General features: G+C 41.8%; 2 protein-coding genes and 4 non-coding genes across 6 annotated transcripts; 1 reads left to right on the forward strand and 5 right to left on the reverse strand.

Moving 5' to 3' along the window:
- Positions 1-5,034: 5,034 nt before the first annotated feature.
- Positions 5,035-30,370, reverse strand: NOP58 (NOP58 ribonucleoprotein). Its single transcript, XM_072873861.1, has 15 exons — positions 30,175-30,370; positions 26,635-26,711; positions 24,856-24,908; positions 22,850-22,974; positions 21,674-21,810; positions 20,405-20,469; positions 18,972-19,106; positions 17,934-18,079; positions 16,843-16,969; positions 16,010-16,173; positions 15,149-15,283; positions 13,826-13,887; positions 11,313-11,446; positions 6,143-6,258; positions 5,035-5,374 (listed from the first exon to the last, which is right to left on the reverse strand). The coding sequence occupies exons 1-15, from the start codon at positions 30,217-30,219 to the stop codon at positions 5,318-5,320; spliced, it is 1,578 nt and encodes a 525-aa protein (XP_072729962.1). The 5' UTR covers positions 30,220-30,370; the 3' UTR covers positions 5,035-5,317.
- Positions 16,591-16,676, reverse strand: LOC140657825 (small nucleolar RNA SNORD11). Its single transcript, XR_012044513.1, has one exon. It is a non-coding gene; the product is annotated as a small nucleolar RNA SNORD11 (small nucleolar RNA).
- On the reverse strand, positions 17,745-17,828 carry LOC140657826 (small nucleolar RNA SNORD11B). The gene has a single exon (XR_012044514.1). It is a non-coding gene; the product is annotated as a small nucleolar RNA SNORD11B (small nucleolar RNA).
- LOC140657830 (small nucleolar RNA SNORD70) lies at positions 19,729-19,816 on the reverse strand. The gene has a single exon (XR_012044518.1). It is a non-coding gene; the product is annotated as a small nucleolar RNA SNORD70 (small nucleolar RNA).
- Positions 24,496-24,584, reverse strand: LOC140657829 (small nucleolar RNA SNORD70). The gene has a single exon (XR_012044517.1). It is a non-coding gene; the product is annotated as a small nucleolar RNA SNORD70 (small nucleolar RNA).
- Positions 30,371-34,130: 3,760 nt separating the features above from the next.
- Positions 34,131-45,658, forward strand: SUMO1 (small ubiquitin like modifier 1). Its single transcript, XM_072873862.1, has 5 exons — positions 34,131-34,363; positions 39,556-39,630; positions 40,943-41,020; positions 42,911-42,982; positions 43,946-45,658. Exons 1-5 carry the CDS (start codon positions 34,352-34,354, stop codon positions 44,012-44,014), a joined length of 306 nt encoding a protein of 101 aa, XP_072729963.1. The 5' UTR covers positions 34,131-34,351; the 3' UTR covers positions 44,015-45,658.
- The last annotated feature ends 25,524 nt before the right edge of the window (positions 45,659-71,182 follow it).

The raw sequence follows: 71,182 nt of genomic DNA on the forward strand, positions 1-71,182 counted from the left end.
GGCTGTGATCCAAACGGCAGGAGTTTTTCTACCTCATTTCCCTTGGATCTGGAGCCCTTCTTGGCCATCAGCCCAGCTCTCCCACTTCTCCGTCCCCACGCTTCAGTCCTACCCTACCCTTTCTCTCCAGGGTAGCTTACAAATTTCTCACCAGCGCATTGCCATCAGTCCCCTCATTGTATTTTGCTTGAGGTCTGTAGAGACAAAATTGCTGTTTCCATTAGCCAGTAACTGGGGTGAGAAATTGAACATCAGAAAATCTTTCTATCGTAGATTAATACTACTGAAAACATAGAGTCATTGAACAGAGATGCTCACTGCTATGAGAGGAATAACCTTTTGCTTAAGAAATAAGGCAGACTGCAAAGGATGTGAAAAGAAAATGAAAGCTCAGAGCTAGGGCTCACCCATGGAGGATGGGCGCTCGCTGCAGAAGCTCCTGGATTTCTAACGGGCTAATTAAGCATAAGCAAGTGTAAGCACAGACAGAGCATTTGGCAGGACTCCGTGCTAGCCCAAGGAGGCAGCCCCGGGCTCAGGGCATTACCAGCTCTGCAGGGGCAAGGCTGGCTGATGCCAAGGGCTGCACATCACACCCTGCTGCTGGAGAGGCACAGGTTCCGAGCCTGACGATTAAGAAAGCAAGATTTCTATTCAAAATTTTAAGCTACCTCAAAAGACAACATGCTGCTGTGCTTCTCCCTGGGGAAGACAGGAAGCTACTGCTGAGCGGTCTATTGTTTATTTATTAATAAAATTATTATTTTTTTCCAGAGAAAAGTGAAGCCTTGCTGCAGGAGCACACAGGCACCAGGATGCGGCACAGACAGCAGGAAGCCAACTGGCGGGATCTTCCACGTGCAAACAGCTCTAGAGGGATGGGCGAGCTCGAGGTTTTACCTGAAAAACAGCAGCGATCCTGTCCCTCCCCAGCAGGCAGGCTTTGTAACCCCTGAGCAGTTACCTCCCACATCTCACCTCAGTCTCAGCAGGCACCTCTTGCTGCAGGAGCACACAAAATCCTGGGACAGCTCTGGGGAGCTCATCATCTCCAGAGCAGAAGGGCCGGTGCCCAGAGCAGTGCAGGGTGCCTGCCCATCCCATTCCCTGTAGTGGGGAAAAACAGGGTCCCTCCACTTGGCTTCTGATGCCCAACAAGAGCTGCTGCACATAGGCACGGACACGGGGAAGACACGCACAGGGTGTGTCTGTGGGTGGTAGGAACAATTTGTGGATGGCTGGAATAAGCAGGATGCCTGCAGGCAGCAGGAGACGCCTGGAAGGAAGTGTGCATCCATGGCCAGTAGGCACTGGGGTGAGCGACTGCTGTGGGTCAGGGCAGGGCTGCGGCCACGTCCCTACAATGGTCCCATGCAAACGAATTCTCATGTACAGCGAATCCTACCAGGCAAATTCCCAAGTAGCAAAGAAAAAAACCCCCAAACATCTGTTTTCCAAAAGACTACAGTCTTAGCCTGAAAAAAAACACTCATTGTCCTGACAACAACTTTCACAGTGGAAAGTAGCAACTAAAAAAGCCAGATGATGTCTCTGTTGAGAAAGTGTCCCAGCAGGAGCAGACAGTGAGCAGCTCCTGCGTTTGCTGATGCCCTCCCTGCAGAGCAGGGAAGGGGGCACAGTGCACAGCTCCCCAGTTCCAAAGAGGAAAAAAAATAGCAGAAAACTCCACCAAAAAAACCCACAAAACAAAACAAAAAAAAAACCCCACCAACCAAACCACTTTAACCTCACCAGGCACTCTGCCACTTGGATTCCACAGCTGAAAGCCCAAAGACGGCGCAGCTTTCCTTTGGGGTCAGTGTGAACTGCGGGGAGAGAAGCAGGTAGGCGACCCCCAGGACCTCAGCCCAGAAGCCAGTCAGGCCCACGTACTTCACAAAACGGGTCCCTTCAGAGGGAACAGAAGTGTTGTCACCAGCCTGGAGAGAGGAGCCACACTGTCGCTAGATGAGCACCTGGCAGCTCCCAGAAGGCTGAGCTGGTGCTTGTGTCCCCTGCAGCGTGAAGCAGAGGCTGCGCGTAACCCCTTCCCCGGGGGGGGGTGGCCTTCGCCTCGTTGGGTCTGTAACCACGCAATCAAGGGGACTGTTGGCTACCGATTAAGAATTAACTTGGTCTGTGAAGGAAGGCTGCCCCTCCAGCTCTCAGTCAACATGGGACTAGATTTTCAAAAGCAGAGTGAGCACAGCCCATGTTATATCCCAGGATGGCAGGACCTGGGGACAGAGGGTTTAAGCGCCCAAGGTGCAAGATGCTTTCAAACTGTCAGCCATCCCTCTGAAACACCTTCATTCACCCTGTTCTAGGCTTAGCCCTAGTTCATCGGCCATTTTTTCAGTTAGCTTTCTTTTAGAGTAGCCCATACTGATAAAATGCTCTAAGGATCATATTAAAACATTTTAGATTCTTCTGTTCCACAGATCTCACTGTTTTGCTTGAAGTGCCATCGTCAGTCTGGCTAGCTGTTCTTTCTGCATTCAAGCAACTCAAAGCATCTATCCTTAATCTAACGTTAGTTTGGGGGTTTTGTTCATTTTTGCTTTATCAATAGACAAAAGATCCATTTTTGGATTGATCAACTCCTGCACAAAGATTAGTGACCAATAGTACAGGCTCTACATAAATGCTCTGTTGCACAATTATTTCTTACAAGAGACTGTACAAGCCTCAGGATTTAAATAAACTTCTACTGTAAAAAGACCAAAAGGCTCGAGTACCAATTAAGGGCCTGTCCTACTTCTTGGATAAGAAGCAGCACCTCTCTGTGCAAAGAGGTTATAGTATTTCCCAACTACACCTGTATGTTTTTTTATTATTTTAAGGTGCAAGATTGCACACAAAAACCCAGACCTTTGTTTGTGGAAAACCACGCACGAGCAAACCAGTCTTATCTGCTTGAACTGATAAGCAACCTGAAACGCAGTGAGCCCGGCTTACAATGACCGCAGTCTGTCACCACTGGTTATTTTCACTGACCATATTTAGCACTTGAGTTGAATACACTTACCAATGTTTCAGCAGCAGCCCTTTGGGATACACAGCTTATTGTTTTGCAGATGAGGAGTTTAACAGTTCAAACCAGAACCCAGAATACTTCAGGGTGTTTCTTTACCTGCTTAAAAGAGGTGGTGGCAGGCAAGTGCATGGCCTATCCAGAACTGAAAAGCTTAAAACTTGCTTCCTTTTCTCCACCCAGTATTTCTGGGTCACACACATTGAGCTCTCAGTGCTTTTTTTTCTTCAAAGGAGCCTCATTCAGCAAAAACAAAAAACCTACAGCATTTCAAAAATTTTGAAAGAGCATGAAGTAGAAGCTCTAGTTAATTTGATACTGAAATCAACCCTCCCAGCACCGGAGCAGGAGGAGAGGCAAAGACATGCTGCTTCATGACTAAGCTCCAACGGGCTGCCTCGGGAGAGGGAAGCTGGCCTGTACTGGACATTGGCTTGCAATCATAAACCACTAAAATGTGCTATGTAAAAGAGGTGAATCTCATTCCCTTGTTATCAAAGGAATAAGCAAAAGGGAGGAAAAAGTGTCTGTGCAAAAATAACTTCTCTCCATTTTGATCCCACAGATTAGACTAAAAAACTGATGTTCATAAAAATTTTCTGATTAGGGTAAATTATATAGGACAGTTTGAGCAGCACATACATAATTTATCTGATACTTTTCAGGAAGCAACTACATTAATAGTTCAGAGAAAACTGAACTCTCATGTCTGTAAGGATTTCTGTTTGAAAAAACATTTACAATAAAAAACTAAAGGCACTAATAGCCAAGTCTTCCATCTCATTATGAGTAATTTTTAATACCTTTGTTGCCCGCTCAAACATTTCAGCTTAAATTCATCTTACTTGTCTAGCAAAAAGCAGATGAACTGGAAAGGTCTCAGTATTCCCAGGCAATCCAGAGCTCTGCATAGTAAAACATCAGTGACTGCACACAGTGCAACAGAAGGATTCATATGCAACACCTAGGACAAGAGATGGTTGCAATACGGTAGCACAGTCCCAATATGCTGTTTCAGGATACTCTTTGACCAGCCTCTCAATTATAGCAGTTAAACTCACTGCAACCTTCCTGAGGAAAAAAAAATGCAGTTCATGTTCTTGATACTGGTGGAACTGCATTAATAAACACATTACCAATTCTGTTAGGGATTCGGTGTATCCACTTACACTAACAGATAAGTAAGCCACTGGCAGCTAAATACCAAGAGCTGGTCAGTAAGATGTATTCTACAGAAAAGCACCAGCTACACTGGCTGCAGAGTTACCAAATGTTAGCCAGCTAAAGACACTGCTATTTTGTTTACGTAATAGTCTATCACTACACCTAGAAAAAAAAACCCCAAACTTTTTCATATTAATTAATAAGCTGAGTGATAAGCATAGTCAAATAAAAATTGTTTCCTTTTCCACCATAAAGCTTCAAGAGCTTTAGTGTTTTGATCACATGATGCTACTTCAGTGCATCTGTATCTCCCTACAGAGAACAGCAGAATTGGAAAATGGCTGATTTCTGCTACTAATAAAACACACTTGTCTTTTCAGCTTCATATCAGATAGGTGAAGTAGTAAATTTTGCCCTGGGCTTTTTTTTTTTTTTTTAAATCAAGTGAAGAAAGTTGCCACAATCACCACAGAAGCAATTTGGAAGCTAACTCATGTTAGTTCAAAACATGCATCTGAACCTTGTCAGTCAGTGCAGCAAAACCAAAATGTTTGAAAGATGATTCAAAAAAGGCTTTCTCAGGAGAACTATAGTGCAGACTCAATAACGCACCTCAGCTGTTCAACGCATCTTTGATATTATGAAGGATATTTGTATCAGTTTTATGGAGCAGTTAAGAACATTGCAACCTTTGAATCCTTTAGAGAATAAACTGCAACAGAACACATTTAGAAAATTGTTTTGCTGATCATTCATTTAAACCAGTAAGTCTTAGAAATAGTCATGATAATGGTTAGAAAACCAGCAAACAAGTTAAAAGACAGAAGAATAAAATCTCCATAAAAATGTTTTTATTCCTTATCAGGAGAGACGGCATATGAAAAGAGGATCTATTGTGAGCTTTTCAACAAAAGAAACGGCAAAAAACCAGCAATCCTCTTAAGTAGCAGAGACACTGGGGTATCCTGTTCCAGGGCAGAAGATAGCTATCAAATCCATCTCCTTGCCCTCTTGCAACACAGGGAAGTTACAGTTTTCAGCAAGAGGCTAAAGAAATTATGTCAACAAATGCTACTCTGAAGCAGCTGTCCAAGGGCCAATGTTTCCCCCTGCTCCTCATCAGTCTTCATCCTCATCTTTCATTTTCTTCTTTTTCTTCTTCTTTTTCTCTGTATTCTGCAAACAAATAAATGTTGCTATGAACAAACCATAATGGAGAAGCAAAGCAACGCATGTAGCTAGGCAACCAAGCTCATCCTCAAAGCGTCACAGCAGCTTCCACACTCAGCAAAGCACAACCCAAGAGATGTCCCCTTCCACTATTGCTAAATGCGCTCAATGTTTACAGCACAGTGGGGCCAGTGGGCAAGGGAACAAGGGAAGCTGCTGCTGCCACCACTGCTGGCAGCTTAGCACTGTGGTCAGACTGCTTCAGGCACCGTACCTGCCCTAAACAGAGGGGAGAAAGTAAAATCCCACATTAAGAACAGGATTTCAAAACTGAGCAACTAGTTTGGTCTTGTCCTCTCTACTGTTGCTTAGAGACATCAAATGATGCTTCAGCAATTCAGCAGGTACGGCCTCTCCTCCCTACGAGTTCTAAACAGTAGGCAGATGCCTGTGGATTGGCACCAGGAGACACCCTCCCCACTAGAAAAGATGCAGAAAGAGAGAAGACTAAAGCTGGGGGTGGACAGAGGAAAGGAGGGGAAACATTCCTGGTACATGGAGGCATTACAGTCACAAATTTCCCAGACCTTATTTTGTAATGCAAATAATCTTGGACATTACAGTGATGGATATAATGAAATAAAGTTCCTAGAGTAAAACTGTCCTTGCATACCATGGGTTATACAGATAAGAATATTTTTCCCCCTCACTCCATATGTTTTGGAGAGAATCCATTCCCATAAAGGATCAGGTAGCTGTGCAATTCTGCCTCACCTCAACTGTGGGGCTGGTGGGGCGTTCCTCACTCCGTACCTCCTCTTCAGCTTGCTTTACCTTATCCTTTTTCTTTTTCTTCTTTTTGACAGGTTCATCATCTACAGTTGTGTCTTCTGTACCACAGAAGGAAGAAGAATGAAAGGCAGGTTGTCAGTTAAGAGTGTAAAACGCAAAAGGAAAAGTTTTCTGCAAGATGTGAGAGGATGCAATGATGATAATAAGAATGCAAGATACTGAATATCACGCTGCCCCTTCTTTACATCTCTCTACACCTATTTTCTCTCTGCTTTGCCCTTACCTGCATAACTACTCCCTGCTACAATCAAAATACACAACTACCTAAGACACAAGTGACAGAGTTCAGACAGCACTATTCACATCTCCTGGTACAAACACCACTCCTATATGCTGCTCCCAAAGTTTGAGACAAGCTTGCATGTTTTCATTTGTCTGCCAAATTATCTTCAAGTACTCTTTCTGAAAACAAGACTGTCCGCAATTTGGCAAATATTTTCACCATCATCACAAGAGCAGTGGAAGGACTCAAACCCACATTAGAAATGTGTTCAGCCAGCAGTAGCTTGTTCGCAACTGATTTCCCTATCCTGATGTTAGAAATTTGCTAAGAAGCAGACCAGTTTTCTTAACCATTTAGACTGGCAAACACAAAGATCTCTTAATGTTGAGCTAACATAAAGCATTTAATGCAAAAGCAGAAACTCTCTCCTGCCCTGGAAGACAGGAATTGAATTATTTATATAAGCTGAGAGGAATGTTAACCCAAGGAAAGATTTACTAATGCCCTCTTACATTTATTTTTCAGAACGTCAACAGCTGGCCTACCTAATCACAGTGGTAAAGGCACTATGATTTACCACACATTTTCTAGAATACATACCACAGTCTTAGGAATCTCTAGGTAAAGAAACCAAGCAGAAATCATTACCAAGCTGACAGCCTATGCAATAACCAGGCTGTTACTGGAGCATACCCAAGTTAAATTTATTTGCACAACTGAGTCAGTGCTGGATACCAAGTTTCTCAGTATGTAGTACTCATGAGTAATTTCATGACATAGCAACCATTGTCCTTCAGTAGCTACAAAACTGAGATGCTGAAACCAGTGGTGTTTATGGTGCGTACAGTTGCTACTGGAGGTGTGACTCAAAAAAGACTTACAAAAAGAACAGAAACAAAACCGGTGCAATTATAAAAAACCAAAAACACACAACCTCCTAACATCTTGATTGTACTTTGTCACAAGTTTAGTTCCTCAAGCAGCAGAAGGATTATACGAGTCAAAAATACACTTCAATCTTTGCCTCTAACATAAGCTTCCGACAAAAAATTGGCTTCAGGGTAAAAAATTTCTAGACATGTCTACAGGAAAATACAGCCAGCTAACACATGCAGTTTTCTGGCATTAAAAAAATGCCAGAAGTAAAACAGCAAAGGATTCCAGATAAAGGAACTGGTAAATATAATTGTAAGTGGATTCTGCCATACACATCATTCACAGTGAGCAGTGTGCAAGCATAAAGTATTCAAAACGTGTACAAATAAGTATCCTCACCTCCCTATGTATGACTTGGGGAAATAAAAAGTAGCTGAAAAATAAGCATAAACTACATTAAAGTCATACAGTACAACAGGAGCACAGGCATCACATTTTGCTATGTGACACATTTTCACTCAGCTGGATTGGCAAGCTATGCATTTTCAAGCAAAATGTTGGGTGGTAACCTTGGAAAAATAACTTCTTGTTATTACCCTATGTGTCATCAAGTCTGACACACCAGGCAGTGGAACCTGTCACAATTTACAACCACAGATGATGCACTGTGAACTCATAGGCCCTGTCACTTCTCACAGCTAGCAGCAGACGCATTCCTGAAGATTTCAGTTGCTGCTTTCTAGCAAAGCTCATCACAAGATTTCACATATTTGTACCTAGGCAGAATGAGGATAAAGACTCCAGAGGTGCTGGTCTTTTCCTTCTGGGTGCAACACTTCTAAGTCACTCAAGCCCAGTGGGGTTTCTTTGTGATTCACAGCAGCTGACAAGAATGCCAACAGCTCTTGCTATCAGGCACCAAGGCACAAAAAGCAGCGCCCAGAAGAGCAGTTTGATTGATGGCCCTGTGCAGTGCCGGAGATCACCAGCAGTAGTTCCACTTACCCATTTTCCACCAGTTTCCTGTAAGCTTTTACACACCAGCCTGACGTACCCTCCCTCCTCCGCATGATACTCTGCATGTACAGAATCAAGTCACACTGCCTATCAATAAAGACACCATGTCATGATGTTGCTGTCATTTAAGGCTTTGTGTCTGGCAGGGTTCACTCCATTAATTTAAGATGATATTTCTCTTTTCAAGAGAGACCTTTCCAAGTGACTAGCTGCTACTATATCCTGATGCTTAAACACAAGCTGAGCACTTCACTGGGGGCACTGGCTAGCCCTGTTGGTGGTATTCTTTCTAGCATTCTGTCTAGCCACATTCAACTTCAAAGACTGTAGTCACAAAAATACCTGTCCTATTTCCCTTCCCCCACCATTAAAACAGGTTTTATCAGACAACTCCTTAAGTGGATTATAACTTGTTTCAGGTACTATCCTTCTGCTTGGTTTCTTTTTAGGTGTAAAAGGTGAAAGTGGTTTGAAGTCATGTCTCACCCCCAACCCCCCTGCCAGTTCCTATCCTATCCATGCACCCCGAACAGGGAGAGAGAAAACACCACACATCTCATCTTGTAGTAACATTTAAATCACTTTTCAGTGGCCGCTTCCCAGCTTATTCCGGTCCCTTACTCCCTTCCTCTTGTAATACAAATTGGATCAAAATTGATCTGGTTGAAGAATTCCTTTTTTCCCTGGACTGCATTTCCACCACCCCCATTTATCATGCAGCTGCACAAACAGCATGGGGAAGGAGGGGGCAGAGACTTCTTTCACAACACTATGTCTGGATGTGTAATCGCTGACCAGGGAAAAGCTTAACAGAGCACTGCATCAAAAAGAATAGAGCCAAGAACAGCAGAAATTAAAGGCTCATGGATATTCAAGCGGACATGCAACATAAATCTTAATGCTGGGACCTCCTCTGCACTCTTCTGTGTATTATGGAACTTAATGAACTACTCAAACTTCTCAGACCACCACCATCCCCCTTCTAGCACGCTTTGCAATCATACCAACCATACTGGAAAAGAGCATGGTCATGGTCTGTCTAGCCTGTGTCGGGGAAATCCATGTACTTTGCTGGGTGGTGAAATACAAGAATTTGCAAACATAGGGGCAGTACTATTTTAAAGGGTTCAAGAGGACAGGCTGAAGGGATTAGTTCTGCATACAAGTGATATAAGATAAGTAAGTTCTCTGAAAACACTTCTTCCATAGTCTGAAGCAACTGGCACAGTTAGTTTTAATGCCCAAGTCTCCAAATAAAATGACCCAGTTGATATGAAGAACTGGGAAAAAGCAGGAGCTATGAACCACGCATCTGAAGGATGCCGTATCTTTTCAGGAAGAAAAGCAACACATCCGAATCCTGTACTTTAGGTTTTGGTAAGTTTTTTTAAAACCAAAACAAACCAAACCAACCCCACCACACCAACAAAACAGCCAGCACAGATTTCAGTAGTCCACAAGTATTCTGAATACCATCTACTGCTCAATAATTCTTGGTAGCTCAAGGATACCTGCTAAGCTGCACCCAGCCCCTAAACCAGGAGGTTATCAATGCTCAATAAAGCAAAGGAAGCAAACACAAGCAGGTTTTGTGTATAAAAGCATGAACCATTGAATAATATATTTATGAACTGAATCATCCTCCTCATACTGGAAGAGACCAGGCTGGAAATGAATGTAGTATTTTACCTGCAAGCAGCTCATGCCTGTGAGATGTCAACACTTGCTTTGATAACGCAAGGCAAGCCCAAGGGAACAATTCTGAGACTATAGTAAGGGAAGTTAGTTCAAAAGATTATCAAAAGCAGTAGCTGTGAGAACACCCACATTCTCAAAAAAGCAAATGGGCAAAGTTCAGGCCTCCAAAGTCCTCATGTGTCCTTGTCTCATTATGATAGATACAAGAGAACAAGCTGGGACATAGATCTCAGCTTTATAGCACAAAGGATTCTTTCTCCCTCCAGTGTAACTTTAATTCTCAGCTAAGTTTAGGTTCCTACAAGTTGCTCCATCCACGTACACAGACACCATGAACCAACCCGCATGTGGAAAGATCACACTTCAGCGTCAGCTGAGCACGAAGAGGTACAGAACAAGCACAACTATACTCTGATACTCTAGAACACAGCAGCACAGAGAAGGGCAGAAAGGGAAGGCTCTGACAGCCCTCACCTGCTGCAGGCACAGGTAGTTGACAAGACTTGGGAGTAGCTCATGCCCAGATCTGGCTCAGGGGTCTCAGAAGTGACTTGAAGTCATCTTCCTTTTCCTTTTTTTTTCCCCCTCCCAAGTTACACACTGGGTACTCCACTATCATAGCAAATATTAGGCCAGCCATTTAGAGGTGCTGAAGTGCACCCTGGAGAAAAGAGAATGTTTCTCAAAATGAACCATAATATACAACCAGATTATTTTGAAGTTGCAGTCCAAACTCTTCACACAGTAACTTAGACAAGAAAAGAACAACTGTGGCCATAGTTCAGTTTTAGCTCTCTAGAGAATAACAATTGTTCATGTATTATGTACATTCAGACCAAAATTGCCAAGTGTCATTTCACCTCAAATTCTGACATTCAATGTTTATATGTTGAAACATGCCAGAAAACATTTCTATACAGAATAAAACAGTATTCTTTAAAGAAAACTGGGCAAGTTCTGGTTTTACAGAGGACCTTTTTTGTCTTCAAGATACTGAGGCCCACTAAATACAAACCTGCTGAGTAAGAAATTCTGCAAGAAGAACATGAGTAGAGTTTTGTTTTTAAATGTTCTTATATGCTCACGACTGTTTAAAAGAAGATATTTAAAGTAAATTGACTGCAGCCTGGTGTCAGTCCATAAAGGATTTTTTTTTTTAAATACTGTCACACTCCACTGTCATGGAGAATAACCAGGTATTGTGGCTGGCTGTAAATGTTAAGCCCCACTGCACGATGCATACAGCGACATGCCAGCAGCACAGATGCAGCAACTAACCTTTCATCTCTGCTTTGAACTTCTTTGCTTTCACAGCAACCTCTGTGCCTTGTTCTTCCACCTCCTGAATTTTGCGTTTCTTTGAAACAGCAGGAAGCGTAGAGTCACCAGATGGGTCAAATATTTTTACTTCACTGTAATGAAGAAAACAAGTCAGTTAAGTAACAAAAAGAAGAGCTAGCCCCCAGGTAAGATCCTGCAGTTGAACATAAACTTTCCGACACAACCTCCTGAGAATAGTCACAAATCAATCTCGCTCAGCTAACAAAGCATCTACAGGTAGTGAGCCCCTTTTTCAAATACATGAATCGTTCATCAGTAATCATGACTACAGGAGATACCCCACGAAGTACAACTGTCTGATCTGAACAGAAGATAACAGTTAAGTAAGAGTTGGGTTCTGGTTTATATCTGTTCAAGGCTCTACAGAGCACTTAAACACTGCCTCTCCACCATTACGTTCACAGGGCACAACTCACAAGGCAGGGTAACGCTATGGCTCATCTCTGTATCACTTGTATCACTGACTTTAAGGGACATGCGAATACCTAATCTGTGTCTGAAACTGCCTCTTCCTGAATACTGCATGCTCCTTTGTTCAGTCCCAAACTCCTCTACAGGCTGCAGAGAACCAGCTGCCCCGAAACCCAGTGCTCTTTAGTTGGACCTTTTCAGGCGCAGTTGAATCATCTAACGCTTCTAGCAATGAAGCAATTTTTTTCTTACTCATTCAGAACAGAATTCCTACTGAAGGAGAAAGGAGTTTTAAAACTGTAAGCCTAAACTATTCCCCCCCAGCCACATACTGAGCATCTGAACTTCTCTAAAATAGGAATCGGAAGTAGCTACCTTGCACAGGTTACAAAAGCAACTGAGACTAGCGACTAGACTGGGAAGTGTGCGGTAACGCTAGCAGACAGTGCCATCAATTCATCCTCTATGCACCAGAAATTATTCTTATGGGTATGAACACTGCATATTGCTTTACAGAAATTGATTACGCAGCGTTTTGCAGACAGTGGACTCTGCTTCAGTTAAACCCAGGCAAGAGCTCACTGGCTTCCTTGTCATTGTCAAATTACTATTACTACTACTACTACAAAAAATCAGCAAATAAACATGCCAAAGATAGGTAATGCACTCTCACATCTTTTTTGGGAAGCATACTGAAATGCTTCACTTGAACCTCATGTCTAAAAACTACCTCACAATTAACTTCTGAAACATTACTTTGATCTAGCTAATTCATACAAGATCCATAGTTCCATACAAGACTAAGAGATTCTTGCTAATCTCCTTAAAACACTAGTTTAGCCCTTCAAACAATCTCCATAAAGCAGCAATACTGCCATTTTTGTACTACAAGGACAGTTTGACAGGGACTGAGTCAGTTTCCCTTTTAGGCAGCTAGACTAAGCCAAACAGCCAGGAATTATCTTCAGTCTCTCCCCCAAGCCTAGACACGTTTGCAGAGCATGTCTAACAGTAGAAACATGTCCTGGCAGGAATTCATGACTCCTCATTTCAAGAGGTCAAAAACCTGCATGCATGTAGTCTCCTCAACACCCTCCTCCCTAAGCTACTGCCTCCTTACACACCCTGATGCTTCATTTACTGACACTGTCTTTTCAAAAGCTGCTCCAGAAATCACAGCCATCGCTACACTTTGAAACACCTAGCATATGGAAACGAAAGTTACAGCTAGGCTTGAGAAAGATGTTTGGGGACTGCAGATGGGTGCAACAGTGCTATTTTTTCTCACAGAACTAGCACCCAGCCCTGGTTTTGCTGAGCACTTGCCCTGTCTACGCCGAAGATTCAGCAAAATAAGCAGGCCAAGCTAAGCAAGAAGCCTGCAACTAAATTAAGTGAAAAACCCAGATGTCACAGCTCAGACTAATAATAACCTGTTTCAATCCTTAGATGTTCAGCTGTCCCAGTTGCAATTTACAGTGTCACTTAGGGCACCAGAAACTGCTCTAACAGCGTCCAGAGTACAGACCCTATCTATTGCTTAAGATATGTATTACTTATCACATATGGGACCTAAACAAGGAGATGAAGCTTTGCTCAAAACAAGTGGTGCTTTTTTCTTTCCTAAGAATAAGACTAAGTAGGTCTCTAGGACAGCTTCCATTAATTCAAACACTGATTTCCTCAAATTTAATTTATTCAGACTCATATTAAATAAAGCTGCTACATATTAACTCCCCAAATTATTCAGCTTTTTGGGCTGATGCTGATAGCACCTAAATATACTTATCTGATGATGTAAGTAATTTACTACTAGAAAATCAGGACCGTTTCTCCAGTTCACTGGCTTTACTGCAACTGTGAAATGCAGGAAAACAGGAAATTCCCATTAGCAATGGGACTTGTCATTAGTGTTTAAGAGCACAGAAAATGTTTTCTGGATCTTAAGTCAACTCAGCCCACAACCAAAAAGTTTCTCAGAAATAAAACCATGGGAGAGTTATTTCTACTCAGCCAAGCTGAAAGGAAAAACTATTCACCTCTTGTTTTGATACTTGTCTGTCCTAGCCAAGGCTTTTCCAGTGCCACTTATTCTTCTTATCTACAAGAAAAATTTAGAAGTGAAAAACAAATCTACTCATAATGAAAACAATTCACAACACAAATTCTACCGCTCTTGAAAGGAATTAAAAATGGAAAGATAGACATATATTATTGGTCAGGCTCTTGTGTACCTGTATGAGTCTTACACCTGGGAGTAGAATAGTGACAGGGAGGTAACTGGGGTGAGAAAGGCATGTCCCTTTAATATTGCTCTTCAAGAGCCCAGTTCAATTAAAGGGCATCTAGTACTGGATCAAACATACCACAGCCACATGACATACAACGTCATACATCTAAATTCTCAAGACCAGCACAAATTTGTGCACACTTTCTTTTTTTTTGCAAGGGTAACTGCATGTCAGGGCAGGTATCACCCTATGTCTGGCATAAAGCCAACCTTAAAACCACAATACAGGCCCCAAACTGGATCTGAATTAAATTTGTACTTGTCAGGTGATCAGTTTGTGTTTTGGTATTAACATGTCTCCTTGCCTTTGCTTTGATGGGAAGTATCACCTCCCATGAAATGCTCAAGGAGGAGCAGGCAGGTTTTTCTGGTTTTTTTTTTTTGTTCTAGTAATGCCAGTACTACAGCATTAGTATTAGAATTTCTAGCTTGGAGGGCTGAACCTAGTCGTCATTTACAAGATCACATGCAGCAGTCATGCCACCTAAAAGAGGAACGTGAACCCTACGTTATCCCAGCGTGCTGTGCCAATAGCAACAGATGGAACAGCAGGTATAGAGAGGCAGGATATGCATTAGGCGATGGTAGGGCAATGCAGCAATTTGCAGAACAACATCTTGCTTTAGCTACAGAGAAAGCTCCTTAAGACTAAGCATCACCAGTGTTCAGATTTTGGGGAATCATGGTGGAAAATGGCGGGGATGGGACAACACACCCAAATGCGCTTTCTTCTAAGGTGAAGAGAAAGAAGCTATGAAGTAATAAGCAATCTTTGCAATTAATACAGAGAGGTAGTAGAATGTAAAGGTATGATGTTACTCATCTTGTTCAGAATCAAGATTTTTCAGTATAATATAAATGAAGACAGGCATGTAAACAAGAAAAACTGACATACAAACAAATGGATGCAGCCAGCTTACAAACCCTACTGCTCCAGCTGAGGTTGGGAGAAACTACAGAATGACACTAGATCACACAACTGAGTGAAGGGAAAAGACTCAGAAAGCAGTGCATCAGAAAATCATACCATAAACAAGAATGTCAGCTTCATGCAGCTCTCTGCTAGACTTACCCCTCTCTCTTCCAAAAGCCTCAGTCTTGTCTCTACTTTTAGTCTGTTCTCAGCTCCCATTTCAGCACTGGTATTCTCTCCAAGGGCATCATAACGAATTGTCAAGGCAGTCTTAGCTGCCAGCATTCGAGAAATCTGGAAAAGCCAAAAAGAATATTAAATGCTAAGACTTAACATAAGGCAATGATTCACTCTGATCTGGAAATCGTACCCACAAACAAAAGAAAAAAGTAACCATTTACTAGCAGTGTTTAGTCCAAAAATCAATTAGTACATCATTCTTTTAACATTGAAATACTGTTAACGTAACACCTTATTTTCTTGATAGAGGGAAATATCTGAGACAGCAAGTTATACATATCCCACTCTACCCCAACCTTTAGATCAGGTTAGTTTGAGGTGTAATTTCCAGCTGGATAGCTTTCTCAACAATTCAAACACATATTCATCCACCTGCATTATAAAAACCTAAGCTCTTTAAAAGCAAGCCACAAAAGTTACTAGCTTTAGCACAACACCAAGAGTCCAATTTTCAAGCAAGACTAAAGCCTGTAACAGCTTAGTTTACTATCACGTAGAAGAAAGGAGTAACATACCCCTTGAGAAAGCCAGTGTTACATCATAACTTCGCAGGAATACATCTGTTATTACTCAGATGTGTCAAATGGACAATCCCATTTGCTTTTTCAAACAGGAATGAATGACATCTAAAGATTTGTGGGACAGTGGCATTTTCCACATAACCATGAAGCACAACAGTAAAGCAAGCCATCAAAGAGCTTCACTGTGAAGCTCAAGCCATCTCATCCACATGTTCATGCTCTGGAAAAAGCCAAGCTGGTAAACAATTCTGCAACTCACCTTTCCTTTGTTTTTGGTATTGCTTTGTCCCACTAGGGAAGCATGATAGATAAGGCCAAATTTAGGTGTGTCCCGTTTAGTCTTCAGTGCTCTGAAGAGTGCCTTCTCAGCGCCCAGTAACTGAACTGTTGAAGCTGGATGTTTTGCCAGATTCAAGAGGGAACCTAGAAGGAGGTGACACAGCAATAGTAATTTGTCAGAGGAGCAGCTAGAGAAGCAGGAGGCTAGATTCCTACACTATTCAAAAGTAGGAAGCTCAGAGCCACCTGTTTCTGAGAGCTGCTTCATGTTCATTTCCTGAAGGACAGGTAAGCCATTTCAGTCTTTCATGCTTCAACTAACTCTGTCTTGGTCTGATTTCAGCAACAAGAAAGAAGGCTGACTCAATAAAACATATTCCACTGGAATAATGCCTACTCCTGACAAAGTCTGGCAGCAAGAACTTGTAATCACAGAACTGCAGCATAGATAACTGAAATAAGGCTGCTACACCTTGAGCCAGTCTGACTGTAAAAGCCTAATGCCAGTTTGTCAGCATTTTACCTCAGAAGTGACTGGACTATCAGCAGGAGGCTCAGTAAGCGTCTCAGAAGAGGTAGTGACTTAAGTTGCCCTCATACTCCAAAAAGAATTCAGGCCAACTGAGAACTTCGTCATCACAGACTACTACCAAGCTCACGCTGATATTCTCAGATTCCTCAAGAGCTACCTTCCCCCCTTTACCATGAGATATTAATCAGTGCCTTGCATAATGCTTTTAGCTGACCAGCTCCTCAGAGAAAACCTCTGATGAGGTCATCTAAGCTTGATTTACACCGATCAGTGCAACCCACCTGCATGAGCAATGAGCCTCGCTCCAACCAGTTCACCCACCATGATGGTGAGATTAGGAGCAATGGCCATCATTCTGTTCTTTAGGTAGTCGTACAGCTGTGTCCGATACTCAGAGATTTCAATCACCTGGCACAGACAGAGTTTGGTTACAGGAATCAGTATTAGCTGACCAACAAATACTAAGAGCTAAATATATTGAAATGAGGAAGTGCTGTAAATTCCAACAAAGACGACTAACAAAATGCAAAATGCACAGACAACCATGAGCCAGAGTTATAGAAAGCGTTACATAGGGCATACTCCCAGAACAGAGCTCCATCCACTAAGTGTATTGGATCTGTACTGCTCATTCCCTTATGCAACTTATTTTCTCAGCAAAGCTCCTGATAAAAGAGCTGACAACATGCCAAAGACAGTGAAGCAGAACAAAAATACTTAGTAAGGACATTTTCTTTAGGACAAAACCCTGGAACATTCAGTTTTCACATAAATCTTTGCCACCATTCTCTTGAAATGGGATAAATGCTCTTTACTTGTTCCATACAAATACACACAATTAGAATGCACATACAAAAGCAGCCCAGTCTAGACCAAGAACAGGAACTCACTACTAACCCTGCCACTCCCTTGTAAAGTCACAAAGGGATCCAAATGGCACCACTAAAGTCAGAGGGAGTTCACATACAATCTAGATGAGAGCAGGACAGGGCTCCTAACTCTTCTGGGGCTTCAGTGCTCCACTTTTAACCCAGGGTTTATCACCTAGCTTCAAAAGTGACAGACTAAAAAGCAGCTATACAGTAGCATTATCTCAAGGACTTAAAAGCACAATGATGCCAAAATTCCAACCAAAAGTAAGACTGCTACTTTTGGAAGACTTTGTGCAGACATCAACAGTCTGAGATGGCTCAGATGAGGTAGTGACTGTGTACCCTCATGTCTGTACATCAGGAGAGCAACAATATAGGAATCATCACTGCCATCAAAAGTGTGTTAGCAACGCTCTGCGAAAGCCTCTCCTTGGTAGAAGAGGCTCTGATATGGCTAACTAAAGTGGAGTTCCTATTGCTATTCATCCACATGTACATACCTGATCACAGAGATGGATTATGTTGTTTATATCTTCTTCCGACACTTCTGTCCCCATGGAAATCTCAGCAGCAGCCTTCACATCCTCTTCGATCTCCTCTGGTAGGATGTCAGAAACATCAGAGGCAGCAAAATTGCTTCTGTCTCCTGTGGAGGACAGATGAAAGCATGTTTGTGCTGGGGGCGAGATGAACTAGTAAAAAAAGCACAGAAACAGACGAAGATAAAAGGCCAAAATAACAACAGCAAGTCAAGTCTGCTGTCATCCTATTCCAAACTCACAAAATACATGTCAATGTTCTGACTTTATGTTTATACTAGCTGAGAATGGTTGGAAATACTAAATTTGAAACTAGGAAAAAAGCCCTTATTCTGTAACACTGCATACTTCACCTTTCCAGTAGCTGTTTGCTGCAAAATTTTCAGTCACAAGATTTCAAAGGAAGAATTCCAGGAAGCGAGCAGTCATTTACCACTAACCAAACCTATGTAATTCTTCCTACAATTGGGAGAAAAGCTCCCTTAAAACCCACAAGTCTCTCTCTGGACTGCAAACTTAATTATTAAAAAGAAAATCATCAATACAAAGCACATGCCTAAGAGGTGAAGCAAGTGTCCGAAATATCACAGTGGTTATTCTTTCTGCTCTTATGGATAATTATAGCAGTTGTAGTCTCCAAGAACACCTGTAAACAGGCAGTAACTCTCTTTACATCAGTTTTGGGCAGCTAATTTCCAAACTGGTCTGCTGACTAATTGTGATTCTAAGAAGATATGCTGGTGGTCCATGAAGAACTGACTGTTGATATGGTGTTAGCGTTCTCTTAAGCTTCAAAATGGTAAATTGCATCAACATACAGATGCAAGCATACACTACTTTCCTACTGGCCCTATTTACACTGCCACTGAAGGCAGGATTGTATACAGGGTCATGACTAGCCAGATAAGCAAGTGAGTCGCTGGTCTACAAATCAGGGCATGTTAGTATGCAATGCATTAATGGCAACATTCTCCAGGCTCATGCCTCCTTATTACTCACCAACTTTCCGCACACATTTACAATATGCTAGGTTATCTGTGATGATTTTGCCCAATTCAGGGAAGTGCCAACCATACCATTCCCTACAGCGCATGATGTAGTTATTCAGTTCTTTGTCCAAGTCATCAAGAAGTGCTAAGAGAAAGAAGAATGGAATTTTTTTTCTAAAGAGGTACTCTAAAAATGGAAAACTCTCAAATCAACAAAGTTAAATAGTGTACAGGGAGGTAAACTGAAGTATTTTATCCCATGAAGACTGGAATGAAACATAAGCTGCAGTACATTAGAAGTCTTTACTTTTCAGAGAACTGCATAATCCCAGGCACAATATTATAGAAATATTAGAATTCCCATGTGTGGCCTGAAAGTTTCATCACTGGGGCTGTCTTGGACAGACTCCTTTAACAGCTGCAAAGCACATTCCCCTGGAAGGGGAGCAGCAGCCAGTTATGCTTCCTCTCAGTCAAAGTGCTACACACAACACTGATGTAAAACTTAGCCATCTAATAAACTTTAAGGAAAAATGTTTCAATGGTGAGAAAGTGATCTTGTATTCAATTAGTTGATTTAAAAGACTGTATTAAGCCCTTTAGTTGCCTTTATAATATAAATATACCCAACACAAATCCAACAGGCTCACCATTTACCAGATATGACCAATAACCGGATTTACAACATGAGAGTACAACACCCACAGCATGTATTGCTACAGAGCCCTGAGGCTAAAATATTTCCTGCTAATGCAATACCAACATTCCCACCTGTTGTCTCAGTGGTAGTGACGAAGGAACTGACTTAAATCATTAATTTCAGCTTAACTACGTTTCATCATTGACAACAGTCTGGGAATTAATATTTCAACCAGGATTCCTCACCACTGCTTCACAGCAAGTATGCCAATTACGATGTGGATGTCTTCAAGGAAGAATGAGGAATGGGCTTTCCTAGCTGTGCTTACAATTTCAGTCTGTTTTCCATTAAGCAAGCAAGGAGCTGGAATGCAGCATTACACACTGCAGTGGGTTTTACATGCCTAACGTAAGAGTCTATTTCTACATTGCCCTCTACGCAAGATATCACCAAAATGAAGGGTCAGAAAATCCTGTCCTGTGGGGCCCATTCTCCCAACGCTACTCAGAAGGGAGGCATGTTGGGAAGTGAAGTCTTCAGAGGACCGAACTAACACTGCCTGTATTTCAGCTGATCTCTATGCTAAGAAAAAGTGGATGCCAGTTTACTGCATCACCCTAAAAATGTTCCTGCTTGTGGAACCCTATTAAGAAAACACACCTTATGCCTACCTGAACACCAATACCCAATTTACTGAAACATGATAGGAGGAAACTGACAGCAATACTTTTCTGTAACCTATGTAAAGAAGTCAGCTATCCTAAGCCAAAGCCATTAATAATTTAAGCTCTAAATATACTTACAAATTGCCTGGATAATCATGGTATCTACTTTGTCTGGGCTGAATTTCAACTTGTATCGGGAAAGGCTGAGGAGACAGAAATACAGTTTCATCAGCATCCTGACATCCTGCTGCAGAGTGTGTCTCACCTGTTCCTATTTCACATGAACATAGCTGTCCATACATTCATTCATACCAGCTCAGTTTTATGCCACTGACTGCTCTCAGCTGTAGCCAGAAGCCACACTGACACAAGTTTCACAACAGCTCCGACATGTGTACATGCACATACCCTGTGACCAGGGTGAAAGGGAAAGTTAAGGCTATCTGTACCACGTGCAGGAGACTGAACATGAGTGCTGTGGCAGGAAATTGGCTGTTGGTTTCTTCTGCATGGTTCCCCACAAAGAGTATTTGTCAACAGCACTTCCAGTTCTGCAGTGGCTGGAGGCAATCCACAAAACTGTACCAACCCAGCAGCAAATATCAGTAATGCTAATGTGAAGCAACAGAAGAAACTTCCTGGAACAGATTCTCACTGTCTGAGAAAGCCCATTACCATCTGGCTTTAATGTATTTTTAAAATTTCTCAGTATGCTACAGTAAAAGACACTTGATATCAATGAGGACTTGCATCTTCAACATCCTTTTTCAATATCAATGCCCACTTTCTAAGCAAACATGCATCTATTTTTAAGGAATTAGCTACAGCAAAGCAGTTCTCTAACTTCCCAATAGCTCATGGACAGGACAAGCTCATGTCAGAATACGGATTAAAAGTTACTCATGAATGAATGCTTGACCCCATGCTGATCCAACAACTTTGTATTTAACTACTGCTCCACTAAACCTAAAAGGCAGTCATAGCAAGGTAGGAAGACAACTCTGCCTTTAACATTTACGTTATGTGTTATATGGGTATTTATTTTGGCATAAATCAGCAAGTCATGGTCTTCACCTTGTCTCTCAGTGGCAATGGAGTTTTAAATGATCCATTTGACTGCTACAGAGACATTTCAAACCAAATCCTAAAGTACATAACATGCAAAGGAAAGCTATCAACTTCAACTTCGGGTGAAGATGAAGCCTTTCCCTAAAGGGTGGGTGCAAACTAGAAAGCCCTTCCTTTATAAAACAAGATTTCAGATACAAACGTGTCTTGATTTACAGAGTATGAGACCATGTCACATACTCAGAGACATACTCAGAGACACTTCGAGCAACACAGCATAGCCAAGGACACAGGAGTAGGGCAGACATGGAATGAAATAGAGCTGTTCTGGAAACTCACCTGTGCGCCAGACCCAGACACATAGCTGCCATCTCTCGAGAAGGGAGGCCTGTAATAAGCCCTTCAATCTGTGAGCGGATGCCTCTCATCAGCTCTGTAACCATTGGGCTGTGTATACAACTCAAATTCAGCTTGTCCTGCAGGATGGAAATCAATGGTCCAGAGTCAGGCATGACAGTGACATTCCTCTAAAGCCCTTCTTCCAGCAGCCGTATCTGGTTTATCATTATACCTGGTTTTCCCACTGCAATCCTGTGATCACACAACAGTTTCAGACATCTTTGATGCTCAAGGTAGCGACACCCCCAGTTCCCCACACACTAAGAATTCCAGTTTGGAGAGGAGATTTATAATGCTCTATCTGCTATGTAGACACTGGAACCAAAGATTCAAGATTTTGCAGTTTATTAGAAACAGTTTGGCCACAGAGAGAAAATTCAGAGGTAGAGGGTTGGGGACTTTGGGTCTTTTTCAGAGGACAAAACTGAATAATTAGTTCAAAGTCCTTGGTATTATTCACCTTAACACTAAATCCTCCTCATTTTGCAGCCTACACCAGTCTCCTAAGACAGCATGAGGAGGTCAGCATAAAAATCACTGGAACAGCGAGCAATCAGACACAAGATAGGAACCTGGTATTTGACACCTAGGAGACATTGGAGAAATCAGTCCACCTCTACTGTACTTCTTTCTTCCTCTGGCAGGCAAGGACTGAAGGATGTGCACAAGTGTTTGTAGACTGAGGAAGGCAGAATGATGCATACTCCCAACAAGACAGTAAGTCATCACCCCACTATTGCTGCATCTGTTATCAAGGAATAAGCGTGTCTGCCTCGCTGGGTTTTTGTTTGGTTCCTCCCCGCCTCTTTTTCTGGATGGGATCATTAGGGAAATTAATTTTTTAATCTCCTGGGTTTCTAACCAATATTTAAGAGAAATCAAGCAAACCTGAACACCTGAGCGCACTTTTACCATATTATTCACTTGCGTACTCAAGATGACATCTTCCCAGCATACATGCAGTACACGTTTGATCATAAGGATTAGATATCTTCCACACTGCAAACACAGCATTGGCAGTGTAATCCATCGCTAATAATTGCAAAATCTCTGGAACCTGACTATAAGATTTCAGTAGCATGAGACAAAAGGAAGAATGGCAAAATCAGTTATCACCTTTATGACACCTCCAAGTTTGGCATCTGCTACAGCCAATTGTTCATGGGCATCTTTTGCCACTATCTTCTTGAGAATTTTCTTCAAGTTCTTGCTGAGCTTGCCTTCTACAAGAGCTGTGGATGCTGTATAAAACAAAAAGACCAAAGACGCTGTTTCTTTCTCCTCCTAAAACGTGTAAAAATAGTACTCCTAACTTGGTATTTTTATTTTAACTACCCACAGTAGCTCTAGTCTGAGCTGTAATACTACTTCGCCATGCAGTGGCTAAAATCAAAATAGAAGAAAATTATACACTTGCTCCTTTGAAGGCCTAAATCAAAAACCCTTCTCCCAGTTGCCTCTCCTTTCTCCATGTGGTTTCAGTTCTATTTCTGTCAATTTTGTTTAAGGATCTCTACAAACAGTATGCCATATGCTTTAGATATATGTTTAACATTTCCGAAGGCAAGGTTATATAGGAACATTTTGTGTATCATTTAATTAACCAACCATTTTCCAGGTCCCTTAGTCAGCAACCATGATATCCTAAATTGAGTAATGGCTTATTTGCATCCTCTAATGATGATAATGTACTATCTAAAGCCCAACAAAGAATGATACCAAACGCACTGACTGGGCAGTCAGACACAGACCTTTTTAATATAGCATGTAGACTGAAGAATTTTAAAAGGACATTCTTCATTCTCAAGTATTAATAGATCTGTAAAAGCTTTACAATCCCACACAATACATTTTAAGCAGGCACTTATACAACTCTTTACAGGTCAGCTCTGTGCTCCACTGAACTTCTGTGACTGATGCAACATCTTTACCACAGTAAATAGAGCAGAAGCCGGTGATTTTTGATTTCCAGAACCTTAATGAAATGTAAGGGTAAAAATCTAAGTGCTGTGCTGAGTTTCCTCTCAACCTTACTACAATGGAGATAAATTTCCACCTTTTGAGCTGGCCAATAGCTTCTAACCCACTTAAAACAGCCACATAGTCTTCCCTTCAAAATAAATGTGACATAGGTAGTCTGAATAATCTCTCCCATTTCAGAGATAAGTAAACCTGAAGCAAAGTAGTAGAAGTTTTTTGGGTTTTTTTTTTGTTGTTTTGTTCTGTGAGGTTTGGTTTTGGTTTTTTGTTTTAAAATCAGCCTAACTATACATGATCTGAATCCAAACCTGTGCAAAAGCAGCATAATCCAAAAAATATGCCAGGGAGAGGAATACACAGCAGCTTCAATCTCAGTTGTTTCACTCGCATCTTATGCGTGATGGTAGTGTCTCCATTCTTGTCTCCTTAGCTTCCTTTATAAGCTATCCCTACCACATCAGAATATGAAGATCCGTTCTTTAGTCATAAACGTGACCTGGAACATCCACCTACTGATGTCATACAGCACATTCAGCAGTAATAGTCACACCATTTCTGAATGATTAGCTAGAACTTTTATCATTTCTTTCTGTTCTAGTCCACAGCATCACACATTTAAGTGTTGTAATTAGTAAAAATTATTGAATATAAGGCTTTCCATTTTATTTAAACTGCTGCATTTCTTTTAAGTGGAATACAGGCAATTTTTTAGGCTGAAAAAAACAGGCGTAACATGCATCCATAAAACAAGGGCAGTTGTAATAATATGTGCACTCTGATACCTGTCTGTTGTCTCAGTGGTAGTGACGAAATGTTGACTCAAATCAGCTATATTCAGCTTCAACAAGAATCCATCATTGACAACAGGCTACATACATCAGTCAAAACATTCTACATGGTGCTCATTAGTGAGCTGCTTGGGAAATAAGCATGGTAGGTAAAAACTAGACTTCATTACATCTCTACTGCACTATAGACTGGATGGATGACCTCATAAAACAACAAAACCTGTTAACTTTGGAAAAATTTGTAATTTTAAAAACTAAGCAAGGAAACAGAGCAGGGACAGAGGTAAGTAATGAGTGAACTAGTGCATGACAGGGATTTTTTTTCTTTTCTAAGAATGGTGTTAACTCACTTACCAGCAAGTGCTTCTGTTGTGTCCTGAAATTTTTCAAAGTGTTTCAGCTTTACTCTACAGAAGAAAAATACAAGTGTGTAAACGAATGTACATAAACCAGATGCTAGAACCATTTTACCTTTTTTCTCCCTCTGCTATTGTAGTTCCCCTCTTCTCCCTAAGACTGCAAGAGAGCAGAGATCAATATCCAGATCCTCAAAAAGAAGGAAGAGCACTAAACCTGCTGATTAAGTTTGAGCCTGATGTGACTTTTCAGCTGGGTCCCACAAAATTAAAAAAAAAAAAAAGGAATTTTGATTTAGTATTTCTAGGACCGACATAATCAGAAAACCTAAGCCCCCTTTTTGTTTTATATTTCATATTTAATGACAGACATCATCCATTTAAATTTCAACACTGTACCCTGATTAACTATGCGTCACTGCTGATTGACTGATGATAGCATCTTCCCACTCATCTTCAAAAGGGAACCTTCTGCCTCTGTGGAATGCATAGCCTGCACAGCTCAGATTTAACATGCTTTTCAACCAAAGGCATCTTCAAAGACTTTAAAACTGAACTGATTCATTGCCCATGAATCCTCAAGTCCTCCCTTGTAATTAGATGTTAGAATACAAATTCTGAGATGAGCTTAAAACAACAGAAAATTCTTCCATGCCCTAACTGTTGACCAGAGCCAAAAATCATATGGACAGTGTTTAACCACCCTGTGGCAGGATCCTTAGGCCCAGATTCCCTCTCCCCCTCACACAGTCTGTGGTGTTGATATACAAAGTTACAGTTAAGAAGCTATTTCAATCCAGTAAATTCCTTGTCAGGGACAGGCATTTGACTAATCCAGTTCTGATTAACCACTGCTCTTTGTGAGTCAAGTATCTGCAAAGGAAGCAAGGTCACAGATAAAGCTGAATGCTTGAGTTAAGCATTCACAGAGCCCAATAGAAGCTCCAGGCTTATACTGCTGCCATTTCAGAAAAGCAGTAGAGATAGGAATTACTTTGATCAGAGTAGAGATCCATTAAGAGCCACATCCTGTCTAGCAAGTGGCCAAGATGATGTTTCCAAGACAAGATTAACAACATTACAAACAAGCAGATGTGGGATATTCCAGCCTCTCTCCTCTAAATACTGTTACAGAGCAGGATAAATCCAAATCACAAGGCATAGCTTGTTCGGAGGTATCTGTTATAACCAAAGCTGGTTAGAAATCTTCCAATAAAAACACTGACTTGGAAGGAATCCACCATTGTCCCCAGCTTTAGGGCAATTTGCTAGAAAGGCCAGCTTGGTCAGTGGACCCTGCAATCCCTTGCGCAGCTACACAGTGGTGCTAACACTCACTGACGGCATGGGCAACAACACTAACTCTCAATTCACAGTGATTCACATGCTATTAGTTCCACCTGGATTAAACTTTTTTTTAAAAGAATTTCCTGTGAGCACAAAAACCTGTCATTTCAGCCAGTTCCAGCATTACAAGCTTGGATGTTCTTGTCAAAGCATCCAGATATCCTTAAAATATTGTTCAATTTTTTGCTTCTGTGACACATAGTAATGACTTCTGCAGCTTAATTACACTGCAAGGAAAAAAAAGTTATTTCTTTCACTTTTTAAGTTTCTCTGAGTATCTAACTTCACATTATCATTGTTCACAGCTTTTAGGTTTTACAATACTGAAAAATAAAAATCAATACTTCTTTCTGAACCTCAGATGTGCATAACTACAGGCAGTCATGTCCTTCCAAAAGCCAGGCTGCTATCCCCACATAAAGCTGCTTACATTTTGTTTGCTTTTTCAGGAGTTTCAAATTCTTTCCATAAACTGTCAACTTCTTGGAGTTTTTTCTCATTCAGAACCTGTGGAAGAAAAAAAACCAACAGAACACAACAAAAACTCACACAACTAAATTTAAAGCACTTTTGAACAACCTTCAACCCTGCATTCAGCAGAGAAGACCTGAAGCAGATTTACAGTGTATCCAACCCCTGGAAGTTAATACTGATCAAGTCAAACTCCATTTTGGTCACTTCCAGTTTCATAATTCTCTCTCAGCGCTTTATCCTACTAATATACACACAATATTACAGTGTTTTTACTTTCAACTGAATTACAGAAGTTGCTCAATAATGGCTGGGTCCTTCTGAATCTGCACATTAAAGCAAAACCCTCTCCTTGTTTATCAAAACTGGGCTCGCTCCACCTCCTCTACAGGACTCATTCACAACCCCAGTGACCCAAAACCAAACCTGTCAGTACTTTGAGAAAACACAAACATGTCTGGGATGCCTAACAGGAAGGAGTGATCCCACAAGTTATTTCCATTAATCTGAGCTAGCCCAAGGAAGAAAGAGAACGTCTCTATAAAGAAGACTTTTAATCACAGCTTGGTAATCAACTGAGCCAAGAATTACCTAAGAGGCAGCAATGGCTTAATCCCATCTCTGGACAAAGGGGATCCCCCTCAGTTTTTAAACAGCACAAGACTAACAATTACACCCCTAGAGCCTACACATATTTCACAAAATGCAGAATGTCCTGCAATTTCCTAGAAAAGCGCTCAGGGGAACAGTACAGTCAAGATCTTCACAGCATTATGTTCTTTACACTTCACTCAAAAATCTTGTGGTTGTCCCCCCAATGCAAATGCAACACAATTGCAATTTGATTTGGTGCAGTGCATAAATTGTTCTTGGGATTATGAGATTTTCCTCCCTTGCAGATTTTTAAACCCTGGTCAAAGGAGGTTGTCTTTTTTAAACTCAATAAATAAACATAGTAACTAATTTTCCACAGACTCTGAGGCACAGAAAAACCTCAGGGCAACTCTTCCTTTCCTCAGCCTGATGATTCTTTCCTCCAATTCATCTTTCCTGCCCCAAGGTCCACAGAATTCTCAGCCTCTATAAACAGACGTGGGTGCATAAAGAAAAATAAAGACATAGAAGCTGCTAAATTAAGGTTGTTAGCATATAGAAATTACATGCCTATGGATATTTTGTGTCCTGCAAGGTAGTAAGACTCCTTGGAAAAAGTCTTCCAAGATCTAGAACATGGCTATGCCCCATTTGCTCTTACTATTTAGACTGTTTGCTTCTCTGATGGGAGCAACACCTACAAGGGAATAGCTGAGAGCTATACAGCTTGCAGAGGACAACAGTTCTTGATCACTAAGGCATAAAGGCAGAGCACAGTTATGCTGGCAATGGACATCTGTGGGCACTGCTGAAAAGGGAAGTGGGTGACCATGACTGTCTCCCAAAATTCAGAAGCACAAATTCTGTCCAACCCTCAAGTAACTAAAAACCAAAAAACACCCCAAACAAACAACCTCCCCAAACCCCCCAAAAACCCCAGCAGTGCCAATCTTTAGAGACTGCTTTAGAAAAAAAAAAAGCTAAGCTCTGCAGAGAATATTTTGATATATATGAACATACAAGTGTTACAATGACACAAGTTTGCAGATGAACAGCTACCCTGCCTAAGAAGAGAAAGCTGGGTGATCGAGAGCCTTGCCCTGCAGATGTGCACCATGACCAGGGCTCTCACCGTATCTGGCCTGGGCAGCTGCAAAGAGAAACAGCATGGAAAACCAAAGATTGTCTCAAAACATATATTTTAATAAAATACTACTTCTGCTCAGTTCCAGCAGACAGCTTTCACCTCTCTCCCAACCCAGCCACCCCTTGCAGCCTGCTCTCTCCTGCACGGAGCAGGGGTGGACAGCCACCTTTGAGCACTGCTCCTTGAGGCCCAGTGCTCCCTAGCTGCTCTGCACACACCACAGCCCAGCCCCACGCCCCAGCTGCTGACACCTGCAGCCGAGTGCTGCAGTGCTTCTGCAGAAAGGCTTCTTCACTTCTCTTTATGCCCCTCCTCCTACCTTTGCTTTATGCCTACCCTGCTTCCAGAAATTAAAATATGGGTTATTTTCAGCCCCTCCTGGCTCCTGTGAAAGGTTAAAAGGCCTTGGCTCACTGCACAAGAGGTAACTTTTTTTTTTTTAGTAACTTGGAAGGTGTAGGATACTACCCAGTATGAACGTCCAGTGAGCAAAACCTTCAGGGAGATTGCTGTATGTGTTAGTTCCCCAGGTATAAGTGTTGGGGGAGGAGGGCAGAGAACAGAAATGCTTTTAGAAGTATTTTCATCTTCTCCCTGAGGCTTACATCTTGAAATCCTCCTTGCCTGAATTGCACAGCTGCACTCCAATGAGAAGGAAATGTCGCAGGGCAGATGAAGTAAACATAGCGCGCTCTAGAGCACCCAGGGTGTAGCTCTGCAGCAGGCTAGGGCAAAAGAAACCAGCGCCTTGCTCTCTTTGCACCTGCACTTGTGTTCACACAAGCTAAACCCAGAAAAAAAGACTAAGCTGGGGGAAAAAAATACAAGTCTTATGATCAAACTATGAACAAGCTGGTGGAACTGTACAGGCATCAACACTCAAGCAAGAGAACAGGCCAGAAGGGAGCATGGCACTGTAGGAGCTCCAGTTTAGACTCGCTCAAAGCACCGTGAAACTGCAGCCTTTTGAGCCACCTCATTAGGAGGCTGGCAGAGACCTGTGAAGCGGTCTGTTCCTCCCAGCCCACGCTCACGGCCGAGCGAAGGAAGTCAGGCCACACACCACACCTGCAGGCATGCTCGCCCTGCCCGCGTGCTCAGCCAGCCGACGAGCCCCGCTTCTGGAAACGCACTCAGGCCAAGGCACGCCACGCACCCGTTTGGGAACACACTGCCTGCCTGCCTCCCACGCCCCCCTTCCTGCATCCACAAGGTTTTGCTGGAACTTCGGCCAGGAGGGCACGGCTAGGAAGAGCAAGTGGTCAACGTGCCCAAACCCGGGTGCCTCCAGAGACTCCAAAAGGGGCACGGCCACGGGTGCACGCCCTCCTACCAAACCCACTCCTAGGGTGGCAAGAAATGAGCGCCGTGGGTAAGGCTTGGCAGGACCACCGAGGAAGCCCCTCTTCCTCCCCGCAGCCGCCTTCAGACTCCAGCTGCAGCCCCTTCCCCGCGCCTCTGGCCCGAGGCCTCCCTCACAACGCGGCCCCTCTGCTCCTACCCCCCCCCGGCCCCAGAGGCACCGCACAGGCCCGCCGCGCGGAATGACTCCCCGAGGAGCCGCCCGGGGCGGGGGCACTCGCCCCTCGTCCGCGTTTCCCCCCGCAAGCCCAGCGCACGCCCGGAGCGCTCCCCCCGCAGCCCTCACTTCTGCTTCACCACAGGACGGCAGCCGCCCCCCGCGCTGAGACCCACCCGGGCGGGGACGGGCCTCGGCCGGACGGGAGGGACCGCACCTGCCGGCCCTCCACGCCTCACCTTGAAGATGGCGTAGCCAGCGGCGGTCTCGAACAGCACCAACATGGCGGCGGCGGGGCCGGCGGCGGGCCCGGGGGGGGCACGGCCACGTGCGCCAGCAGACAGGACCCCCGCTCAAGCGCGCGCGCGCGCCGGAAGGGGAAATGGCAGCAGCGGAAGCGAGCGCAGCAGAGGGAAGCGGTAGGGCCGCCTCCCCCGCGCGCTCTCACGAGCCACGTGGCGGACGGCGGGATCACGTAGCCGCGCGCGGTGGGCGGAGCCTGTGCTGGGGCCGTTAAGTGCCGTTACCGCCGGCCTCTGCCCCTTCGCGGCCCGCTCGCCGCTGTCCCTCGAGGCTCTCCCGCTGTGGGCAGCGCTACTCGCCCCAGGGCCGGCCGCTGGCCTGGCGCCAGCCGTCCCGCTGCGTCGTGTTCGTGAAGGTTCGAGCCTCTTGACGTAAAAAACCTCCCTGTAAGCGTTCAGACGGCTGCCCGGTGCGTGGGGGCCTCTGTGGTAGCCCGGCCGCGCTACGTCCTACCCGGCTGCTAGGCACTGCACCTGCGGCAGCCGTTCACCGACTGCTGCTTCCTCGGGAGCAGTGAGCCCCTGCCCAGCGCTTCTCAGGCCCTGCAGTGCGGTGGCTGGCGGCAGGGATAGCCGCTGTGTCGAGAGACAGGCCTGTGCTCGAGGGCTCGGGTGCCCATACTGGTAGTTCTTGTTTCCCGAAGGAATCTTGAAGCGGGTTTGAGGTGGTGGCCCCCGCGGTCACTCCGAGCTGCGTTGGGACGCTGCATCCAGCCCGCCCGCAGTGCCGGGGCCTAGCCGGCGCTCCCGGCCCTCTCCACACACCGGGGTGGATCCCCTTCTGCCCGCTCCACTCTCACTCCTCGGGCATGTTCCCGAGGCCTTGTCTGCAGATCTTCATACAGATACAGCTTTCTTTGGTAAAGAGTCTTGCGACTAAGTGCAGTTGCGTGCATTTAAATAGTTTGCTTTTCCGACAGGGAAGTGCCAACTTACATGCATTTAAAACATAAATTTTAAAGGCTGCTTATTTCCCCACGCTGCTGCAGCGTCCCCAGGATACAGACGTTTCTGTCTGGGGGCAGGCAGAGGCCGGAGGCGGCTAAAGCCGTCCATTTGTGCCACCTACTGGTTTCTGTCTTGGCAAAGAGTGTCTTTGTGCGGGCTGCTGCGTCTGGCCTATTTCTGCACCTGGGTCCGGGCCGTACTGAATAACTGAAAAGCTGCATGCTAGTGGACTACAGGCAAAAAGCACCGGTCCTTGCCCTGATAAATCCCCACTGATTTCACATGGAGGGTTACCTGCGCTGAAAAGAGAAACAGGGTTTTTTCTGCCTGCAGGAAAAGAGGCTCCAAGCAATGCTTGGGCTTGATTAATATCAGACATTCATTGCTGCATTTTATGCAACCATTCCTATGAGTCAGCACGCCTTCGTTTCCTCTCCTGCTTCTCGTTTAAGGAATGCGCTGGAAAGCCAATAGTCAGAGAAATCTGGGGATTCGCATCATTCTTAAGATTTTTTTTCATATGGAAAGACTTCAGTGCTTTAGATATTGTTTTCAAGTTCTGGTGTTGCTGGCTCAGGGGGAGTGCTACTATCCTGAAGAGCAAATTTTAGAGTAAATATTACTTAGGTGTCTGACTTAGAACACTGTATTCATTCTGTTTGCCAGCACTAGCCTCTTTCAAGCAAATATGCTGGCATTATGAGATTACAGATTGTTCTTAGGTTAAAGTCCGGTTTTATAAGAAATTTATTTTTGACGAACTGAAGAGGCTTTGCGCAGACTAGGCGGGCCAGTACTTTTGAGAAAAACACTAACAGCTCTTGTCTCCTAAACCATATACACAGTTTTGAAGAAGATAGTTAGCAGCAGTTTGGAGGAACAGAGATGAATTTTATTGACTTCAGGTGATTGAGATTAGATGCAGATGGGGAAATTAAAAGAAGTTATAAAACACCTGAGAATTAAGTGAGGTTGTTGGGGCAAGTGGCTGTGATGGTGGCTGTGGTAGCAAAGATGACTTTGGGCTTTGTGGGAAGCAGCTTATGTAGGTATATTTAGTCTTTTTAAAACACCATTATTTTTGTTGTGTTTTAATTTTAAGTATACTGTGTGTTGAATTTGGGCTGTCAAAGAAGAAAAGTGTGAGTTTTGCTGATGTACCTCCATAGTTCTTATGGGCTGAATGGAGACTAGCTTTGCGGATGCTATACAAATGTAGCTTGTACCTTGAAGAGGTAATGTGTCCACAACCAATTGAGTAAGAAAGGAGTGAAGAGAGGGGGTGTTACTGTTACTTAGTGTGTATGCAGATGTGCAGTTGTGCATGTTTCAACATTATGCCTTTATTACTATGTATAGGGATAAGTAACTGTATTCTGACTCATGTGAGTGTTAGCTTTTATTACAAGATTGCATAGAAAAATTGGTAAAGTGAAGAATTACACTTGGGTTTCATGCCAGAGTCTGAGACTTTGGCCTTATCACTGTAAGGCTACTCTCCCTGCTCTTAAAACTGCTTTCATTTGTGAATAGCAGTGATGTGTAGGACAGAGTAAGTATTTGTCATTTTCTATTCTGTTAATATCATGTGTTGCTGTGAAGCCCTTGAATGGCTTATTTTGGTGCTTTGTGTAGTGTTATTAAGCTCATAAAGAGCTCTTACTGTGAGCTTGGCATATAGTATGAACATATTTGGCTTTCCTGCCTACCAGGCCTTGCCTAAGAAAGATCATCTTAATTCTGTAGCTCTGTATAGCATCTGTTTTGGTTCTCTTTAGTTTTTCTTTTTCCCTCCCTTGTTAATTCTGAATTGTTTTAACAGTTGTGATTAAAACTAATTCCCATGAGTCTAGACACTACATGGTTTCACTGGCTGGTGAAAGTCATCCCTTGGTGTAGCTATGTTTGTAACACATGGTTCAGTTAGTGAAATGCAGCAGTGCAGGCACAGAGTGCAGGTGCTTTGGTGTTTAGTGTTATTGCAAAGGAACATGGCATGCAGAGTGTTAGAGACTCTGTGCTGATGGATGTGCTCTGCCTGGAGAGATTTCTTACCCTTCCCCAAAGGTAGCTGGTAAAGTTAAACCTATCTAGTAGCATCCAGATAAGAATCTCCTGTTTCAGTGAGGCTAACTTCTGTTGATTCATATATTTTACAGTAATGTTGTTATTTCACGCTTCTCATGTGTTTTTTCTACACTGGCCACTTAGAGCCAAGCATGCACTTACTGCAGCAGTGATGCCATGCAGGAGTTGCCTTAGTTGTAGCGGGATGTTAGTACTGCATGCTGCAGTCCAAACAGCTTGCAGTCTAGGGGTAATCTTTTTAAGGTATAGGTGTTTCTTTTTGTGCAAACCTCTAAATAGCTGTGCTGTGCTGAAGTAAAGCAGGACATTCGTTCCCTGCTAGTATGGTGTACCACTAGAAGTTTGTGCAAATACAACTGCCTCAATGCAAATTTGCTTAATACACGCGGATCCTATTACTTGCATGGTTGCAATGACTAAAAAACCGCAAACTGTGCATAAATAGAAAAGTGAGTTTTGTTATGAAATATATCTTTTACTAAAAACCTTAGTAACTCGTTACAGGTAGGTGTAATGATAGTGACTTTTGCAGTAGAATCTGCTTTTGTTGGAAGGGTTATGTGACTTGGCCTAGCTCCTCTGGGGCAGGACAAAGTATGCCGTGCAGACCCATACTTTCAGTCGTCAGACTGCCTATAATCAGCGGAGTTCATAAAACCCCTATTTTTTCTCTTCGGGGCAGGCCATTAGGTGCCGTTCTGCAGCTGGGCCTTTGGAGGCCGCCTGCGCTCGCAGACGCCGGGCCTGGCCGTGGGGCCCGCCGAGAGCCGCGGCCGCTGCCGCGGCCTGGCTGCCTTTCCCCGCCTCTGCCAGGGGACGGACCGGTGCGGGCGAGCCCGGGGAAGCGGCACCTCCGCCTTGACGGCGCGGGGGGCGGCGGCCCGAAGGCGGTGCCTCCCGCGGGGTCCCGCTGCGGGCTGGGAGGAGCCGGCGGGCGGGCCGCGCCGGGCGGGAAGTGAGCTCAGGCGCACAGGAAATCCCGCCCGCGCCGCGGCCTGTGTTTGCGCTGCGGGCAGAGAAAGGAGCGCAGCGCCTGCAGCGGCCCAGCCGAGCCTGCCGCACGCAACGGGGCCGAGCCATGTCTGACCAGGTACGGGCGCCGCCGGCCCCGACCGGCCGACCGGCGACCCCGGGGGGAGCTGCCGCCGGACGCGGGGGGACGGCACGGCGGGCGGCGGCGGCAGGCCCCAGGGGCGCGGGAGGAGCTGCCTGCGCCGCCCCCCCCCCCCCCCCCCCCCATCCCCATCCCCGCTGCCGCGGGGCAGCCCCGGCCCAGCGCTCTGTGAGGGGTGTTCCCCTCGGGGAGTGCGTGCGTGGGGGTGCCAATCTCCGACCTCGGCCAAACTCTGCCCCCCTCCTCCCCCCCCCATTTTAATCCCTCTTTCCTCTTCGCTCAGGGTATTTCGCGAGGAGCACGGGGGCGGGCTCCAGGCAGGGGATACTCGGAGGCCGGGGCGGGGGTGGCTGCGCGGGGCCCCGGGCCGCGATCGCCGCCAGGGCAGCCCCGGACACCCGGGAGAGCAGCGAGGGGTGAGCTGTGTTGCACAACAGTTGTTTCCTTTCGTTTTCCATTTCCCAGGCGTGTGGTAGGATGCTCTTTCGCCGAAGCAGGCTTTGTGCGGGTTAGGCTACACTTGCCAGGTCCTCTGTTTGTCCTAAGAATGCAAAAGGAGAGGGGAAAAAAACCCTCGACTTTCTTAGCTGAGCGTTGCTTGCCTTGCCGGGTTGTATTAAACACCCCGTCCTCCACCAAGACTCTGTCCTGCCTTCACTCCTTGTACATCGTTATGTTCCTGTCAATTCTGACTTCTCAACCGGGGACTGAAATGGTTACTTGTACCACAAGTTCCTGGCTTGCTTGGCATGGCATGTATACAGTCCTTTGCTTACAACTATTGCTTTAGGCCATGTGACCTGCGGGTGGAAAGTTAAAACAGCATTCCAGTTTTAATTTGTGTTCTGTTTTGCTTTATTTTTTTATATTGCCTTCATATGGCAGTGTTTTCTAACTTTGTTATGACGATTTGACTTTGGAAAAATCAGTGTCAGTATTGCAAATGTTTCTTGCAGTGCTGTGAAGTCAAGTACTAGTGCCAGCCAGGAAATTAAACGTATCCAGAGACAAGGCTAAGCTTAGTATGTACTGTGTCTGCTTTGAGGAATAGCCTTGATACATTATGACCCGTGAATAGAAACCATTGCTGTATGCGCTGGTGGTCTTCCTCCCCACGCCCGACTTTCAAGCACAGTGCAGCTGTACTGGTGAGGATAGTGCTGCTGCCTGTCTCTGCCTGTAAGAGTGCAGCTAGGAGCACAGCTATTGCTGGCGCCCATTAGGATGCGTTTCCAGTGTAGTAACGTATGTGAAAGTGGCTGCATTAAAAAAAAAGGCGAATTCTGAACTAGATTTTGTAGACTGATCTTCACGTGACCTGCTCTGTAGCTCTCTGCATTTGTGAACTAAGGCATGTTTTAACACATAGCAGCTTTCATTAGGTAATTCCTTCTCCAGGCAAGTTCTGCTAAAACACATACATGTTTGTCCTTTGGGACTGCTTGAAGTATGTAAAATTCATTGTATGTGATACCCTTTTTTGGATACGTATCTTAAAGGTCTTTGAATAAGGACCCTGATTTTTTTTTTTAATAGAAAAGTTAAACATTGTTATATGTTGTGTCATTCACTTCTGGGGGGACTGTGCAACAAGAGCTAAACAGATGCTTAAGTAACAGTATAATGTACGGTAATGCAGCACTGTAAATCTAATTCCTCTGTTTATTAATCCTACGGGAATAATTGGATTACCCAAAATTGTGAATGGCTTACAGTGTCTTTCTTTTTGGCCCTGGAATTAAGTTAAGAGGACATAATTTGTCACCAGTTATGATAATTTTGGCTTGTCTTTTTAGTCTAAATAAAGAAGCATACTTGATTTAGTTACTTTATTTCCGATAGGAAATTAAGTTTTACGATAAGGAAAAATACTTGCAAGAAGGGCAGACTTCAGAAGACACATGGCTGCTTTGTGGGATCTAAGCAGAAACAAAAAGAATCGTTTTTCCCCTCCATTCAGGAGTCTCAGTCTGGTTTTGCTTTAATTGAAAGTAGATGCTGGCATTTTTATCTGTTCATGTACTACTAATAAAGAATGCTATAGTTTGTATGCATTTTTGCACTCCTGTAACAAATGTAAGAGTTTATTTGCTGTGTTAGGAAGCGTGTGGTAATCCTATTCCTCTAGTAATTTTGTTTTTGTTAATTTTTTTTAAAAATATTATCTAAAGTGTGCTGAGTATAGGGTTTTTTTAGGCTTGGACATTGAAGTTTGAGCACTTCAGAAAACTGGAGGAGGAAACTTGCAATATACCACCTTACAGTGTTTGTTTTGTGGTTTTATTAGTTGCAGTAGCAATACCAGTGTGTGTGATCTGAGAAACCTCAGGTGCTTTTTACAGTAATGAATTTAGTGTTGATATATAAATGTGAGACAGTACTAGGAGCCTCATTTTGTGCTATTTAGGAAAACTGTGGAATGAAGCCTTTAAAACTTTAGGCATCTAATGAAAAGTTAGAACTTGAAGTATTGTGGTATTCCTGTTCTGTTTGTATGGTAGGGGTTTTTTTTAATGTACTGTTTCATGAGATACTTGCACTGTGAAAAGAACTGGTGTTTAGGGTAAAAGTCTGGAGGCTTGCTTGCAGATTGCTGATCCAGGATTTTGTTAGTGAATGCTTGTAGTTTAGTAACTTTGCAATCTCCTTGCTTTCTTTGTTCTTAAGTGTTTTTGTGTCGGCTTTACCATTTGGCATTGAATGGCAGTATAGTTCACTGACAAAATGCAGGGAGCTGTTTCAGACTTGCTGGGTCTTGTTGTGTTCTGATTTCAAATATTTTGCTCTTTTTTTAAGCTTTAATTATTGGCATTGTCAACATTGATTTGATCTTATTTCTCTTTTCCTGAAATTACAGCTCTGTTCGCTCTTATTTTGTGGGTGAGGTTGCTGGGGCTTTAAACAAGCATCTTTATGTTTCAAGACTCTAATCCCCTCTGCTTTTTCTACTGTTTGCTGCTTCCCCTGTTCGTTTTTAGTACTAGAGCCCTCTTTCCCTGACGGTAGGCATCAAACATCTTATGAATCATTGCTTTCCACTCGTATTGGCGAGAGGCACTGTCATAGTAGCAACAATGATTTGTCATACCTTGTACAGGATAATTTGTTTTGGAAAGCAAAGCAGGTAGATCTGTTACAATGTACAGAGCTGTATAAACTACTACAAATGCCTCTACTGCTGGGATAATATGCTGCCGTGCAATTTGGTTCTTATGCAAAGTAACCTTAAAACAGTGACTAACCTGAAATGTCATGTAAAGGGACAGGATGTTCTTACACATTATTTCAGTGATAGCAAAACAGGAGATAGTTTTGAAGTCACAGGCTTCAGATCTGTAGAGATCTGAATCTCTTTCTGATTCCTAAAGGTTATTAATCCCACATATGGACAATAAAAATGCTTTTTGTGCAAGTTATCAGAACAAGTTGCAGGTTCTTGGTTTTTTTTCTCTTTTTAGTCATGAGTGGAAACCAGTGTATTTTTATTCCTGCAAATAGTCTCATGAGGTTAGAGTTCAGATATGTTAGGGAAAACTTTGGTGGGGAGCATGGTAGCTGTGACTGTGTTACCAGTGAAGACTCCTTTCACACTTCAAAAGTGACTTGCTTGGAGACCTGAGGGTAAGTGTCTGGTTTCTTGAAAGCTTGAGCTCAGTTTTTGGGTTTGAGCTTGAAGGGTGATGAATCAGTCCCAGCAGTCCAGGTTGTGCCCAGGTGGATATTTAAAAAAAAAAGTATTCGAACCAGGTGGAGTCTCCAGCTCATACTTTTTTGTCATCACAGAAACTGAATGGATCTGGCTTGAGGCAGTGAGTCAAACTGGTACAAAGAGCACTTCCTCTCTTTCTTTCCTCCAGAGTGAGACTGGTACAGATAGGGAAGGTGTTTGCAGACTTTCCCCCCGCCCTTCCCTGAACTTCTAACATTCAAAGAAGTTGTGCATGTTTAACCTCTTTGAGGAAAGGAAAAAAAAAAGCTTGAAAAGGCTTGTCTGCAATTTTAATCTGGAGATAGAGGGCTATCTGGGTGGACTTAATACAGAAGGTTAGTATATGTTTTTGGTGCTCAATCCTAAAATTCAAGTCCAGCCATACAAAGGATATTTCTGTATACTCAGCAAAAAGTCCCTTTAGGGCTGCGAAAACATATGTGGGAGGCACCTGTACATATTTTGCTTATTTTGTCTACTGTGTTAAGCAATAAAATATAAAAGGAAGATTTGAAACATGATCAGCAAGGTATCCTTGTTTCTGACTACTTGGGAAGATTTCTTCATCGAGCACCATCTGGACCTGAGGCAGTGTCTCTGTAAAAGCCCTTTGTGCTGCAGTGGAACATAACTAAAGGCCTGATCCAGAATATGTAGTGACAGGCAAGGCATGGGGTTAATAGTACCTGATCTCTCACTTGTCTTATCTATCAGCAGCTAACATTGAAACTTTGATGTCCTTAATTCATGTCTTATAGCACTTAAACCCTTTTGGTGAGCTTTAGTGCTCAAGCTGTTGAATCAAACTTGTCTGTACAATTAATTCTTATCCTGGAAACATATCAAAACACTATCGTTCTTAGAACTGCAACTTTTAAAAACTTTTAAGAATTGTGGTCTTAAAACAGAAGTAAGTGCTAGAAGGAAGCTGTTACTTGATGTTGTTTTGTTGTCATAGAAAGGAAGGTGGCTGGCCATCCTTTTGAAAGTAGTGGCTACTGTTGATGCAATAGACTGAAAAATGTTTGCATGGTTCACTCTCTTTACGCTGCTGGGGTGTCACAAGTGCATTCTGTTTACTCTCCTCATGATGTTCTTTTTTTCTGTCAAATATCTGAGCCTCTTAGTACGCTTTCTGTATTTCTTTTTTGCAGTCTGTTTGTTGACTAGGAGTTAGTGGTATAAAATCATTTTTGCATCTGTCATCTATTTCCAAATGATCCTTCTCATCTCTTATGTTCTTCACAGTGTTTCTTTTCCATCATTAATTAAAATTTTCACAGGAAGACAGACAGCCTTTCATAATACTATGTTGATATTATTTTCACACTCAGAAAGGAAGAAATAAGGTGCCTTGGATAGTCTGATTTCATGTAATAAGGATGACAGTTGTCATACTGTCCAGTGAAAATAACAAAGTGTTGAACTGATCAGATTTTTTTAACTTCTTCTCTTGCAGGAAGCAAAACCTTCAGCTGAGGACTTAGGAGATAAGAAAGAAGGGGAATACATTAAACTCAAAGTCATTGGGCAGGTGAGTTTTACATAAGTACTTGTTGACATTTGGTGGAGGTGTGAGGTTTTGTATTGTAGAAACGAACAAATTAAAGTTGATGCTTTCATTTCTTTAATGTATATCCTCCCCTGCCATAAACTACTTACCAATTGCTGGAAATGTGTATTAGTATACTCTCTGGTGTGGTGGTTTGTTTTGTTTTGGTTTTGGGGTTTTTTTGTGTGTGTGTTTTTTTTTTTTTAAGCTTGAGTAATTTATCCTTATGACTCAGGATTTGGTCAGTGTGATCCCGATCTTACAACTAGGGGACCTGATGCATTGAGGGATTAATTTATCCAAGGATATGAATGAAATATGTGGCAAAATCAATAAATTCAGGTCTTCAGAGTTTGTGTAGTACACTAAGCATGAGGTCAACTTTCTTGGACAGGGATAGGAAGAGGATTCTGACTGGCATGTTGGTAGATGTGAATGGTGGATTATAAGTCTGAGTTCAAGTTGTGTTGGAATGTGAATGTCGAGAGCCTTCTTGAACAGAAGTCCTTCTGTGCAAAGAACCCCTAGCCCATATGACTTAACTCACTATTGTTTGTTGGAGTATTAGTGTGATTGCTGTGCCGTTGACTGGAGATAGATGACTTAAAGTAGGGCTGACAAACTAGCTTATCTCTTGCTGGTTTAATCGGCAATTATGAGAACACTTTCAAAAGCTAAATGTGACCTACGTGCTTTTTGCACAGAACCTCTTGCGTCTGTTTTACCTGTAGCCATTTTGACAGTTGTAGTTACTTGTATCTTATGGCTGATAGGAAGGACTATAGAATAATGAGACCTAAGATTTCTCCTTAGGTTAGTGTTGTGTTGCCAAGTCTGCCTGTATCCTTATTTCTAGATAATTAATTGAATGAGGTTTTGTATATATTTTGAAGTGTAAGCTTTAACTTGTCTCTTCTGGAATCTTAGAGCAGAAGTCCCCTGCATATGTATGTTTGTATTTCATAACTACATCAGCTGGGTAAAGATGGAAGCACAGACTGAACCATGTATGGTTTTTAGTACTCTTAAATCCAAAACCTCCATGGTGAGCCTAAGGCTATACTATGCCATCTGTTTTAAAATAGAGCTTCCTGTGGAAGTGCATGATGAATTTAGTGACTGATAAATCATCTTGGAGGTTCACGTTATGATGCACCAAGGTATGCATGGTGATAGGTAAACTGTATTCCATGTTAGTTTTACATAAGTTTTTCTTAATGAAAGTCTTAAAATTGGCATAGATAATGTAAGCAGTTACTACAAAGAGAGTAACTTTTTTCTTTTCTGTTCTTAGGACAGCAGTGAAATTCACTTCAAGGTGAAAATGACAACACACCTCAAGAAACTCAAAGAATCATACTGTCAAAGACAGGTTTGTGAAACAGTGACACTTTCCCTTTAAAAAGAAAATAAAAAAGCCAAACACTTTAGCTTTACTTTTCTCACTGGTCTTTCAAATAGATATTTGTTGATACAGTCAAGCGTCTCTATTTACCAGCAGGACAGGTATCTGACAGTACAAATATAATGGATTGTCTCATTTCTTTTGACAAGTAAAGATATTTCTATTTAAGACAATTGTGAATTTTGTAGTAACTTAAAATTACTGTTTGAAAATATATAGTGGCTGCTCAGAAGATGTAGAAGTTACCTCTTAAAATGCCCAGGCATGTGTTTATAATTACTGTAAAATCTCCTGTCTTCAAACGGAATTCCCTTAAAGCTGTAGACTACTGCAATTTAGGATGAGAGCAGCCTTGGGCATTGTTGCGACCATTAATATGGTAATCGATTAACACTAGCTATTATGCCCTAAGTTAAAGAAATCCGCAACGTTAATTGTGGATGTAGGTAAATAGTAACTACTGTTACAGAACAAAAATATATCTTCACTTCCAGATTCTGTGGCAGGTATTGTGGATTCACTGCTGCTATTTCCAGAAGCCCTGGCCTAGTTTACCCCCAGCTTTGGGGATAGGTGCCTTGTGGGGCCTTTTCTTGAGTGTTGGATTTCACTTCAGGAGATATAATCATAAGAAATAATGCTTTGGGTTTTTTCTTAATACCTTGAGAGACAAGTTGAACTTGTCAATTGAAGTGTTCTTTTGTAGAACATGTTCTTTTTTGCTGTCCTTCTGGAGTAAGAGGAAAGAAAAGATCAAACACCAGATATGTTTGAAACTTGAAATTTTAAAATAAGATCTTGGAAATAATTCATGCAGCAGTCTTATTGACTGATGAAAATGCATGTGTGTGGAATTCTTTTTTTAAGAAAGAAGTAATTGTTTGAATGAACACAGCTATATCTATCTCCTGGGTTGAATTCTGGAGAGTCTGTGATTTCCTTCATCAGCAGTCAATACAGTTTTTGGTGTCAAGTAGCCTTTCTCTGGTAAAGGGACTTGTGAACATTTCTTCCAAGTTGGCCAGAGGGATTTTTGGAACAGTGCGAAGAGCTGTTCTTTCCTGTGAGTTTTTCTGCCTGGTGATTTGCAAGCAATATTTGAGATCTAATTGATGCACAAAACAGATCATATTTCACTTGCGTTTGTTTTGCTCATAACTTGAAAGAGAAGAAAAAGATGAGGTGTTTGCCCCATCTGTTGAGGTGAAGCGTGATACTCTGCCATAACACAGGCACACTGTGCAATGGACATACTGCAACTTAATTTTATTTACCACTGGGATGCTCCTTTCTCCCTGTTTGAATGGTGTTCCTTTTTCTCCCCCTCACCTCTGCTCTTTCTTGTCTCCAGTGTAGAGTTTTTGCAGAACTGATAACAGTAAAGGTTGCTATTCCTTCCTATGGTGATAAAAGATTGGGAAAGCAAGAGTAGGGGTTCATGAAGTAAACATCATGTTCCTCCTGTTGTCTTAGGATCTTTAATAAGGCTGATATGCAGTTCAGCAAAAGACAGGAGCTTCATGTGTAATGTTGTCTTGGAAGGGAGGGTGTAGTCAGTACTTTATAAACAAATAAAGACAAGGAAAAAAAAAAGCTAAGGAAACTTCCAAGTTGTTGAGCTAGAACTCCAGTGAGACTTTGGAATAAACACGCATTTCAGCACTGTCATGCTCCTTGAGTCACTGCTTTATAGTCTACATGGTTGCAACAGAATAGCTGAGCTCCCTATGTAACAGGAACTAACGCTTTCTTTTTTGACTTTCACATGTGTTGTTTTTATTCAAAATGTTTTTCTTGTAAATTTGTACAAGTTTCAGTAAGTTTTTTCTTGTACATCTGTTTCTTTCTTTTTTTTAGGGTGTTCCAATGAATTCACTCAGGTTCCTCTTCGAGGGTCAGAGAATTACTGATAATCATACCCCCAAGGAGGTGAGTTTCTTTCTAGAAAAAGTGTTACATAGTTCACTGGAGAAACTAAATACCAAACTGGTTAGTTTCTCTGTTCTGCTAGACTATTAACCAGAGTGAAGGTGTTTCTTTAAATATAGCCAACTTTTTGGACTATATTTAGTCAAATATAGTCTGACTATATTTGTCTAACTGGAATCTTTAATAAGGCTGATATGCAGTTCAGAAAGAGACTGATTGGACCTTCATGTGTAATGTTGTCTCAGAAGGGAGGGTGTAGTCACTGCTTACCAGAGAGAAAAAAAAACTTAAGGAAATTTCCCAGTTGTTGAGCTAGAAATTCAGTGTGGCTTTGGAATATATATGTAGTTCACATTTATTAGATGAAAGTGTAAATAAATGGAAAACAGGTTACTTCTCCTGTCCAGTGACTTCAACCAATTGTTATGACAAAGCAGGAAGAAACACTGTTACAATAATGACCTTCTGAAAAATCAGACAAACTTGTGTACTGTGAAATTGAACAAGTTACCCTCTTTGAGAGAACAGTTGTAAACAGGCTTTGAGTTGCAAGCTGTAGGTCTTGGCTGTATTGTAAGCTAGTAGTGTGCTACATATAATTCACATAGCTGTACAGCTGATGCATTCATTATGATGTTGGTTACATTCCTGTGCATCTGTTGCCCAAGAAGGGATTTAGAGAAAGGTAAAGCTAGCAATTTCCAGGCTGATGTGTACTGCTCCACAAGTGGATTTAGGCTTCACTGATAAGGCTTTTGCTTTGACTGACATGTATAAGACTAAAGGAAAAGGACTAAAAATCATGTGTTGGCTAGTGAGATGGTGACTGAAATTTTTTTCACCCCTTTGATGAATTATGATGGGACAGAGGAACAAACCATTGTATAACTTGTCTAGGACCTGCTCTGAATTCAGTACACCAGATTTATAACAATTATATGCTGTTTTTCTCTGTTCTCACAGCTGGGGATGGAGGAGGAAGATGTGATTGAAGTTTATCAGGAACAGACGGGGGGTCACTCAACAGTTTAGATCCTTCTGTTTTTCTTCCCCCTTAATCCTTTTTTATTTTTAAATAATAGTTCTTTTGTAATGTGGTGTTCAACACTGAATTGAAACTGGCACCCATCTCTGGGAATTTATTTTCAAGCGTCTGGTATTTTGAATTCTCGTGCTCATTATACACTATTGTTTCTGTTTTCATTGTGCTGAACTTTTGTGATCCAGCTGCAGCCTTGCTCCCCTCTTCCCTTCTGCCCTCCCCTTTAGAAATACACGTACACACATGCATTTGTATGTTCACTAGGTTCGTGCATTTCAGGCACGAAGGCTGTAAGATCTGCCAGGTGGGCGAGTGTTCTTAATGACTTCCATATCTGCCCTGAAGTTTTGATGTGTGACTGTTTCACTCCTGGACTATAACTTTCAGTGCGAGATGAAGTTTTTCAGAGAACTAAACTGTGGAGAAATTGTGTATCCATAACTCAGAGCTATTTTGCTTAAATTGTGCTGATGGCCCAACGAAGAAGATTACCAAGTTGGAAATGGAAAAGCTAGAACTGTTGTCATCTGTACCTTACTCCAGAGATGGCTTTGCTGAAGACATAAAATTGAAAACCCTAATGATTCTTAAATCTTGCCAGAAGAGCCCAGAAGCATTTTAACTTCATATAGCAATTAGTACACGCAGGTATTCATGCAAGAATGTTCACAGCAGACAACTGGTGTTACTTTGACACTCTTGTTTGTACCTTTTGGCCTGGGACGTGGGTTTTGAATGGACATTGTCTGTACAAGCTTCATTTAAAATAAACAAGAAAAACAATTTTATAAACAACTTGCATTTTCTTTTCAAATGTTTGGAAATGAGCAAAACCATAAAAAGTTATAATTAGGGCATGCTTTTCCAGTACTATATGTTGAAGCCAGAAAAAAAATGTGCTCTGTAAATATACCTCATTTAAAAAAAAAATACTTTTTTCTACTTGCCCTAGTAAAATACTTGATCTGCTTGGTTTGCAGGTGACTATTTGAGACTACTAGCTGTTTCTTTTCTTGTTAGAGAATATTCACATACAGTTACATACAGCTTCACTTCATGCACAAAAGATAAACCAAAAATGCAACTTGGAAGGAAATACGAAGCTGGTTTTTAACGTCTACATTTCATGTGATCGTGGTACCATTTAATAATCTCTCTATGATGGATGATACGGAAGTGTGATGATAGTTCATCAGGCGTCATTATGAGGGTCCACCTCATGTTCTAGCTAGTTGCACGTTCTAAATGGTCAGTTTGAGAACATGTTACTAGATGTGAAAGTTCAGGTGGGAGGTTATGGGCAGGGTAGTGGGGAGAGAAGGTTTCTGCACTGTCCCTGCTTCAGCCTTTCTGCAGATAAATAGGACTTTTTTCTGATTTGGTTTGGTAAATCAAGTTCACTATGAATGCCAGCTTCATTTAAAGACACACTTTAGTGCTGGCATACTTGGAAAAAATTGCAGGTTTTGAATGATTAGTGTTTATGGCACTTGCTGTAAAGCTAGAAATGCATTTTCTTTCATGCTTGTCATTCGTGTCCTGTTTCTGATTTAGTAATACTTTTGTACGCATAGCTGCACTAAGCAATTTTTTAACGATTAAAATTTTTGTTTACAAAATGTCAGAATATGGGGTTTTCTTGAAGTATTCTGTGCAATTCAATTTTTAAGGGGAAGAGGGATTGCTACTGTGATGTAGAACAACGTGGCTTCTTTGCACTTATCTCTGATTGGTTTTTTAGAATACTAAATATATCTGCTTCAGAATACCAGAAATAAAACAGCCTTGTGATTATTATCACATGATCTTCTAATTTAAATTTGTATAATGCCCTTGTTAGTAGACAAATTCCCATTATCCCTCTTCTGCAAATTAGGAACTGAGGTGCAGGGGATGGTAGTTTACTGAGGTCCCTCTGGAAGCTGAAAGTGGAGCTGAGAACAGAATCCAGATCCCCTGGGTTTGATGCTAGTACTCTAGTTGCTGCACCAACTTTCTTTGCTTCTTGCTGTTCATTCTCCTCTTCCAATCTGTTTTATATGCTCATTTATATCAGCTTTCTCGTTGAAGCACTGCATTTAGTTCTCTTGAGACTATGGAGGAGGGTTTTCTGCAGAATGCAGCTTCAGTAGGATGAAGCTCAAGGCGAAGGTTTCTTTTCTATTGTGTAACCTTGTCCTAAAATACATCTCTTTATAGAGTGGATATGGTACCAGTGACAAACTGATTTGACCTCTTTCTCAGACTTGTTGTGAAGCCTCAGAGAGCTAGTGCCTCAACGGAGCTGCTGGTCTAAAGCAATGTCTGTACTGTTATAACTTGATGGAACAATAATAACAGGAAAACTGTACTCTGCCTCAAAGGTTAGTATTGAGAGCTTCATGTAAAATGAGAAGATACACATGCTGCACAGATGCACTAGTACCCTTTTTTAAGGACATTCATTCTTTGAAGTTGTATATTGAAATAAAACTGAGTTTTGAAGTTGAGGAGTAGACAGACTTGAATTTTTCTTTTCTCTGGAAGAACTAATACTTTTCAAAGAATTTGTTTCTGAAAAGATGATCTGGAGTAGAATTTCTAAACCACTCATAGCCTTGAAGCACAGACTGGAAGTCAGATTGACCTTCATATGTTGGAGAAAAACACAGAAAAGAATCTTTTTTTCCTCCTGCAATTTTTCTTTGTCTTTGTTTACATGCTTACCTGTATATTAGAATAACTGAGTTCAGCTGTTGATGGCTGGTTTTAAGTGTTTAAAAAAAAAAGTGGGAAAATGAAACTATCTTCACTGAGCCAGTTCTGCAGTGGAAGGTGGAAGCTAATCCTTGCTTTATTTCTAATTGTGAAATCAATATATTTAATATGTTGGTGTATAAAAGCTGTATTCATAAGCGCTTTACAAAATTATCAGTGTCTCGAGATTTTCTTAAAGCTGGTGTGTTTGAAGGATTTGTATATTCTCTTAAGTATAAATATATTGACATGATCATCAATTCAGCAAAATGAGATTTTTTTTTTAAAGTTAATTGTGTAAGTGTTGGCAGGATTTGGACTTCAGTTAGGATGTCAGGTAATGCTAAAACTTGAAGTCTGCCACAAATTTTGACTAACCATGTATTGTTTTAGAAGCACTACAACTGTATACTAGTTTTTAACTTTTCCTACTTTAAATATAAATTATTTCTAAGAATACAATACTAAAATATCTGTGCTGACCTGCGCATCTTCTGTATGCACTTTTGAATTATTGCTGTTCAGGTAAATTGTCTTAAATGAGAAGATCAGCTTCTGAGGCACCATACAGAGAACTGTAGGAATTGGAAGTTGGAAGTAGTGTAAACTGGTTTTGTTTTGCTTTTAGAACCAGTGCTTAATGCATGTTTAATTTAATGAAGTTCGGCTTCAATTTGGAGACTGTGAAAATTGATTACTCTTCTCCACAGGAGACTCTCTACAGGAACTGCAATATGAACTGAAGCTACAAATGTTACACTTTCTTATCTTAGATAATATTAGAGAAGCAGAAAATAAGATAAACCTGACTTACAAGGAAGAAAGGTTCTTATCTTGCTATAGTTTCTCTGTTGTCATGTTATTGTTGATACTGAAATCTAGCCTTTTCTTAAACAGTAGCATGTTTATTGCAATTTATTGGTTTGGAGGATTCTTCCAAAAGTCAGCACTGAGGTCTTTCATACCTTTTGTAAACTGACAGTTCTGTTGTTCTCTCTCCTAACAAAAAATGGATCCCAAAGAATCTGGGATGAAGCAGCAAAGGATAAACTAAATGTGTTCTGGCACCTCAGGAGGTCTGTCTGGATTAATTTCTACTAGCTGATAAAACATGAATGCTTTTACTTGCTATCAATAGGATGTCTACACAGACAGTTGCAGTCTGAGAAAATAATTTGTGAATGAGAGTAGCCTCTATCCTGAAAAGGAACATTGTTCCTCTTTTGAATCAGGTTGGAACCTTGAATTAGACTGGAACTGAAAGAGCTCGCTACAATGACCCATTCCTGGCACCAAGCATTTAGGGTTTTCAGGCCTAGTTTTTTAAATCATCTGAAAATAAGAAAACACCCATGGATGAGGAACATCTTGAGTGTGTTCTAGTCTGGTAGCTTCTATTAGTAGTGCTCACTGGAACTGCAGATGTTGTTCCAGATCTGCTCTTCGCCTGCAAGCAGTGTTAATAAAGTGGATTGCTGACACCGGACAGAATTCCTCCTTGGGTTAGAAAGCTGGTGCTTTGACTTGAAAACTACACACTCAGTTAGCTCGTTGCTACTTCACTGGCAGTTTCTTTGACTTTGTCACAGTGCATACAGTGCCTTCTGAGGCTCTGAGCCTGGACAGGAGATTGGCTTTGAGCAAGATTTGGAACAGGATAGGGAAAAAAATGTTGGCCGATGGTAGTACCTTCTTGTGGGCTAGTGTGTTCTCCTGTCACAACAGTATGAATAGAGCAAGCAGGAGATAGTGATTCCTGCTCAGCTGTAGTTCCCATGTATCCTCTTATCCCTGGTACTGCTTTGTGCCTGGCAAATTGATCTAGGCTTCCCTTAAGAAGGCCTGTTATGTTATTTGCAGTGTTTTAGTATGTGGTATGCAGACTCCCAGTTCCTGCATTCTGAGGTGCTGGTAGGAATGAGTTCTGGGAGCATGCTATGCTGGAGTCTGCTCTGATGGACTGCATAAAGGTAATCATAGTTTCAGGTGTGCAGGGGAATCTAGTTGGGCTTCTTTCTGTAGTGTAAATGGATGTTATAAACTCTAAAACAGTTAAAGAGTACAGATAAGATGTATGTGAATTGCTGATGGAATTTGGGGAAACACTGGAAAACTGGTTAAATAGCAAAGGAACTGCATTGTGTCTTGGAGTTTGAATTGAAGGCAGCTTAACTAACTCCTGAGGTACTGATGCTGCTCTTCAGTGTTAACTACACTGATACAACTCCTGATTACAGAAGTATTTTTGTATAGTCTGGCACTAGGTGTAAAGATGTGTTATTATTACTGAGGAAAAAATAACTTCACTCTTTGATTAATAGCTACATACCTGATTAAAAGCTGTGCTTGTGTTTTGGCTTCCTCTAGAGCTAGTCTAACATCTTCCTCTTTCTTCATCTGCTCCTCAGCCTCATATCTTGTCTTCTCCCAGTTTCTTCTTTCATACTCCAGGCGTTTTTCTGCCATTTCCACCAGCTGCTGGCGTTCCTCCTCTAACCACATTGTTCCTTCTTTCTGTCTGCGTTTTTCTGCCTCTTAGAAACAGATCACCAACTATTAGCTGCTCACATACTTCCTATTTAGGAAATGTTTTTTTCATAAATTACAAATAGAAAGAAAACACTGTTATAATACTGACATTACAAGTATTTAATATTGTCTCAAACACATGCATTTGTCTTAAATTTAATTGGAATTTTTTTTTAAATCTGCTTGGCATTTAGGTTTCAAAGCCTTCCTCTGCAACTATTTGTTAGAAGTAGAATCTCAAACTGTATAGCTGCTGGGACTCGGGCTTTCAGAGAAATATAATGAAAGTATCAAAAAATGAACAGATGTAGCATGAACGTTATTGCTAGCATCTTGCACAGTTGCATCGTAGCTAGGCTGTGGAATTTCTCTTCTTCAGGCTGCAGGGACTGTGGAAGAGAGGACTATTGTTACCATATCTATTTAATAGAGGGAGAGCAGCTGAGGAACTGCAAGTTTGGGACTTAGTGTCACAGGAATTCCATGGCAGATGCACAGGCTAAGTCTATGTCTTTACCAGAAATCAGCCATTCAGATGAATTATCTGCAGCTAAAGTAAGCATTAGCCTTTCTATAGACCACCTGCTCCTTCTCGTTCCTCTAGCTGTCTCTTCTTCTGGAACTACGGAAGCTTTCTGTGATAATCCTCCTGCTGCCGCCAGATTCATTCTTGCGCTGCTTTCTCTAATTGTGACTTCTTTGCTGCCTCCTCCTGGTGCCTCCACTCTTCTAGTTTCTGTTTTTATAAACTAAAATGTAAATTATTATTAATTGCTATAGCAACTTTAGGTTTGCTGAACATTCTTGCCAGAAGAAGAGCAGGTTCTAGCCCAAAGAGCTAAGCAGATTGCCAAAGCGAAGGGGAGAGAAATTAGAATAAAGAGAGAACAGGTGCTGGTTAGTGATACTTAGCATATGTCTGGTTGGTTCTGCAAATTAGTATTAAAAAAAATTTACTGTCTACTTTCCTTCATACTGTCTGTAAGGGGGCAAAAACCTGAATTACAGTTTTTACATTTGTGCTTTTGAGGAGGACATGGGGACTATGGGATACAGGTACGTGGTTTACATGAAACAAAGATGTGGAGACGAGGGATGGAGGAGAGCACAGGGACAGCTAGGAAAGTTCAGAGAACAAGAGCTGGAAGAAAAAATTGGAATGCGTCTTTGTGGAACAAGAACACAAACCCAGAACAAGAACCCAGGCTATGCAACAAGCAAGGAGGCAATGGAAAGCCTTGGCTGAGATTTAGATGTAAACAGAATGGCGGTCAAAATGGGCTATTTTTGCAGGAGAATTCACACTGTGAGCAAGGGGCATGAAAGAAAGTCAATGAGGTTCATGAAGCAAAGGAATATTCTCCTTATTTTGGCAACGGGAAGTTGAGGACAATCAAACTAAAGGTCTGCTTCACTGAGTGCTATCTAAGATAATTTCCAAACTAACTTGGGGTTCTCAGTCCAGCAGTTTGACTTGAATGCCTACTTGCCTTTCCTGAAATAAAGTTAAGCAGGGCATGGCACTAATATTGAAAAATGCTTTATAAGTCAGATTTGTCCTTTCTTTCAACCATCTGGTTAAAAGATGCTACTTCTACAAATCTGGTTCTTACAAATGCCTGTGACCAGGAGATACCCGCCAAAGCGTTCAGTCATTTCTAGGTAGGCTGCAGCTCTGCAAAATCACCCAAGGAGGTCGCTGTTCTCCCCAGTAAATACCGTTCTTCATGAAAAAGTAAGTATAACGTAGAAGCAAAGGAATAAGATGATGTCAGAATGCGTTCTTTTGTGTAAGCAGAACACTTCAAAAGGTGAATAGAAATGTGATAATTTTATTACACCAGAGCTTGTTTCCCAGAGTTTTGCCTTAAGTATTTGTTGGGGTTTTTTTTTCCCCTAAAGCTCTGTCAGCAGAGGTAAAGGGCAAAAGTGTTCTTACTGCTTTTTTTTTGTAGTATAAAATTATTGTATCGTTAAGGAATAACCTATATTGCTATGAAATGTCTTTATAAGTATATAGTTGTAACCATGCTGAGGTTTTTGTCAGGGAAAATGTTCAGTAATTGTTTTGGTGCTGTATGGAAAGTGTGGAATATCATCTTCATGAACTCACTGTAAGCTAGGTACAATTGGTTGAAAAACTGAATTTGCTTAATGACTTTGATTCACTGTTGATACTGATTTTTCATTAATGAGTTGGAAAACTGTAATCTTAGGACAGACTCAGAATTCAGAGTAATGATAAATGGATGAAAGTATTTAAAAAAAAAAAAATGAAGTTAAATTAGTAGACATACACCCAATACTAAACTTAGGAAAAAATCTAACATGCTACTAAAAGATGGAACTTTGTGTATGCACGTTTCAGATGAAAAGGTCTGTGATGTTATCCTCTAGTTTGGAATTTGCCCGGGGGTACTGGATCAGTTTGTTGGCTCCTTTACACTCTTATGTGTTGTTAGTCTTCTATTATATTAGGAGATGCTTTGTTATATATATGTTTCTTCATGCTGGAACATTGATGGGTTTGGATGCATATGCCTGGCTGACAAAAAGGAAAGCAAAGACTACAGTAGTTCTGTGTCATCATTCCATTCAAATGTTCCCTTCTCAAATGAGAACATTATCCTCACTAACCACATCTCTGTGCTCCTCTGTTGTTCCTTTTCCAGATCTGCCTTAACTTTTTCCATTTGTTCCTGCTGCTCTTTCTTTCTCCATTTCTGTTTTTCTTGTTCCTTCTTCCTCTTCTCCACTCATAGGCGCTGCCTTTTCTGCTCTTACTTTTTCCTGTGCAGATTTCTCTTCTTACCATTTTCCAGGAGGAATCTGAACAGGAATATAATTAATAATGCACTTAAAGCTGATGTTCTGTGAATGATGATTTATCTGTTATTGAGATTTAAAATTCTTGAAAGATATATGCTTTATGTACTTATTAAAGTAGATTTTACTTACGTGGGACTTTTCCTGTCACTGTGGCCTACAGTGCCTGTTTTCTCTATATGGTAAATGTTTTACTTTTTTTGTTTCTTTCAGTACATACTTGCCTTTGTGATATTTGACTCTTAGGTTAATTTCCTAGTATTTGGTGTCCCAATAAGTTGCTATTTAAGCTACATTCTCTGAACCTCTGCCAACTTAGTATTTTCCCCTGTATTTTTTCTAAATGTTTTGAAGTTGTAATACATGAGGGAGCAGGCACAGGGGTTTCATCTAGTTCCAGAAAAGAGCACACTTTGAGGAAACAGATAAAGTCTAAAAAAGCCTAAAAGTCTGGTAGCTGATCTGTCAGCTAGGGGATCACTGTGGTGAAATGGGAAGGCTACAAACAGTCCGTATTTCTCCAGTTCTAAACCAGGACTGAGGACAACTTTCCCAGGAGCTGCAGGGATTTAAGATGTTCTTCTGGAGCGTATCCGACCAGCCTTTTTACCTTGGTCTGTGCTGTCGCTTTAAAAGAAGGCATCGGGGAGCGCTTCTGTGCTCCAGTTTTTCTTTGTGACTGGTCTTAAAGATCTACGGTCTGGGAGTTGCGGCTTTTGCCGGCCCTGCCGCAGTGGGAGCGGGGCGGGCGGGCGGCTGCCTTCCCTCAGCGCCCTGCTTCCCGCGCCTCTTCACTGGGCGCTGCTGCCTCTTTCGGTTGTTGGGGGAGCACCTCGGTCAAACTGGGGCAGGTGCGCAAACAACTACGGGTGTGCTGTGTGAGCGAAAGCCTCCTTACGCAAGGACCGTAAAGGGCGAAGCAGGGAGAGTGCGAACGGGAGCCCGCCTGGGCAGGGGGCTCCATGTCTGCTAGGGCTTCCTGAGAGGAAGCTCCAGTTAATGTTAGGAAGGACAGCTTTGTGCCTGCCTGGCTGGAGGAGGAGATCGGCTGGGTTAGGTGAGGAACCAGCATGTTTTACCTGCCCTTGAGGAGGATCTGAGGGAGTGGGCTGGTTTTGCATTGGAGTGAGGGCCTGCTTGGGCTCAGCCAGGCTGTCATGGGGTACTTGCTGTCCTGGACCACTGCGACACGTCAGGTGGGAGCTGCTCCTTTCTCTTGTCAAGTTAACCTGCCAGAAAGCCTTCAAGAGTGATGGCTTCATCCCATAGCTGCCTGTGTGGATGATGCTCAAGCAAATAAAAAACAAAACAAAGCCTGTTGCTAATGAGGATAAATGAGTGTGGGGGTGACCTGAGCTCAGCTACACCTGTGCTTGGGGTGAAAAATGAGCTGGGGCTGCTGATGAGCTCTGTCTGGTGTGGGGCAGCCTAAGGGGCCAGGTCTTGTGTGGGGAGGTGCTGCCCTGTGAGGCTGTGGGACCGGTGGGGTGAGAGCTGGGGATCGGAGCCCCTCGTGCTGCCCCTCTGAGGGGAAGCCTCTGGCCAGGGTGGTGACAGGGTGCGCTGAGGGGGTTGTGCTGGGAAAGCACCTGTGGGCCCGGCTCTCCTTCAGTGCTGTGGCGTGGACACCCTGAGGAGGCAGCCATCTTGTGGCGGAGGCTGGCGGCAGAGCTGCCCTTCTGCAGTAGCAGGTAAGGACATGTTGGGTAAGTCTTTGTTCTCGTTTTTGTATCCCCATTGCATGCGAGTTGCTTAGGTGCATGTCCCTGCCTGCACCCGCGAGCACCATTTCTCACCTCCACAGCCCTGCTGCTCCCACCTGCTGCTGTGTAGGTGCTGCTGACTGGGGTGACCATTGGAGGCAAGTGGCCCGAGCCAGGGGGATGGCCACAGCCATCTGTGTGCAGCTGGTTGTCAGGGAGGGCTTTGTACTCCCTGGGAGGAGAGCGGGTGGGCTGGCTGCTGCCACCTGCCTTGCCAGCTCCCCTCTCCCAGTTGGCCTTCGGTCACCTTGCTCTGCCTTGCACCTTCTCCACATAGGTCGTCTTCTTCCCTGTGGCTCTCCTCTTTTGATTTTTCCTGGAAAAACACAAAGCTTTCCAAACCTAATATGGCCAAATCACTGTTATAGTAGTACATTGTTGATCTGGGTGATATGCTTTTGGATGCTGTGGATACTGTGGTGGTTGTTCATTCAGAGTACAAATGTTTCAGTCTAGAGGTAAATCTGTTCTTTCTGTTAATGTGTTTGGTTTTGGATTTATGTAATATTTTTGTGGTGGCGGAAACTGTTAGAACAAATCATAAATAGGATGAAAGTATTGTGTTTTCATCTAAATCTCATTGTAGGTAAGAGAAATTCCTCTATGATATAACTTGGTGACTCTTAAAATTAAAACTTTTATTCTTGGTCTTTCTGCCTCTATTATGTTTCCTGTTCCACCTGAGTTAATCAAATACACCAAGAATCTTATTTTGACAAAAAGGTGCAACAAATGCATCATCAGGACTGTTGTGAACTTCAGACAGAAAAACTGGGGGAAAATGTTAAGACTTTGATGCAGACAACTATTAACCTATAATAAATTATCCTGTCCTAATCAATGGTACTGCTGCTCTGACTGCTCTCCTAAAGGCTGAGGCTCTCATCTATCTGTCTAGATTAAATGCTCACACTTAATTTAGTCTATTTTGTGGACAAATGGTAGAAGGCCATGATATCCAGCAGAGGGAAGCTGCAATATGAGATAGGTGAGTTGTGAGCTTTGTGCTGCCTCTGGCCTGCTGGTTAACTTCGCACAAGTGTTTTCTCCGTCTCTGAAAGTCTGCTGCCTACAGTGTAAGGCCCAACAAAATTGAACTATCTGTTTTGAGGTACCACCCTAATGCAAACAGGCATGCCTAAATAATCTCAAACCATGTTTATAGTAAGCACATGCTCTAGTAGACGTACTTGGGGATTTTCTGCTTTACAGGTGCAGTCTAGAGAGAAAAAAAATCTAGCTACTGCATCGGCTTGTTAATACGATTTGTAATCCTTGGCTTTTGATACAATATAAAAAGAAGAAACCACACTTTAAGTGTAGTTAAAATATTTCTGACTGTTAGTGATGCTTGATATATCTTGTTTGAGACTTAATATTAATGAAATTAGTTTTAATAACAGTTGATGATTACCACTCACAAAAACTACAAAATAATCCCTAAATACAAGAATTTTCCCTGGTCTTTGATCTTGCAAGCAACTACCAAGGAAAAGCACAAAAATGAAGTTGGCTGAACCCTCTCTTTCATTCTGTTTTGACGAAATTGACTATAACATGCTAATCCTTTATATACCCTTGCTATATCTCCCACTGAAATAACTAGAAAGGTGCATACAATGATGTTCAGCAAGATGCTAAAAGATCTGCTTTTTCTTCGTTAACCTCACCTATAATAAATTCTGCCTGGTGGTGTTGCCAGTCTTTATTACTGTTCTTTTTGTGCCTTTTGGATGCTGGATCCACCTTTTGTCAACTTCTGTCTGATGCTCTTCATGACTTTAGTCTCTGCAGCTCCCACATCCTAGAAAAGACATGTCTAAGTGTATGTGCTTGTGATATATGGTGATGGGGGTATCGATTCATCTCCTGGCAAACAGAAAATGCTGAAATTGTTGTACCAATTTGTTAGTTACCTCACAAGAGTTGCTGGTAAGAGAATATTCGTCTCTCTTCAGGATTTGCACACTAGGACTTCACCGCAACTGCTGCAGTCCGCTGTTGTATGAGCACCCCAAATGAAATGTATTCCTGTGCTAATGGGTCTAAAAATTCTGCATGAAAACCTAAGACATGAAGACAATTTCAAGTTGCTCTGTGTACTCACTGATGGTGAATAGCTGAGGAGAAGTTAAAGAAAACTTTTCCTCTATAAACTACAGTTTAGGATTTATGCTAGAAGCTAAACCAATGTCTGTTGATTGCGTAAAGAATTGCTGTTTGCGGGTTGTAGGGTTTTGATTTTGTCTATTATATAACTGCTGCTGTTGATATAACTGCTCCTACAGTTCCTTCTAATATCAGATTGGCTGTTTACTGTGCACTGGAACCCTCCTGTTTCACTTTCCCCTAAGACCAGTTGTTGGACCAGTGAGGGAAAATAGATGGGATCTCAGAACATACTTTGAGACAGAACTTGTCCTCTGCTACTCCAGCTGTATTTTTTTCAGTGCTGCTGTCCTATGGAGGGTTTATGAGGAATAATGGTGTTCTAGCATTAATCAGTAGTGTCTGTACTTGTATGTACATATATGTCACTTGAAATGGCATATAGCCAACTGCTATCTGCAAATGAATGATTGTTTTGCCCCCTTAACATTATCCTGATGGTACAAAGCAGACAGAATCCGTACCACAAGCCAGACAGCATTTACAGCATTGCATTTGGTGTCTGAACCATGATTGAAAACAGTCTCTAACATAAATATCTAGTCAAGGACATTCCAGGAGAAGGGGCAGGAAGTTTTGCTGCCATAGGACTTACAGTATCAAAGCTGCTGCCAACTTTTTTTTCCTGCTCTCTGTTCATTGGGAAGTCTCTTCTCTTGCATACTGCTTTTCAGAGTTACTTGTTTTTACTCCAGATGTCGTCTTCTGCATTTCCCGATGACTGGGAGATCTCAAAACTCTTGATCCAGATTCAGGCTCTATATCCTGTCTTTAAAAAACTGGGAAATGGGAGAGAGCAACAATAAAATTAACCATCAAAATTTAGACTTGATTCCCGTTTACAAAAAAAAGAAGCTTGGGAAGGTGTAGAAAAAACTTGAGGTTTGGTTTCACTCCTGCCTTAACCTCTCACCATGTTGTGCACATCTGTAAGCCTTGAAACTCTTCAGAATAATTTGTCAGTACGATATAATGAACAACTCATGTAATTGTAATGGCCCTAGCAGGTAGTTGTTACTCTCCTTGGAGATCACTTGTCTCCTCATTACTGAGGAATGCGAGTCCCATTCGCTCTTACACTGCAATGAAGATCCAAAGACTCATTTGCAGGTGCCTTGCATATTTAATAATGGTGAATATTTTAATAATTACAGTTTCATTTCTGTAACACTTATCATCCAAAGATCTTGAAGTATTTTAGAAACTCATGGTCTGATTTTTATTTTTATTTTAGGAGCGATGTGAATCCATAGCTTCCAGTGACTTTAGCAGCAGCAGTAAGTGCTCAGTTTCTCTGAAGGTCAAGCTACAAATAATGACATTTCACATTTAATTAATAAGTTCTGTATGAATGTTCGGTGAAGTCCTGTTTGGAATGTGTTTCCTGAATATGGCTGTAAGAGGTACATTTGTAAATCAGTAGCATAATTAAAAGAAAAATGAGAAGATTAATTTTGCTTCTTGTCTTAGGGTAAATTGGTCTAGAGCAGGTAGTTGATTCTGACAAGTGTGACCTGAATGTAAGGATTTTGTATAAAAGAGTTAGCACTATCATGGTGCATTGTTGCTCTTGCCACAGTTTCATAGTGGGGGGGAAAAGAAAGACATGTTCATTCTGAGCATGGAATGTAATAACTATTACATTTGGCTTAACACAAGATCTGTATAAAACATCTTATTTTACTTAGTAGGGTGAGAGAGAAGGCAAAAAAAATGTTCTTAATCCTACTTGGATATTTTAGTTTTATTTACATTTTGGTTTAAAAACTGATTCTCCTTTGAGGCCATTTGGTATAAATTCCACTGAAGACCCTCTCCTTGGGCACCTACTGTAAATAAATGCTGAGAGACTTGTCCAGGCCTATACAGAGAATTGTAGAGAACAATCTGTGTTAAGTACGTCTTCTCCCTGTGTTTTCAGAGTCCCTGGTACTTAGCATCACGTCACTACGCAGAAGAGTCATAAACCTGGCTTAACTGGCTGTTTAAGACTAATTTATAGTTGTCTTGTATCATCCAAGTAGCACAAAGCCTGTGGAACTTAACTTTATCTGATTAAGTTTTCTGCAGTGTCACCATGCAGCTTGTTTCTGGTATATCTTTTCTGTATAACTTGTTAGTTTTCCTCTAGAGTCTGTCTAGACTGGAGTGTATGGTTACGTGTTTAACTTGAATGAATTGATTTACACCTGAGCAGTAAACTTCATGTAGCCTTTTATTTTTTCTCAGTCCTAGTTTTAAGAGGTCTCATCAAAGCACCTTAAAAGCCCTTAGATGCTGTAGCAGTCAAACGTTTTAATCCGAAGACTCTGACAGGGGATCTGTCTCTGACTGTATAAATAGGAGGCAATGACTGTCCTTTCTCGCTATGAATATGGGCCTTAGAGGCATCTATTGTTGGGGTACGATTGCTGAGAATTTCCACTCTGATGCTTCACTGTGTTAGACAATGTGATAGACAATAATGTAATTAAGATGCCTGACTAAAATAGAAACAAAGGAAGTGGAAACCCAGTCTGAGTCTTGTTTTCAGAAATGAAAGTTAAAACTTAAAAACCTGCTGTTTCTGTGTAAACTTACATCTCTTTACTGAAGTTTGTTGTATGGTCAAATCAGGTTTCCTTTTGTGTAATACTACATTCAGATCTTCTGTCCGTTTGCTTGTCTGGATCTGTAAAAGTGAAGATCAACTCTTGGTCAGGTTAGTCCAGGCTCAGATTTGTGCAGAATAGTTTTCCTCGCTGAACATCTGTGCTGCAGCTGTGGTTCAGTGCCATTGGTCTCAGTAAATAAGTAGCCAAACCATAGGATGAGAGAATTACTTTAGTTCTAAATCTGACATTGGAAAAAAAATAAATTAGTGATTATGTTTAACTCCCTCACCCCAAGAGAAATTTGGAACTTGATGTTTCAGTCTCTTCTGGCTTGAGTTACAGATTTCTGATAGTCCTATCAAATGTATTCTTTCTCAATGTATAGGGTGGTAAAAAGAATGATTTAATATGTCTTAATAAAGATTAAATAAGAAGAACTAGTGGCTACATGCTCAAATTAGTTGGGAATTGAGGGACAAAGCAAAAAACCGAAAATAACTCTCAATTTAGTGTTGGAAAATAAGTGAGGAACATGTAAAGAATAAAGTTCAAAGGGTCAACCAAGAAGAAACAAAAGAAAACCCAAGAATATCCTGGTAAAACTGGATCTTCCAGCATGTGATATTTAACAATCGAGAAAATTAAGCCTTAAAAGGAAGAATGACCCTGAATTCATGACCTGAAAAACATGATTTTGGGGTCTATGACCACCAGAAGACCCCCAAGTGAAAAACTGAGCATGCGTTATGCTAAATCATCATTATGTAAGCTACTAACTAACATAGTCCTGCCTAGTAGTATGAAAACCTGTGCATATGGAATGATACACTGTATAAATGAACCTAGATCTGTGTAAACTGGTATGCATGTTAGGCGGAAGGATCCCCCATGCATCCAGCACTGCAATAAAGAGAATGCCTGCTTCTTAATGCTACATTGGTGTTGAGGTTTATTCCTGATTTTGGTGACATTAGGTTTAAGGTTAAAGACTTTCTTAGAGGCAAAAGTGATGGCTTGGGGGAGGGGATTTCCCCCCTTTTTGGGTGCTTTTAGGTAGTATTTTAGAATTGAAGGTTTGATGTTCAGATGTACTTCCAAATCTTTGAAGCAGTATTGAGCCTTCAAATGATGATAGGTAAAAGGTCTCCTGAAACCTTATATGAGGCAGCAGTAGTAAAGGGATTGTCTTTTAAATTAAAATAAAAGTTTGCAGGTGACCTATGAGCCAGACTGAAGCTGCTAGATCAACACTGTGGTCCTGTCAATTATCAGACCTCAACTGTTGGGTAAATTAATAATAAAAAAAGGAAAGGGGATCTGTAAACAGCGATCTTTCTATCTCTTCCTGACAAAGCCCCAGGAGAGAGTTTTCTTGCTAGCATCAGCTGAAAGTGCAAGAGATTAAACTGTAGAAGTAAGCAATTCTTTAGCAGTAGAAGATTGTCTTTCCAATGTATATTTAAGGGCAGTACTTGGGAAACACCTCCTAAAAGAATGAACCTCAGGTCTGGAGAGGAAGGAGCAGGATTCTCCCTGAAAAAAAGCAAGCCATTCTGCTGTGGGTATTCAGTGCTTTTCTCTGCAGAGCTGGCCTGTGGTATAGGATGTTAAGGCACCAGTAGAGAGAGCCATTGTTTCAAGGATGTGTGAAAAGCCATACAGATGGTACAATTTGCTGTCAGGGCACAATACTGAAGTGTGTTACTATAAAAGCTCACGTAATTTTTAAGCAGATAAAAGAACTCTTGTAGAGAAGGATCTTCCCCTCCTAAAGTCCCCGTCCCGCCCCGCCCCCCCCCCCCCAATATCTGGACAAAGTTGCACAAGGATCACTTAACAGTTAAAGGCTTAAATCCATGCTTCTGCTTTTTTATGCTTCCTGCAATGTATAGCCTTTAATGACTTACCTAGGATATGTGCAGAGCTTGTCTCAAAAGATCTTATAGAGTGGGGGCAATCTCATGTGCCATGGGAAGTTGGTCAGGAAAAGGCTGAGGGAGATGCAAATTCTAACTAAATATGTAGTTATGAGTCTTGGAACCTATGTCAAATGTAACAGCATGAACTGCTATTCCTGAAGTTGTCAGTTGCTGTTGAAACTTACAACATTGTCAGCACTGTTGAAAATGGTGCATCCTTACTGTGGTGGAGTTGCTATCATCCTGTTCTGAGCTTTCTTCTGAGCGTGTGCACCAGTCTTATTTTGACTATGAGACTGATATTGCAAGCCCAAGAAGGAACACAGCATTCCCAGCTGTTCTGTTACCCATGACCATTTGCAAAGCTGAAATGGGTCTATTTGCTTTTGTTGAGGCATGTGTAGTTGCTTGGCAGCTTCTTGGCCCATGAGCAAAACCCTGTAGGACTTCAGAGCTTGAACGAATCTCAACAGAAGACTTGACTGAAGCTGCAACTTCTCACCTTGCTGCATGCTGGAAACTTCCTGAGTTCTTTGTTTTGTGTCCTTAATTGGCGGAGGATCTCTTTCCTTGCCAAATCTTTCTAGTGCGGGGGTAATGAAATCTGAAACCAGGCAAGTTTTGCGTGGTTCTGCATTTCATCACAAATCACATCTCACACTTCTCATTTCTTGCCTGGGGGAGAAAAACTCCAGTATCTTTCTGTCTCCAGAAAGGAGACAACGCCTGCATAGTTCCCCCATGCTGGCTGATTATATTGACTTAATCATAATTGAGGAAGGAGTCAGATATCAGCTTGTATGTGATACTGGCATGTAGGGCCCTGTACAACCTAAGGCCAGCCCTGATGACACAGCAAGAAGGAAGCAGTGATGGCAGCATGAAAAATAGTTTTTCTGATATATCTTGCAGTTGTCACTAAAAGTTGAAGTGCAGATGGAAGAGCAAGGAAACTACCTTTTGCCAAACAGAGTTCCTTCTTTAAATAAGAAATGCTGACTTTGGGAGATCTACCTCAGGTATCCAGAATCAGCAGTATATGCTAAGAAAAAGCCAAACCTATATGATGCAGGCTATGTAATAAAAATGTAAAAATGGAGAGAAGTCTTCAAATATTAACCTTTTTTCAATGACAACCACAACACAAAAAAGGAAACTTCCTGAGACTGTTATTTTTTTGCATTTCTGTTTGATCCTTCAGAAGCTCTTAAGCCTTGCATGAATTCTCACTACTATTTTTGCAGGCTTATTTCTTATTATTTCATATTGTAGTAAGTTTAAATGACTTTGTCACAGAGCTGACCATGCGTGCTTGCTGGTCTGGATGTTTAGCTCTTACTGGTCTTAGTGGCTATGTTATTCCTGCTGCCTTGCTGCCCCCTTCTCCCTTGCCAGAAAAATGCAGTTAAAGTCTTTTTTTGACCATAAAGCTGTCACTTGTATGTACTGTCAGTTCCACCAGCCCATGCTGCTGCTTCTGTGGTCTCATATTATTGTCCAGCGTGTCCTCGCATGGTGTAGATAGTGGTGCTGCTAGGCATGATTCCAACACCAGCCCTAAATTTGCTTTAAGGTAGTGGGGGGGGGGGGGTATATACTATAGATTTAACTAAAGTTTTCATTTTTCTCCTCCCTGGCAGTTGCACTAATGTCAAGAGTGCGAGTATTGAGAAAGTTACCAGTGCTCAGCTGGGAAAAGCGTAGTTGGAAGGCAACAAGGCTCTGCAGTTGTCTTTCACTGTTTCTGCAACAGTGAATGATAGTGGGAAGCACTCATGGAATTACAATAACAGGAGACTTCTCTCAAGTTATCTCAGATCAGTGGGTTTCTGAAGCATCCCACAAAACCAGTATGGCCTATAATGAAAACAATTTATTTACATTACTGGAATCCTGCAATATTTTTGGTATGTTGGGATGCATCTTATCTTTCTCACCTCTTTTTCAGTCCTTTAAATGCTTTTCACCTTTGTATGACCTTAATGATTTGAGATTTCAAACGTTCAGCAAATTCAGCTCCTTACCACAGTATCTGTACTGCAGGAAGTGGTACTTTTGCCTTGAAAGATCTAGGGACTTTTTGGAAGATTGTTGTAAGGAGAAGAAAAGGAAAAGAAACTAACACAAAAATGAGTTCTGTGGAAACAGCTCTAGAGGGAGTTTTCAGAGCTGAGATGTACAGTTGTTATGGGCTTACTAACAAGAAATTCCGTATGTGTGGAGTTCAGAAAAGAGAAATCAACTATGAGATGAAACCCATGCTGTGTGAAAAGGTGTGCTTTAGGAACTTCCCTGGTGTGAGCAATGGGTAGCCGGGAGAGTTAAGAGGTTTAGCTAACAAATGCTGGAGAATAACAGATAAGAGAATGAAACTCCCTCACTAATGCACTGCACTGTTTTCTTTAGTGTTAGAAACAGCAGGAGAGAACTGATATTGCTCAGCGTTAGCAGTTCTGGCCTGATACACACATGAAGGTTTTGTACATGTGAAGTACAAAAGGGAACATGTTGATCTTTTCCATCAGTTTCCTTTGTTGAGCTTGCTCTAATCTGTTCCTTCCCTCTTCTCTTGGACTTCCATATGCCTGAAGCTAGGCCTAAGTTACTGAATGCTGCATCAGTGCCATCGTGGCTTTCTGCATGATCTGGGGTGATGGAACATAGAGACTGACCCTGCAGTGACCGAGCATCAGCAACTGGCCAGCAAGGATGTTGCATTTTACCCCATATCTTCACTTAAATGAATTGTGTGATAAGGCTGATGGGAACCTCAGTGTGACATGAAGGTCACCATTGCATAAGTGTAAGCATCTGAGCTGCATTTTGTTGTGATCCATGTGATGCTGAGCTTCTAGTAAGTCAGTTGCTTGCGATAGGAAGCACAGCAGTAAAAGCTGCTTAAGAGAAAGATCTGGCAACAAAAGCTCTGAAAAACAAGTAACTGATCCTCTGTGGAAGGATACTTGGCAAGGACAAAGGCAGGTGAACTCAGTTAAGATTCTAGTCAGAAGCACCAAAATCAAGTGGTACATAGGAGAGTAGCTAAAGAGTTAATAAAGCTTTTCTTGTAATGTAGTTCTTGGCAAGAAGTGGCTTTCTGGATTCATTGGTAATGTTGCATGGCAGACCCTTGATACTTAAGACTCAGTTAAAGGTGGTGTCTGTGCCTTTCTCCTATTTAAGTAATGGGGAATTAATTTTTCTGTGACACTTAAACCCAGCAACAATGCTGTTGTAAGAGTCTAGTCCAGGAAAACATGCAAAATATGATAATATGGTGACTAGCTTTGTAGACTGTTTTATGAGAGTAAGAGGACAAAACTTGATTTGGGGTGACTGGTCTTCTGTTCAGAAAAGTCAAGGTACATCTAGCTCTTTATAAAAAATCTGAATTTCAGCTTTTGAGCTGCATCTGTAAAAAAAATTAATGTAATATTTTTCCTCAGAAATTGCTGAACTGAAAAAGTCATTAAAAAAAGAGTAAACTTGCTCTGACTCAAGTCTTGGGGAACTAAATTGAGCATTAAAATAGATTTGTACTATCAGTTTCCTTAGACATGAACATTGCTAGGCCTAATGAGAAAGTACTGAAGCAGAATGACAGTTTCTTATTAACTCAACAAGACTTGTCTAGCTATTTCCACGCTGCTTTCGCTTGCTCATTAATGACCTTCTGCACTATAAAAAGAACAACCCAAACACTCTAAGCCCCTGGGAAGACCTTTTTATATGGTCTATCAGATGTTAAATGGCCTGCTAGCAGTGAAGAAACAACCCTGTGAAATGCTGATCAGCATTTTTGTCTTGTTCTTGTGCCTAGACAAAAAAGTGTAATTGATTAAATTGTCTACTGCAAGATAACAAATGCAGGTGACACACTAAGCCCAAGTCACCGATGTCTGCACTTCATTCCAGCCAAATCCGAGTTGACTTCAAAGTAATGGCGTCACAGCTGTAAGTAGCTCAGAAAGAAGATAAAGCTGTCAAACTTGCCATGAACACCACTGTAAGTGAGTGAACTGCCTAGAAGGAAAATGTTTGTCATTGACCCATCAATCTAAAAAAGCAGAAAGTGTAGCAGGAATGAAGTTAAAATAGCATGGATGTGATTGATTCCTTCATGTGCTGGCTGGGTACCTCAAGGAGGGGAAATGGGTTCTTGTGTCAGAATCTGAGCAGCTTCTTGCAGATGGACCTAACAAGCAGATGCTGGCCAGGTCTGCTTTGTTAGCTTAGGGCTCACCTCTGCAGTCACTTCCTTGCAGCTCGACAGAATTGCAAATGATTCCTAGTAGTGCCTGGCTATGAGGAGCCAGGTTACCTGAAACAGGACTGTTCGCTGTAATTGGGGAATTGAGAAATTGGGTTGTGAACTCTTGGCAGTGAGTTAACTTCATCTCTAGTGGTGTTTCACTGAGTTCAGTGGACTCCACTCAAGCCTTGTCTGTCAGTATGGGAGATTGCTGTGGTGGTTGGGGGGAGCAGCTCAAAATAACTTGAGGATCAGAGCTATATGAACTCAGTGCAGTGGAGCCTTCAAACATACGCCATTTTCTGTTCTGAGGGTCCATTATGCTTTTAAAGCTTGGGAAACTAGAACTGAAAGCTGTGTTAATGATTTTCCAACTTCTTAGTGGTCCTCAACTTTGTCCCAAACAAATCTGAATCTGCAACAGTTTTTAAAAGGAGATTACATTTGAATTTTGATTTTTGTTTTGAGTTTATCTGAGTTGGGAATGGGTAGACATGAGGGGAGTTACTTCACTAGGCATCAATGCAAGTCTATTGAATCAAGCAGTATCTAGGTACCTATATAAAATCAAAATAAATGCCTGCACAATCCCCTTTGGACTGAGATTAGTGATTTGGCTTGATATGAAATCCCGATCCTCTAACCTGGAAAGCCTGCAGCTGTAAAAGAAATAGTATTTAATAATAGACCAAGACTTGATTTCAATGGGAGCATTGTCTGAGTAGGGACATCAGAGCTTGGTTCCAGAGCACCAATAAAAAAAAATAAAATAGCCTTTTTATTTATTGGGCACTCAGACTTGAAGACTCCCAGGTGCCTATTAGTCTAAGGGCTTGTCTGTACAGGAAAGTTAGTGTGCAATATGTTGGAATATGAATTTACAGTGCACCAACTCCTCTGTGCTCCCCCTGTGTTTGGATATTTTTAGCGCACAGTAATGGTGCCTTTCTCAGTGGCAGTTCATTCAGCTTTGAAAGCAAAGTAAATCACATTCTGCTTAATGCCTGTGTGGTGAGTGAATGCTAAATAGCCAATGCCCTCTAAACTTGTACCCAAACTTCCTCCTCTCAACTAGTGCTAAGGGTGATGTTTAGTAGGATTCTGCCTTTGTCCGTGAAAATAACAAGTATGATTCTGCTTACTTTTTTAGAAGGGAGGAAAACTAGTATGTTTTCAAAAGTCCCTGTATTTCAGTTCTCAATACAGCTTTGGGTATGTAGGGGTTTAGATCAGGGAGTTTCAGTATAACTCTGCTTTGAGAGCTATTTTCATTAATATTTTACAGCTGACACTTACTAAAATACTATGTACTTGAGCCTGACCAAAAGGTTTGTATAGCTTTTTAGTGAATTGGATTAAGGTTTACTAACCTTCCCTTTTTAAACTTGGTTAGTTTTAAGCTCAAATCCATTCAAACAAATGCTATTGCTGGCATATATGGAAGAGGCAATGTAGCATCAGAGTGAGAATACGAAGAAGGAGTAAGGGCGGGGAGGTCATGTAGGTATTGCTCTGTGGTTTTGTTTGGGTTTTTTGTGGCAGTGCTGATGTTTGCCATGTTTTGAAACTGTGAACTGAAGGTGTAAGGTACCTGGGCAACCCTCAGTTTGCTCAGAATTCTTGTCATGAAAATTTGGACAAAGAAACCTGACTGTTGGAGAAGCTTTGAAAGATGGGTTGTTGGTTGTTTTTTCTCTTAACCCGGAAAGAAAAGTGCAGCAATGATTCTCAAGCTAATATCTTTTTGGGGGGAAAAAAGGGAACAGGGAACAAAAGTCTTGCTAATTCAGTCTAATCCATACTTGATCTATTCACCTTACTAAGAAAATTCCGTCACCCTTATTGCTCTGAAAATGTACCAGCTTGCATATAAATGATAGGAACTGATTGTGAATCTTGCACCTTTCACAGAATTGATGTTACCTTGCTGGTCTGCTTCAGTTATCCATGGTATGTCATAGGAATGCAGCAGAGAACCAAAGTCTGACTTAGTCTGTTTATCCTGCATTAATCTGAAGCTTCCAGAGAGACAATCCTGACTTTGTGGCTCTCTGAATTCAGCAACAGTGTTCCTGTTTCCTAGAGGAAAAATGAGGGAGAAATTAGCTATAGGTCCATGCACCCAACAAATGGTGCCACAGGAATTAGACTAAAATTCACATAACTTACTTTTAAGTAGCTCATTTCCTGAGAAGGATCTACTTTGTCTGGTTCTGCTCTTCTGGGTGGTAAAAAGAAACACAAACACATTAATGCTGAAGTGAATTATTGTATTTTTCCCAGCTCTATTGTTAAGCAAGTGAGAATTATTCTATCCAGTTGGAGAACTAAAGCAGGCTGAAAGAAGCATTGCTGCTCTGACTGTCATATGTATGTGCAGAGAAGATTTAGCAACCTGATGGGAAGGCTGAGACGCTCATGGGGGACTGCACCTGGAGTCCACACACACGCTGTCCATTGCAGAGCCCCATTCTGTGGGAATTCCTCCTTAATCCCAACGCTATGAGACTGAAGGAGACGAAAAGTGACTGGATATCAACCACAGTGAGTTGTCTTCATGGGATGACTGTGGTGAACCAGACAGCACTAGTTATTGCTGGGGACTGGTTTGTGTGATGTTTGCAAACACACAAGTTTGCAGCTAGAGCAGATCAGAAAAAAACATGTTCTTTATTTCAGTCATGCTGGGAGAAGGCTCTCATCCAAGTCAAATTTCCCTTGACCAGCTGATGTAGTGTACACAGCTTGTCCCTGCCTGTGGTTTCTGTAAAGCCATGCTATGCATTGACGTGATCACAAAATATTTGAGCTCATGATGTCCTGTGTTGTAACTGTGGTGAGCATAAGCATAAAGGAAGTGTCTGCCCTTCACACAAGGACAGTGTAGCTACAATACAAGTTGGAGTATCAATGTTAGTGGCGTAACCCTTTCTTCTGTCCAAAGGAATTGACCCCCTACTGAACTTTTGGCTGTGGGAAGGGAAAAGTATTTGACCTTAAATGACTTGCACAAAGACCAAGAGGGAGACTGTCAGGCTAGGTCTTATGAGCAGCCTGGCTCCTGATCCTCTGCTTAAGTCACTAGACCATATGTGTCTCTCCATTCACGCTGAATGAATTCTCAGACTGTTCTACATTTCCTCCCTTGAATAATAATCTTTAATGAAAAGGAAAATGAGAAAACAAGGTAATGACAGATAGTGCAGAGAAAACATTGGAAAGTGAAGAAAGAAATGTCTGGGAGTAATAGCAATGCTGATATTCCCATGTTAATGATTCAAGAGCTTTGACTGCCATAGAAGCAAAAATGATAGTTGCTGCAGTCTATAGAGATTTGGGCAATGCGGGGAAAATTCTGAAATTGAACAGTAATGGTCCCCATGTTTGTTCTCAAAAGATACCTCCAGCTCCCTCCTGCAAGGTGTGAGGTGGTCTCTTGAAATGCAAAATGCCCTTTGCAGGTTTAAGCCTGTTGTTAGTTAATCTGAAATCCTTCCTATCTGGACTGAGTGGTTAAAAGAACTTAATAAATTACTGAGACACTGATCTCAAAGAAAATAGGCAAAATTCCCAATTATATCATCAGTTTTCTCTGTGCCAGGATTGCATGAACATGCCCTTAGTATCTACTTCAGCTCCATGTCTGCTGTTCTTTTCACCCAAACACAAATATCAGTGATTCTAGTAGCTCTTAAATCACTTTTTCCTCCAGACTGTGTGTTTTGTTGTAACTACATTCACCTCCCCTGCTCCCTCCTCTGTTTTGAGGTCAGTCACCTGTGACAGATACTATGTTCTATCTGGAATGTGCAACTAACCACTTCTGATTTCAGAGATCATGGTTTTAATTAGCTCTCTTCCTCTCCTCTCGTTGCTGAACAGAGCTGGCCTCAGGTGGAATTTTTTAATTGTGCTATTGCTGTCCCTGTTACACAAGCTGGAGTTCTGTTTCATAGAGTAAATTTGAGAGAAAAATGAGATTTTTTGTAGCAGAATTCCCAGGACTGGTTGAAAGTTTTTAAAGTCATGCGAACAGTTGTTTTTCACATGTGTGTAGTAATGTACACAGAAAGTCAGGGAGATACTGCCCTTCCTCTCTAGGTTTGTCTGATTTCACTACTTTTTTATTATTTACCAAGTTATTTGCTGACACGTTTGCATGTGGCTGTGTAGTGGCGGTGCTGGAGTTGCCTATTTCTGCTACCTCTTTAGGAACTGGCTTCCTGAGATGTTCAGGGGGAGCCACAGGCTTTCCCTTTTCCCTTTTCTCACTGGCATCAGTTCTCATGTTTGACTGACCTTTGACCAAGTGATCCCATTTGCTACTTTGTCAGAAGATTTTTTTTTTTCTTTTTTTTTCTGGGCTAGTTTCCAGCTGGGTGAGCAAGCTGTGATGGACTCATGGTGAAGTTAGGCAAATACCAGGTCTGGCATAAGGGAAGGAGGGGGAGTGTGTGGTAGGTTGGGGGAAGATGGCAGTGTGGGATACCTGTTTTGGCATGGCCAGCTGTTTTGCCTGGCTCACTGAACTGCACTCAAGGTTTGCTGTCTCCCTCCTTTTTAGGCCACGGACAAACTACTAGGGCACAGAAGAATTATTCTTACCTTAGAAGTAAAGTGAGGAGCATGAGTGAAAACAGTGCTGGGCCATGAGGCAGCAGTGACTGGAAGACCTGACTGCTGATTTCCTTTACTGTGACGGGCTTGGGAAAACACCAGCCTCTCAGCCAGTGCAGGAGAGAGCAACTGTCCACAACTTCATGGGCATTTTCCTGAGTATATCACATTGGTGGGGGTTTTGTTTGTTTGTTTTTACCTCAGGCCTTGCTCTCAGCTATTTAAATACACTCTGGAAAAAGCTATCTCTAGTTTGAATATACCAGCCTCTTATCTATACAACCCCCAGAATCTCCTATCTCCAAGGCAGCGGTTTCTAAGATTTGGGTGGGTTCCTGTGAAGATAAATCACATCAGAGGCATGACCTTTATCCTTGGTGCTATTTAAATTGCTTAAATATCTATTGACTTCATGCCTTGTGATTTCAGTTGCTGAAAAGTGAACACTAAAGAAAGGAAGAGTTGACCTACAGTGTATCAGATGGGTGATATCTTCGTTTATAGAGCTCTGCAAATACAGATGGCATTTTTCCAACAAATTCTGCCCCCAGCGCTTCTGTACTGTGGCTGGATACTTTTGAGAAGGAATCTGTGCATCCGTACGGAATGTAGCAAAAGAAAAGAGACTAGTGTATATTGTAAATGCTGAAGTTGTTCAGGGAAAGACGAAGATATAAGGGAAACAACTGGGACCCTTCTTTGTCTGCAAATAAATGTTCCCTAGTGGTTCTTAAGAACATTCTTTAAATCATTTGCCTGTGTAATTCTGCATCTTTGTGGGGATTTTCTGTTGGAAGAGAGGATGAAGCTGTAACTGATCAAGTCAGGAAGGTGTAATCCAGAGCACCATAGTCAGTACATTTAATAAGGAAATGTATTTACATCTACCCCTTAAAGGGCAGTAGATTCAACATATTACAGAAAACTACAGCAAAGTGTATGGGACTCCATGTCTTCTATATTTACAAAATGGATTCACTCCCGTGGAACTCTGCTCTGGAATCATCTAATCAAAGCAAAGCCCTGTTTTTATACGTTAAAGAGCTGTGGAAAAAATATTTAATGTAAGCCAGTGTGATGCAATGTCTACTTGAGTTTGGAGACAGTATGAAGCTATAACCAAAGAACTGATTAACTCACTCACCAACACTGATGTGTTAACTCTAGCCTATTTACTAGACTGTTCAAAGATCAGAAACACCAAGAACAGCACTAAACTGGGGCCTGTGGGTCAGTGCAATGAATTTAGAAGGTGTATTCATTTCTTTGGACTTTGTTTCCCCATAGGAATATTAACCATGTGTTTAGACTACATAAACTGGGTTTTGTATTGCTCTTTGCATTCTGAAAGTACTAAATATTATCATTCTGGTGGCAGATGCAACTGTGCAGCTGCATGGTAGCGTTATGTGATTGTGGGAGGATACATAGTGCAGGAAGAGGACTTAGTCTTCTTTCCCATTCCTCTAAATTTATATCAAACTGTGTCTTTGAAGATTTCTGACTGTCATCTCAGACACTGCTTCTGCAATAAGATTTCTGAGAGTAGATTTCTGATTATGGAAGTTTTGTTGTGTCCTCGGACTGTAAGATCCCTTACATAAGGTCTTTAGTTATGTTCCTCTTGGCATAGGGTAGACTGTTGATATTAAACAAACAAAAGGTAAAGTATAATCTGACCTTTCTAACTTGACTCAAGCTAGCAAAACTTTAGTTTAGAAATTAAGTACTGGGGTATTACCTGTTTCCAACT

Source organism: Ciconia boyciana, chromosome 10, assembly GCF_034638445.1.
Source record: "Ciconia boyciana chromosome 10, ASM3463844v1, whole genome shotgun sequence".
NCBI classification, from domain to species: Eukaryota; Metazoa; Chordata; class Aves; order Ciconiiformes; family Ciconiidae; genus Ciconia; species Ciconia boyciana.

Coding starts and splice junctions, on each gene's coding strand:
- NOP58 (XM_072873861.1), bottom strand. CDS start 30,219: ATGTTGGTGCTGTTCGAGACCGCCGCTGGCTACGCCATCTTCAAG. Junction 26,712..30,174: donor CTGGCTACGCCATCTTCAAG/GTGAGGCGTGGA, acceptor TTTCTTCCACAG/GTTCTGAATGAGAAAAAACT. Junction 20,470..21,673: donor TGTCTGGGTCTGGCGCACAG/GTGAGTTTCCAG, acceptor CTGTCTCCTCAG/CCTTTCCCGATACAAGTTGA.
- SUMO1 (XM_072873862.1), top strand. Junction 41,021..42,910: donor AATCATACTGTCAAAGACAG/GTTTGTGAAACA, acceptor TCTTTTTTTTAG/GGTGTTCCAATGAATTCACT. Junction 42,983..43,945: donor ATAATCATACCCCCAAGGAG/GTGAGTTTCTTT, acceptor CTGTTCTCACAG/CTGGGGATGGAGGAGGAAGA.